This window comes from Anolis carolinensis, chromosome 4 (genome assembly GCF_035594765.1).
Source record: "Anolis carolinensis isolate JA03-04 chromosome 4, rAnoCar3.1.pri, whole genome shotgun sequence".
Lineage (NCBI taxonomy): Eukaryota > Metazoa > Chordata > Lepidosauria > Squamata > Dactyloidae > Anolis > Anolis carolinensis.
This window is the reverse complement of record NC_085844.1, coordinates 86,933,981-87,006,069: the sequence shown is the minus strand read 5'-3', so window position 1 is coordinate 87,006,069 and position 72,089 is coordinate 86,933,981. Positions and strand designations below refer to the sequence as shown.

The window sequence follows — 72,089 nt, the reverse complement described above, 5'->3', positions numbered from 1 at the left end:
AAACACTATAAAATTAATGGGATCACAGGAAACACAAATATACACAATCTTTACAGTTACATCACTTGTGCTGATTTATTATTGCTTTCCTACTGGGAAAGCCCAATGTGTTTGTAACAAAGAATAGATCAGAATCTCCTTGAAAATAATAATAAAAAACACCTTCCAGCTTTATCTTGTACATATGTAATAAAGGTTAGTTTCATGCTCTTTCCAAATATATATATATATATATATATACACACACACACACACACACACACACACACACATACATACACACACTCTGATGTTGAGCTACTGTAACATTTGGACTGAACACTAAGCAAAACCAATATTTCAGACAATTTCATCAAATTATACTCAGCATGGTCATAGAAGGAAATAAACATGGAATGCAAATATATGGTTAAGTCTCCAGATCTAATGTGGAAATGTGGAGGCCCAAACTGTAATTTAAGCATGGAGTTGCACCTTAAGCTAGAAACAATTCTAAATTCTAAATGATTTGCCTCATAAAGTGGCCCTGCTGAAAAAGAAACAGTGTTCCCAAGAAACACAAGGGAGACCAGAATATATCATGAGAAAGAAGCAAATCTACAAAACATCTCTGATCTAGGAAGCCTTGTGAAGCATTGATCAGTGATGGTTTGTGACTCCAATATCAAAGGAGTGATGAATTCATCTTTGGATATTCAAGGTGCTGGATCTATTTTGTGCTAGAGTTGAGTACCCCTAATGAATTCACTATACCATTAAAAAGTGAGCTGCAGATTTCTCCATAGCTTTGATAACTCTTCATCCAAGATAAAGGATGAAAGACAAAATTCAATTTCAGAGACTTCTTGGGAGTTAAGTATCAATGAAAGGTAAAGTCAAAATGCTAGCATATATAACTTAAAGCACATAACTGTCAATGACTAAGGCTTAAGAAAGTATTTTCAACCTTTCTGGGTAGGAGGAAAATGTAGAGAAGCTGCAAGACCAACAGTGTCATGAGGAAGTGTGAATATCTGGGGAGGTTCAGTGGGTCAGGTGCGGACCACAAAATGTTTAGATGCAGCCTCAGTTTTCTACCCTGTGGCAAATTATGAGCAGTGTCATGGCTCTTGTTTTTCTTTCTGTACAAATTAAGAATTATAAATGTAAATTTTATATGATGCCTTGATTCTATATCATGAAGCATCTTTGTGTGAAAAACCTGCAGAAATCCAGAAAATATGGCCTCGCCCCTGAGCTCTGATTTAAAGAAACAGGGAACAAGAATGAGAACCAGCCCTTTAAAGAGACTGAGGCAGCTGCATCAGGAAATACATGATGTAGAGTATTGAATGGGCAGTCTTGTATATGCCACATAATTTGTCCTGTACCCCAGTGGCAATATATGGCTTCCACATTGGGGTTGATTGGCTGATGAATCTACTCTGGGTTTAAGTGCACACTTTAAAAGAATTTTCCAAGATGCTGAATCCTATCCTTAACCTAATTCGACTTTGCCAAGGAGGGAGCCAATTGTCCCCACTGCCTCCCTCCTTGGCAAATGGGGAAGGCCTACTGAGTCCTAGCTTTTCTTGCAATGTCTTGTGAGACCTCTCAAGAATACCTAGGCCTCAGTAGGCCTTCCCCATTCACCGAGGGCGGAGGCAGTGGGGGGGGGGACGGAAAGTTGGAGAAAGTTGAGGCCTTCGCTGAGGAGGGAGGCAATGGTCCCCGCCGCCGCCTCTGCCCTCGGCGAATGGGGAAGGCCTACTGAGGCCTAGGTATTCTCGCGAGGTCTTATGAGTCCTTGCGAGACCTCGTGATTCCTTGCAAGAATAGCTAGGCCCCAGATAGGCCTTCCGCGTTCGCCGAGGAGGGGGCAGCGGTGGGGACCATCGCCTCCCTCTTCGGCGAAGGCCTCATCTGAGGCTTAGCTCTTTGCCGAGGAGGGAGGCGATGGTCCCCACCACCGCCTCCCTTCTTGGTAACTTTACACGGGGGCGCTGTCAATGCCTCAACAGTGCCCCCCCCCCTGACGTGCACCCGACGCAGCCGCTTCAACAGCCTCCACGTTGGATCGGGCCTGCTATATGTACATTCCATTAGAGGGAGAGCAGACTTCTTGACAAGGCAAAAGTAGGCCCCTGATTGATGTACTATAGCTGAGCCGTAGTTATCTGTAACTTGCTACAGGCTTTTAGAGTGCTTAGATAGAAAAATGCTAATACGTGCATATTTATGCCCATGTATGTAGACATGTGAAGTGACGTACTGATGACGAGATGTATGTAGAAGCATGTTCTTTGTCTGAAAATGTATAAAAGGCAATGTCAACTCCTTGATCGGGGCTCTGGTTTGCTTTTGGAGAGATTCCACATCTAGAATCTTCAGCTGAAAATAAACCGGACCTTTTGGCCTCTCAAAGGATCGCTCTTGGTGCTATCTCTCGTATCATCTACATCACCACCATACACAATCTACCAATCACAAGATGTAAAACATGACAACAATTATTGTACTTCGAACAAATAAGACAGCACATTGTAATTTGCACTTATTAGAAGAATGTCTATTATTCTCAAATGTCTATAAAAATACTGTAAAAGGAGGACTAGTCAGATCTGGGATTCTCCCCTGGCATTCTATCTTGATTAACAAGCCAATAAACCTCAGATTCTGCCATCATCTCTGCATGTCTTAATTGGTAAACATTGGAGCTGGTATGCTAGGAACAAAAACCCCAGGATTTAGGACAACAATGAGCTCAATTGGGAAACATATTAGCAAATCTATATTTAAAAAGTTGTCAAGTGAGCTTCCAATTGTAAGCATGGGAGAACTCCCTCCAGAATCTCCTTCGCTGTATTCAGGTATCAAACCATTATTTTAACCATAAGAAATGCATAATTTTCACTGGGCCTAAATACTGAAAGGCCCAAAATCCTGCCTGGTCTTGGAATCTAAGCAGGATCTGTTCTGGTTCTTACTTAATGGTAGTCTACCAAGAAGTACCAGGTACTCTAAGCCATATTTCAGAAGAACGAAATGGCAAAACCACCTCTGAGTATTCTCTGCCTTAGAAAACACTATAAAATTAATGGGATCACAGGAAACACAAATATACACAATCTTTACAGTTACATCACTTGTGCTGATTTATTATTGCTTTCCTACTGGGAAAGCCCAATGTGTTTGTAACAAAGAATAGATCAGAATCTCCTTGAAAATAATAATAAAAAACACCTTCCAGCTTTATCTTGTACATATGTAATAAAGGTTAGTTTCATGCTCTTTCCAAATATATATATATATATATATATATATACACACACACACACACACACACACATACATACACACACTCTGATGTTGAGCTACTGTAACATTTGGACTGAACACTAAGCAAAACCAATATTTCAGACAATTTCATCAAATTATACTCAGCATGGTCATAGAAGGAAATAAACATGGAATGCAAATATATGGTTAAGTCTCCAGATCTAATGTGGAAATGTGGAGGCCCAAACTGTAATTTAAGCATGGAGTTGCACCTTAAGCTAGAAACAATTCTAAATTCTAAATGATTTGCCTCATAAAGTGGGGATGTGTAATTCAGGGGTATATCACCGTTTGTTTTTATTCATATGAATTGTTCTGTAACTGCTGCCATTGTTTACCCAGTTCCCCGGTAAATGAAGTGCTTCATCTCTGCATATTTAAAAACAAAGAAAACAAAGAAAAGTGGGGGAAAGAAGAGGGAATAAAATATAAGATAATTTATTTAGGCAAAAATTCATTTTGCCTTTTTACCATGGATACCGTTTTTTTAAAAGTCTTCAAGTATCTATCATAACTTATTTCAATTTTTGCAATTACATTTACATTGGAATTGCATGGTATATTCATTGTGACATCAGATATTTCCAACAATAGAAAATGAACCCTATAGACAAACAGCCCAATTCTGTAGCACATTAGCTCAAATGTAAGTCTCCTGATATAAAATAGGACTTATTTGCAAGACCTTGTGAAAGGCTTGGAGATGCCCTTGAAAATGGGCTACTCTCTTCTCATATGGCTCTCTCCTTCCTCCAGCCCCCAGATGAGTAGCCAAGATTTCTGCTTTTCCACTTGGCATTTGTTTTTCCACATGCTATCCCCAATGGACTTTCAAGCTAGGCCACCATGGGAAATTTATACAGCAACCTCTGTTATTGAGGATCAGAAAACACATTTTTAAAAGGCATTGACAGTAGATGCCAGGGTGGGCTAAGGTGCTATTTTCTTTTCTACTCTCAAGACCCGCTTTCAGGTAAGAACATGGAATGTACTTCAACCACAGAAGAAAACACTAATTAATTGTTCATTCCAGTTTGTTGATAATGTATCAAATACTCATAACAGTATACATTGAAGCAGTTTTTCATAACCTGGTTCTCTCTCGTTATTTTCAGTTATAAGCCCCATCAATTCCAGTAGCCATGGCTCATGGGGAAGACTCATTGGATTGCAAATCCAAAGCACTGGGATGTCACTGAGATGGTGAAAGTTGTGTCAGAGTGCAAAATATATTAGAGGGCAAAATATAGCTTAAGATAAGCACATTAATGAGCCAATTATTTTTATAGGAATTAATGACACATATACTGAAATTACCTATTGAAATAGGTAATTGGTTATATTCTTAATTGTCTGTCTTGTCTGTCTATAAACAGCATTGAATGTTTACTGTATATGTACCCTGTTTCCCCGAAAATAAGACATCCCCGGAAAATAAGACCTAGTAGAGGTTTTGTTGAATTGCTAAATATAAGGCCTCCCCCGAAAGTAAGACCTAGCAAAGTTTTTGTTTGGAAGCATGCCCGGTGCCTGCCAAACAGAACACCAGAGCATGCAGGATCGGTAAATGTACATACCAGTTGTACATGGAAATAATGGTAGTAACAAGAAATTCTTGATAGGATTCACAGTTTGTCTGGTTATGTTGGTTTGTGCTGACAACTACTGTATAGTATATACCCTGTTTCCCCTAAAATAAGACATCCTCAGAAAATAAGACCTAGTAGAAGTTTTGCTGAATTGCTAAATATACGGCCTCCCCCGAAAGTAACACCTAGCAAAGTTTTTGTTTGGAAGCATGCCCGCCGAACAGAACACCAGAGCATGCAGGATTGGTAAATGTACATACCATAAAATGTTGTACATGGAAATATTGGTAGTAACAAGAAATTCTTGATAGGATTCACAGTTTGTCTGGTTATTCTGGTTTATGATGACAACTACTGTACAGTATATAATAAATATTAAAAAAATTGTTCAACAATAAATGTGAATTCTTCTTCATGGAAAAATAAGACATCCCCTGAAAATAAGACCTAGAGCATCTTTGGGAGCAAAACTTAATATAAGACACTGTCTTATTTTTGGGGAAACACGGTAATAAATGTTCATTTTTTTGTTCAACAATAAATGTGAATTCTTCTTCATTGAAAAATAAGACATCCCCTGAAAATAAGACCTAGAGCACCTTTGGGAGCAAAAATTAATATAAGACACTGTCATATTTTCGGGGAAACACGCTATGTTCTGTGATCCACCCTGAGTCCCTTTCGAGGTGAGAAGGGAGGAATAGAAATACTGCAAATAAATAAATAAATAAATAAATAAATAAATAATGTTTAGCATATTGGGACTTAGATAGATTGATAGATCTGTTTATTGATTAGTCCACTGATCATTTCAACAATAAAAGACAAAAACAAAAATACACAGACAAATAGACACTAATCACTAAAACTCCTGTAATAGTTAACTAAAATTAATTAAAACACAATAAAACTTGATTAAATAATAGTTGGTAAAATGGGTTTAAATTACAAGATGAAAGCAGAGGGAGTAGAGTGACGAGTGTAATAGAGTCCACTGGAGAATTTAGATAAGTTCACCACCATGATAAAGGACTCCATTTTGTGAGGTAAAGAGATATCTCAGGTGGGTGGCTTTTATAATGAATTTGGCTATGTAGCAGACTAAGTGTAGATTCTCCCCAGAAAGAATATAAGACAGTTTGACAATTGGGTCATATTTGGGGGTGGGATAGGCCAATATCTTGGATTGAGTTTTTACCAGCCAATGACAAACACAGCATGTCAATAAGAACAATGGCAGTATCTGCATGCATATTCCATGGATATTAAATGACATCAAACTGAATGACATCATAGTAAGATGAATAGAACTTTTGGGAACTGCAAAGCAATTTACACTTCAGGGTGAGGATGTGTAAAATGTGAAAGTTAATAAAAATCTTATCCAATTATGTCCTCCCATCACTAATTACAAGTGGGTATAGTGCACGCGATAGTATGTATGTGTGTGTGCATTAGGCTTGATCGATCCATGAAAAAATTGATTCTAAACTCGTTTCAAAACTAGAGGGGGCAGTTTTTCGTTTTTGTTGCTAATAACGAATTTGGCCCCCAAAATTTTTCGAAATTAACGAAAATTCGTTATTTTCGAAATTAATTCGTTAATGGCGGACGCGCATGCGCGGTGGCCCAAAAACAGCCCGAAGGGGGGGGGACTTAGGGGGCTCTCCCGCCCTCATTTTTTGAGTGATCTTCTTCAAACTTGGTACAGTGGTAGAACACATTTAACACTGATAGCTCACCAAAATGTGGAACGTTTCCCTTATCCTCTGATTTTTGGCAAATTTTCATAGCTTTTATAATAAACCATTTTTTAATAATTGCAGAAATCTGTTCCTGGTTTGAAAGTCTTATTTCCTGTTAAATTGGGTTGTCTTTACTGTGAAAGTCATTGCTCTACTTCAGAAACTTTGTTTTTGTGGCTGAAACTTTGTTAAATTGGTGTAGTCCCTGCATATGTGTGTGTGTAAAGGTATCCCTTGACGTTAAGTTCAGTCATGTCTGACTCTGGGGGTTGTGCTCACCTCCATTTCTAAGCCCAAGAGCCAGTGTTGTCCATAGACACCTCCAAGGTCATGTGGCCGGCATGACTACATGGAGTGCCATTACCTTCCCGCCACAGCGGTACCTATTCATCTACTCACATTGGCATGTTTTCAAGCTGCTAGGTTGGCAGAAGCTGGAGCTAACAGCGGGCGCTCACTCTGCTCCCGGGATTTGAACCTGGGACTTTTCGGTCTGCAAGTTCAGCAGCTCAATGCTTTAATACACTTCGCCATTGGGGCTCATACACATACAATGTGGAGATGGTCCTGGCACAGCACACTTAGGATTATCAGGAAGCGTCCCCGGCTGAGACACAAGCAGCCCCGCTTGTGTTTGAGAGCGGTGAAGGGACAAAGGCACCCCCTTCTTTCCCCAAAAGGAGTTGTATTTTGTACAGGGAAGTATGGGATATGCAACTCTTTCCCAAATTTGGCTTAGGATTATAAGGAAGCGTCCCCGGCTGAGACACAAGCAGCCCCGCTTGTGTTTGAGAGCGGTGAAGGGACAAAGGCACCCCCCCTTCTTTCCCCAAAAGGAGTTGTATTTTGTACAGGGAAGTATGGGATATGCAACTCTTTCCCAAATTTGGCTTAGGATTATCAGGAAGCGTCCCCGGCTGAGACACAAGCAGCCCCGCTTGTGTTTGAGAGCGGTGAAGGGACAAAGGCACCCCCCCTTCTTTCCCCAAAAGGAGTTGTATTTTGTACAGGGAAGTATGGGATATGCAACTCTTTCCCAAACTTGGCTTAGGATTATCAGAAAGCGTCCCCGGCTGAGACACAAGCAGCCCCGCTTGTGTTTGAGAGCGGTGAAGGGACAAAGGCACCCCCCCTTCTTTCCCCAAAAGGAGTTGTATTTTGTACAGGGAAGTATGGGCTATGCAACTCTTTCCCAAACTTGGCTTAGGATTATCAGAAAGCGTCCCTGGCTGAGACACAACAGCCCCGCTTGTGTTTGAGAGCGGTGAAGGGACAAAGGCACCCCCCCTTCTTTCCCCAAAAGGAGTTGTATTTTGTACAGGGAAGTATGGGATATGCAACTCTTTCCCAAACTTGGCTTAGGATTATCAGAAAGCGTCCCTGGCTGAGACACAAGCAGCCCCGCTTGTGTTTGAGAGCGGTGAAGGGACAAAGGCACCCCCTCTTCTTTCCCCAAAAGGAGTTGTATTTTGTACAGGGATGTATGGGATATGCAACTCTTTCCCAAACTTGGCTTAGGATTATCAGGAAGCGTCCCCGGCTGAGACACAAGCAGCCCCGCTTGTGTTTGAGACTGGGGAAGGGACAAAGGCACCCCCTTCTTTCCCCAAAAGGAGTTGTATTTTGTACAGGGAAGTATGGGATATGCAACTCTTTCCCAAACTTGGCTTAGGATTATCAGAAAGCGTCCCTGGCTGAGACACAAGCAGCCCCGCTTGTGTTTGAGAGCAGTGAAGGGACAAAGGCACCCCCCCTTCTTTTCCCAAAAGGAGTTGTATTTTGTACAGGGAAGTATGGGATATGCAACTCTTTCCCAAACTTGGCTTAGGATTATCAGAAAGCGTCCCTGGCTCGGATCCCTTGTTTCCAAAAACACTTTTGCGTGGAAAAAAGAAAGGAGAAAGCCCACCCCGCCCGCAAGAGGAAAAATGGCGCAGCACCAGGAAAAAAACACCCACAGGACAGCCCTTTGCAAAAACAAAAGAAAAAGAAAGACCCAACTAACACACACCACCCAAACTCAGCCAGCCACCCCACCTTTTCTCCCGGTCTTCACACAGCCATGCTGTGACGCAGCAATCTTTCCTGCCTGCCAGTGCCTGCACCAAAATCTCCCTTCCACCCTCTCCAAAATTCCCAGTGCGACTGAGCCACGAGGCGTGTGCAGTCCTACCAGCCCCTCCCCCTGGTTAAACGTGCTCTCTGATTGGCTACAAGGTGCAAACAACACGCTAGATTGCCCCAGTGGACTTAAACAAGTTTGGATGATTTGCCAAAGCATTTTTTAAAAATGAAAAAAAAGGCGCCATAACGGAAAACGGCCAATCGCGGTTCGAAACCGCGATATCCAGGCGTGTGGACAACCAAGGTTCGATATTGCTTCAAAACAAACGAAAATAACGAATCAATAACGGTAAACGGGGAAAACGAATTATTTGAGCAAGCCTAGTGTGCATGAATGCATCTGTGTGAATCATTATTATGCCCTATTTAAATTTATTTGTAATAAACATCAGAAAGGTCTGAATCCTGAGGCCCTTGATAGCTTTGTATGATGTGTGGATGTTGATCTATGTACGTATTTTATAACTCCTAGTCAAAGAGTTCATGTAATGAAGCAGCTTGCATCTTTACAAGGAGACGGAAATATGAATTGTTATTGCTAATTATCCTGTTTATGTTTCATACAGTGGCAAATGAAAATGATGGGCACAAAAATAATTACATACTAAAGGCTACAATGACATTCTCTCCCTCTCTCCCCCCTTCTGAGAATTATACACTTGAGAGCTAAAGGAAGAGCTGGGCTGGAGGGGGAAACAATATTAAGTTGAACATTCTTATTTGATTATTATGAACTCATCTTAAAAACAAAACAGGCGTTTTGTGGCACTGGTGAATTTCTAATCAGATAGTTTGAAGACATTCGGGAAGCTGACAAATACTCCTAACAGAACATATAAAATGCTGGTGGCATTATCATTAAAGAGACATGGAGCCCCAAGTAGCAAATTAAGGAAAGTTTGCATTTTTCTCTGAAGAAACTTTGAATTTTAACCATACCTAAACAGTTCAATTCTTTCTTTCTTTTTTTCTTTTTGGAAAGTACTGCAATTGTATAGACTTGGAGTAAGCAATGGAAGGAAATGACGCATGACAATTTGATGTACAAAGGCTTGAAGATAGCAATATTGATTTTATTTAGATGAAAATAATTTAACAGAAGCCCCTGGCATGTGTAAACATTCAGCAAAAATAATATAAAATAAAAATGAATGAGGTTGAATCTTGTAATATAGGATATGAGAGGGAAGCACAGTCGGTTAGCTTCTTCCTACCTCCTCAGTTTTGGGCCATTTTTCTACTGTCTTCCATTTGAGATTTAACAGATTTTATAACTGAAATATATACATTACAATAATAATTAAAATACGGGTATAACTAGATATCACCCTTGCCCTTGGGCTCATATACTTCTCCCCTCTCGTATTCTGATATTACCAAGGAGAGGATTTTCAGGGCCCTTCAATGATGGCCTAATATTTGGTTCTGAAAGTAGCAAGAATGGAGAGAAACCTGATGCTGACACAAAGTGGCTACTTTTGACTACCTCCTTAGTCTTTCCTTTGGTGAAATATTTGAGTTACAAAGGCAGTCAATTAGTTGGGTTGCTCCCCAACTGACCACTTACTAGAAAGTAAACCCAGGGTACTTCCACCTGGATCTCAGAATTTTATAAGTCCTGCCATCTTCACAGGTCTCTTCTGTCCCAGGACAAGATGGAGGGTAGATAAGTGACATCCAGTGGAATTTTTTTAAAAAATAAAAAAAAATCACTTTGTTATGTTCTGAAACGCATATGCTCACATGCAAATATTTTAATATAAATAAAAGCAGATTCACATGCGCACATATAATATTCAGCACATAATAGAGGAAACGTTTTTTTAAAAAAATCTGTGGGATTTCTCTTTCCCTAATTGTTTGTTCAAGCTCTGTTTAATATTATAATGTTTAAAATAAAGAATTTCAGAGAGTTCTAATTGCTCTCCATTTGTGCTTCCTTTAATTTGGCCATGTATCTGTTTCACAGCCCAATCAGCTGATCAATGGACATGTGCTGGAACAGTCACATGTTTTTGGTGAGTGCAGGGATATACAGTGATGCGAATATGCACATTTTTGGGCTGGAATAGAGATAAAAGATGATTTTTTTATCATGTGTTTTTCAACCGTTGTAGTGAATCAAATCGCATTTAGCGATAATGTCATGTAACCACCCCCATTTTGATCATGAGAAATCCCATGTTTTAGGTACAGTTACTCCCTTATCTCACAGTTACTCCCTTATTTCTCTTTATCTCTCAGGGGAGTCCTCCTCCTTCTCTGACATTTCTGCTTCTCTTTATCAAATGTTTCTTCTCTCCCCCAAGGTTCTCCTTTCTCTCTGTATTCTTATACAGTAGAGTCTCACTTATCCAACACTTGCTTATCCAACATTCTGGATTATCCAACGTATTTTTGTAGTCAATGTTTTCAATACATCGTGATATTTTGGTGCTAAATTTGTAAATACAATAATTACTACATGGCATTACTGTGCATTGAACTACTTTTTCTGTCAAATTTGTTGTATAACATAATGTTTTGGTGCTTAATTTGTAAAATCATAACCTAACTCGACGTTTAATAGGCTTTTCCATAATCTCTCCTTATTATCCAACATATTCGCTTATCCAACGTTCTGCCGGCCTGTTTACGTTGGATAAGCAAGACTCCACTGTATCTCCAAGTAACACTTCTTTCCTCTCTCTCTCTCTCTCTCTCTCTCTCTCTCTCTCTCATTCTCTCTCTCTCTCATTATCCCCATTATGAGAGATAAGGGCATTCTTGACAGAGATTTGAACAGAATACTTGAAATGAAAAATAAACTATGGACTATGTGCAGTCCCAAGTTTCCCAGTCATGTACTTCTGGACACTGCTCTGCCCATTAAAAATGAATATAATTCCCTATATATTGTAAAGTTGTGCTAGTCAGACAAATATGTCTTGCAAGCAAAAGTATAATAAGTACCTCCAGGACTTTACTTAGGAGGAGATTTTTCACTAAACGACCATAAGCAAGCTCAGAGTTTTAGTGGGTTTTGTTTGTACTTGATTTATAGGAAGCACACATTATGAATGATGGATTCAGAGTTTTTTCTTGACCACACTTTCTACCATTATGACCCATTGCCTGAAGTAATTTAGTGCACTGCAAGCAGAGAAGCACTTGGCTATCATTTTGTAAAAAGAACTGTGTAGTATGATGATAACATCCATAGAGAAAACAACATAATATATCATGATTATGAGCTGAGTGGCACAAAACAAACTAATATTTTGCAGTGGCCAGATGTAAAAAAAAAGGACCTGGTTCCTACACTTTTAAGGGAGAATTGTACATTCTTTTCAAATACATGGAAGCCCCAAAGCCTTTAGAGGTAGTTCTTAATGGCTGGATCTACACTGTACTATATTCCAGGATCAGATCCCAACTTGTGTGGCCTGAGTCACTCAGTTTTAGCAAAAAATGAGAGCACACTGCTGTTTCTAGAAGCCTCCTGCTGCATTCATTTGCATTTTCAATTGGTTGCAGTCCTGCCATATAATATTTAACTCATTTCTGAGAATGAAAAATTGATATGTGACCATTTCCCCGTTTTTGGTAATCCATGTGATTCCCAGAGGTTTCTGGGGTTCTCCCCAGAATTGCTACAATTGCTTGCCCCTGGTCTAATTGGAAAAGCTATTTTTCAGGATCATAGCCAGTGTGACTGCTGTTTCTGTGAGATAGCTGCTTTGAAAGAAATTTTGTTAGGGGACTATTTGGATGTAACTTTACACAATCCTTTAAAAATATTTATTTACGTGCTTATTGCTTTAACTGTACTAATCTGAGGCTAGACATCATTCCTGATGCATCTGGACTTTTGGCCCAAGGTTTTCCAGTTTCTGATCTCTAATGGTGTGCCAAAGTGTTTATGTGCTACAGTTCATGAAAAATATTGGGAGGAGATTGCCTGTAGCATTCTGTCTTATTATTTGCTTCACTTTCCCTTTGTGTGTGTGTGTGTGTTTTGCTAAAAAGCTTGCAGTTGTTTGGAGAAATCAAAATATGGTATCTGGTAGGGTATTTTTTCTTTCTTTTTTGTCTGAGTAGCACATTGTGGTTTTGCAGCTATTTCTTTTCTTTCATGCATTTCTTTAACTTGCTTGTCTTTTCTTAGCTACTATATCAGTTCCATGGGATTTTTTTAAAAAATAAAACAAAAACACAGAAGGGGAAATTTGTTTGGTTCAAAAGCTAAATTATTCAGAGCTTAAAGCTTTGGGGAGTTCTTTCAGCTTGAGAGAAATACCAGGTGGTTTTTAAATGTTATTTCTGAGCATGTACTTTGCCCTGGGCATGTTGGGTTTTTGTATAGTCCAATTATTTCAGTAACTTACATTTATGGGCACAAAAGTGCTAATCATTATGATAGTAATGTTTGCAATAACATCTTGTGTTTGGGGACAGAAAATGATGCCAATTCAAAGAATGTTAAATAATTATCTAACTTGTGTTTGATTAGTTAGTGGTTCTCAAGGAGTGTGTTTAGGGGTGATAGGCAGAGGCTGGATCTATACTGCCCTATATTCCAGTATCTGATCCTATATTATTTTCTTATCCCAGATCAGAGATTTCCTGTGCATAGAGGCTACAGCTCAGAAGTAACTAACACCAATGAATAACTGAATTATAAATATGAAGCTGCTAGCAATTACTTTTTCACATTAATAAAGAAGTATGATGTTATAATAGCAGGGATAATTCTTTTTCTTTTGTGGTGTGACAGCAAGTTTGGATTACCGTTACACTTAGGGGAATACAACCTGACAAACATTACCAGAAAGATATTATGCTGTTCCTTGTATTGCTCTTTTGTGGGTGTTGAGGCAACAAAAAGATAGTCAGAGGAAAATATGTTTTGTATTATAGGTACTATGGGTGTGCGATCTGTGAAAAAAATGTTTCAGAATCATTACAAACTTGGGGGGGGTGTTTTGATTCTAAAGTGTTTCTAGAGTATTGTTCATGAAAATTTCGTGACTATAATGAGCATCTATTGGGGTGGAAGTGCTACAATGGTTGAACACATTTACCACTGTTAGTCCATTAAGTTTCAGACTGTTCCACTTATCCATAGATTTCTGGGGAATGTTCACATTTTTTTTAAAACAACATTCTTTAAACAAAAACTACAAGAACTATATCCTTGAATTTTCTATACCGTGACCCAAGATAACAGGGTATCATTCTTCTAACTTTCAGAAATATTCATACCTCTATTGATTTTGGAGAATTTTAAATATAGTTTTGACAAAAACATTTTTTAAAACCACAACAGCTATCTCATTGAATGTCTCTCATATTAAGAACATCCATTTAGGGATTTCTTCCCAGCCCAGCATAGAGATTTATTTACTAGAAGTATCAGTCAGTCCTCCTCTTTGCAGATTCAACAATTTATTGGAACTCTGGCTGGCTGCTGCTAAAGGTAAAGGTTTCCCCTGACATTAAGTCCAGTTATGTCTGACTCTGGGGGTTGGTGCTCATCTCTATTTTTAAGCCGAAGAGCCGGCGTTGTCTGTAGACACCTCCAAGGTCATGTGGCCGGCATGACTGCATGGAGTGCCATTACCTTCCCTCTGGAGCGGTACCTATTGATCTACTCACATTGGCATGTTTTCGAACTGCTAGGTTGGCAGAAGCTGGAGCAAATAGCGGGCGCTCACTCCGCTCCCGGGATTTGAATCTGCAACCTTTCGGTCTGCAAGTTCAGCAGCTCAGTGCTTGAACACACTTCGCCACCGGGGCTCCTGGCTGCTGCTATGGAGGGACAAATCTCTCCCCTATCCTGATTGGGCTTTCTGATGGTGAACAGAATGCTGGGAAATGTAGTTTAGGGCAGGACCCTTTGAATTCTCTGCCATAAGGCTCCTTGCCTTTCTAAACAACTTTTCTCAGCAATCTGTGCTTTCTCAGTCTCTTTCCCAGTGAACTCTGCTTTCTCTCTGATGCTTCCCTCCCCTAATGGTGAGAGGCTATTAATTTAAAGAGGAAAGGTAGCTTTTTTGGCTTTGCTTTGCTAGCTTGTGCTGAAAGTGAAACTGAATTTGGGAGGCTTCTAAGGTTTACAAAATTCAAACAAAAAAGTATTGGGTAAGTTTAGATTCTTAAATTTTTGGTGCAGGCCACACCCACATCTGGGATATTGCATTGTAGGTATGAATTTAATGAATTTGATCTGACTTTTGGGGACTAACAAAAATTTTGCACACCCCTAATAGGTACCAATAGCTTTAAGAATGTTATGGAATCATGGGAGTTGTAGTTTTACAAGATTTTTTAGCCTTCTATGTCAAAAAGTGTTGGTACCTCACTAAACTACAACTCTGATTATTTTATAGCATTGAGCCATGGCAGTTAAAATGGTGTCAAATTGCAATAATTCTGCAGTGTAGATGCATCCCAATTCAATGAGTGGTAGGGTATGAGAGATATGAGGGAAATGCACTGTCACTTTTTAAAAGCAAAAAAAAAAAACAACCATTAGATTTACTCAAACTGCATATATTTTGTTATACAAAAAAGCAGGTTTGTGGCTACTAATTCACATAATTTTGAGATTATTTTCTCTCTGTAAAATGAAATAACGTGTATCTCATTTAAGATTCTCTGGCAGGACTTCATTTATTTAATTCTTTGAATAAATATATCTGTTAATTCCAGCTAAAATGTGTACCTTGAATTAATGGAAGTTGTTAAGTGAACGTTTATGTAAGTCCTATTGATTCATTGTGTTAGAATGTTAGTTTTCTTCTGTTCTGACTGATATGCGCCCCATTGATACTGATCATCTACGTCATGTAGCTCAGTCCCACAATGGCCACAGTATGTGGGGTAACACTAACTTAATGTAGCCTTTTCTCACATTCACAAACTTTGAGGAAAGTTCAAAATCTGCTCTAGTATAATGCAGACATTCCAGACACTTGGACTGTCAACACATTTCCCACTTTTTAGTAAAGTAGCTGAAAAGCGAGGAGAAAATTTCCCCTTCCCCATAAGACTTCTTATGGGCCCGGGCTGTGGTGCAGGCTGGTGAGCAGCCAGCTGCAGCCAGCTGCAACAAATCACTCTGACCAAGAGGTCATGAGTTCGAGGCCAGCTCGGAGCCTACGTTTGTCTTTGTCTTTGTTCTGTGTTAAGGCATTGAATGTTTGCCTTATATGTGTAATGTGATCCGCCCTGAGTCCCCTTCGGGGTGAGAAGGGCGGAATATAAATACTGTAATCATAATAATATCCTGGATGTCTGTCCTGCTGTAAATTGTCATTAGAGGATGTCTGATGTGTGATTTTCAAAAGTAGAAGTGGTTGGCAGGCAGCAAGAAGTTCCACTTTTGAGAGTATTTCAGGTTTGAGAATTCTGGAAAAGAGAGGCTCAACTTGTGGCACATTTTAATCTAAATCTTCAATGGCTAGAGAAGATTGCTTTTTAATGTTTTAAAAATGTTTCATATGAGCAATGCTTTAACATATGCTGGAAAACAAGGAATGGAAGGAGAAAGCTGAAGGTTACACAACCTTTCTTGCACCCCTTCTACTAGACTGTCTACTGGCCTCATTTGTTGTAGAGGGTGCTCTCCATTTACGATTGCTTAGAAGAAAGATTCATCTATTTCTCTGGTACAATTTTGCAAAGTGGAACTTTGAAAAGGCAATATCCAAGAAACCTAGGTTAAGTTAATGATACCCATATAAGCAACTCCCAACATAGTATGTTTGATCATACTTTTGTTCTTGATGGCTGTTTTAACAATCCTTGCCAATGAACCTTATACAACTTGTTTTGTAGTTTCTCATTTTTGAAAGCTGTTCTGGTTTTTGTTAAATGGTTCAGACATTTCATGTTAATGGGACTGATTTGATGAGATTAAGACAAGAGAGACAGCTTATATAGCCAGATTTTATTTGATTAAACAAGCTAACTAGGTCTCCCAAAGGTATTTCAAATTAGAAATATAAACCATACAGTCCAGATTTGGGATTTTTAAAGCTCCACTCAACTGGTCATAATGCAGCTGAACAAAATGAAAAGGGGTAGACTTAAATTGTATTGAGTTGAGAAATGGTTGTATTTGAGCCAAAAGGAATTTAGTAAAAAATTATTTCAGGCTATAGCACATTCATGGTTCACTCATATATCAATGATATTATGTATGAGTATGCAATGAATCTCACAATTTGCATGTCATTCCAGTTTTGAGTAGTTATATTTCATGTTAAAAATGAAGAGGATAATATATATTGGCCAACAAGGCCCATTTTAATGCTGTTTAACAACAAAGCACATGTTTCATTTTTGTTCTTCAAAGTGGTGAGCTGTGTTAAGGGATTAGATAGATACAAGCGGATTGCTCCACTGACATTTCATCTCATTCCAATGAGCTAAGCGATTGCAGCTGGAGCAAAGTGCAGTCCATCTGTCCTAGAAATTAAACTTTAAATGAAATTTAAACTGTTGAGATAGAATAGCAGCTAGTAATATGTCAATCCCAATGATAAAACTGCTCAGGCTTCCAGATTTCCAGATATGGGGGAAAGAATGGACCATTTCTTGTTAATGAGATGCTGTCGGATATGGATCAACAGCAGAAATATCCTGGGTCATTTCCATTTCCAATGCAGAGTGTCACCTTAACTTCCTAATGCTACTGCAAAGGTAGGAGGTATGGAGAAATTTCATCTGAAGCATCAGACCTTTTTGGTAGGCCAGTTTGTTCAATCAAGGTTGGATCAATGATATACAAAATAAAACTATTTCACTTGGACAACAATTGGAAGTTTTACTAAGGCTGAATCTACACTGCTCTATATCCCAGGATCTGATCTCATATTATTTGCTTTGAACTAGATTATATGAGTCTACATTGCCAGATAGTCTGGGATAATCAGATAATCTGGTATCAGATCATGAGATATAGGGCAGTGTGCCTACTGGAGGACTGGGCTGCATCCTCAGCCCCCTCTGAGAAAGCTCCTGAAAGCATCATTTTGAGGATACAGTCAGCCCCTTCCAGTAAATTGATTGGGGAAATAGGGAGCTGAAAGAGGAGTGTGGGGTGCTATCCCAGTCCTTTGAGCTCTTATAGCTCGAAGAACCAGAATGGCAATGGGAATTGGCCCTCGGGATCTCAGAAGGTGGTACCGAGAGTCAATCTCCACAGGCCCAACACCTTAACAGACCTGAACCTTGCAGTAAGGTCCAGATCAGTTGAGGTGTTTTTTAAATCCGGAGTAAAATTTTATATAATGTGATTTTATTCTGTAATGGTATCTGTTTTATATGAATTGTTGTTTTGTAGATTGTTTTATATGAATTGTTGTTTTTATATTGTTTTTAGGCATTGAATTTTTGCCTATTTACTGTAAGCCACTTTGAGTCCCCTTGGGGAGAAAGGCGGGGTAAAAATGATGTAAATAATAAATAAATAAATAAATAAATAAATAAACAAACAAACAGAGAAATCCCAGTTTACTCTGGTTAATCTGCAACTCATCCCGGGTTTCAGACCTGAGTGGAAGGGCCCTAAGACACCATCTAAACATTTTCCAAGTGCAGGGACTTCTTAAGAAATCCAGTGTTCTCTACCTCATAATGGGGCAGCAATTTCACATAGGCAAGTTGAATCTAAAGGAAATTTCTTTTCTGTTACTAATGGAGTGAACATTTTATTACTTGTCTTTTATTGCGATATTAGGTATAAAATTTGATAGGTCTTTAAGCAATAGTATATGAAATTCCACTATCATCTGAACCACTGTTTCTGTTAATGCCCCATTTAAGTATCACCAAACATACTTTTGAAGGTATCTTGACATTATCCTTTTTTGAATGTTGCTATCTGTGTGGTCTGAGGGTGTTTTAAAAGGCAAATGAATGTGGCAATTCAAAACAGGTTGGAAACAGAAATAAACATCACAGGACAATAGAATAATAGCTGGATTTGGAGCATTTTCCTTTTGGATTTTGAAGGAAGCAGTGGACTTTCTTTCACACTGGTCAGACCAATACTGGAGCTGCAGAGGCCCCCTCGGTGGGTTGTATTGCAGAATATTCCTGCCAACAAACCAACCTTTTCATATGATATGTTTAATATCATCCAACATATCAATCAGTACATGCTGCAAAAAAGAAAAAGAAAAAAGAGATAGAAGTCATGGTTAAGGGAGGTGAATTGCCTCTATTCCCCACCCACCCTTTTCTCTCATATCAACTCTGCAAACCTTGTAAAACATATTAACAAAAGATAAATGTGGGTTTGATTGTGTGTCCTGTGGAGTATGATCAGTTGTATAGCAGTATTTAGACATGCACTCCTTCTGACATTCCCCTCCTCATGACCTTCAAGGAGCATGTAGTAATGAAGGCAGCTGTGCTGATCCATATCAATAAACAAGTTCTTGAAGTTTGCATCAATAGCAGATCATTTTTAAAGCTAATGAGTCTTAAGTACCCATTCAGGACCAAGACTCTCTTATATACATTTCATTACAAGGAATTGCTCAAAAGAATATTGTTACTAAAACTCAAGCTCCCTTTGCCCAGTTACTATGAGGATTGCATGGGGTGGGTGACATATGTTGCCATATGGCCTCTGTTCATTTTAGCCCTGTGAACTCAGTCATGGCATTGATAAAGATACGTTTTCCAGTCAACTATTGTCCATTTGTAGCTTACATCAGCTTGAACTGAAATGTCAAAATAGGATGTTGAGAAGTTTCTTCACGCTTTGTTTGGGAGATGTCCGCAATTTCCAGGTTAGTCACAAAATTCAGAGAATTTAGTTCCTTTGGTTATATAGAATGGTTGTTTAGGAGAAATTGTGGAAGGTTTTTTTTTTTTTTACATGGCATTCACTCAGAGGCATTTACCTTGAAATGGTGTGGAAGGAATCCAATTATAAAATATTATAAACCTCAGTATGCATTTGCAATACATGAAACATTCTTGGTACAAAGTGGGAACTGAAAGGTGGTATTGGCATGACTCAGTATAGTTCAGCAGCTGGGAATGTTTTCACTCCTCAAATGTTTTGGATTATAATGCCCATAATTCCTTATTGCTAACTCTGCCAATGAAGCTTTTGGAAGTTGGTTTTCAAGGCATGAGAGCCAAAGAATATCCACTCCTTAATATAGCTGATGTAAATCCTTTATACTGGTTCTTTCCTGCTCCTTTCCCCATGGAATAATCTTTAAGCTTCATAGTTTCATAAGCAATGTTTTTTTGTTCTCATGTACATAATGAGATCTGAGCATGCTTGTTTCATTTTGATATAAAAGGGGCTCAAATCAGACACAGAAAAGGTAGCTGTGGTCTGGTTTCAAAAATGATAATATTTTGCAGTCATGTTGTTCAGTGAAGGTGGACTTGTTCTGCATACCAAACGCAGGAAAGCAACACAAAGTGTAAATGGTGAATAGTTACAAATTAGCATTCCTCGCACTCGATTGTGTAGACCTGACAGAATGCCCGACTGATGTGATCTGAATGAATGTTCAACTCACACCCAACCCTTCTCCAGAAGCTTAGGTTTGGCCTGGTTTGCATTGCAAATTAATAAGGCTGGATTTCTTCACCTCTATCATGCCTGTTTCCATTAAGCTTTGCATATGAGTTATATTTAGGCTTAGGAAATTTCCACATTAGAAGCACTGAGAGAAAATGAGATGGTTATAAAAATGCACAGAAAACCTGCAAGGAAATTACTTTGGTTACTGCGCTGAATTCTGGTTTTGGAAAAGGGATTCCCTAAATGCTAAATTGTGAGAACTTTCTAGGTGGGCAGACAGGTTGCTTGCACTCTTTTTATTAGCTTTGTATATAGGGGATGTGCCCAAAACCTAACCTGTTATGACACTTAATCTAACACATTTAACTAGTTTAATTTTTATTTTAATCTCTTACCTGTATTGATGCCTTGCCATCTTGTATACTCAATATGGTTTGAATGAAGGTCCAAAACATTTTGAGACCAGGATTCAAATTTTCCTTGCCATCCAAGAGACACACTTGGTAATCTTGGGCAAGTCACATTTGTTGAACCTAATGGAAAACTTTTTGGCCAAGAAAATCTTCTAATGGGGTTGCCTTTGGGTTATCAATAGCCAGAAGCCATTTGAAGTCATACAATCTCAAGACTAGTACTGGTTTAGATTATTAAAATACTCTTAAGAGTGTTTGTCTATTTAACTTGAGACTATGAGTCTGCCATTCCAGTAGAAGAGGGAGCTTAGTAAATATGAATTCATTAACTTTCTATGCTGGCCGTCAAGCCCTTTATTGTCTACAGTTACCACCTTTATCTTTTGGGTCCTGCATGTTTGTCTCGCATGGAATTGGACACTTGAGGTAATCAGAGACTTGCCAGCATAGCTACACCATTATTTCCTTATGGACTGTGCCCTTTGTAACCAATAGGGCTGTGCAAAAAGTTTGATGTAGGTCGTAAATCATATGTGTTTTGGAAAATTCGTACTTACTACCTGTTTCATTAACCCTGCGCAGCACCCCCCCTCCCCCAAACACAAATGAATTACATCAAGCATTTACTGAGTTTTCATAAGAAGTTTATTTCTCTTTGTAAATCACAGTGAGTCAGATTCAGCGCAAGCAAACTCTACTGGACAGAGCAGGCAAATATGGTATGTCACATGTTCTTGTTAGCCTATCAGGATTGAGGGAGAGGGGAAGGAAGGTAGCACTCCTGGTATTTCTTTTAAATCCAGGAGCCATGTTGTTTCTGTCACCGTTGCAAGTGGGCTGGGAGAAAGCGAGGAGGGAGACTGAGAGTAGCGAGTAACTAGGAGCTGAATTTGTCAATTCTCAAAAGCCTTTGGATGTGCCATGTAAGCTTTGTTTGCCTCAGTTTAGGATTCCTTTTCGGATTGCCACAGCTAAGTTTAGGTTCTTATATGTGGTGCTGCCTTTAACCAGCCAGCCATATCAGCTTTGATAAGCCATATAGGAGAAAAACTATGCAAGAGTCTAAGCTCAGGATCACCAAAGCATCTCCCTCCTCCCCCTTAGTATGTGTGTTTTGTGGAGTTAGGAGAGAAAGAGACAACAAAACTTTCAAAATTCATTAAAATTAGTGGATGTGTGAATCTTTCTGAAACTTGGGTGGAAGGATGCCTTGGATATGTTGGGTTATTGTAGAAAAATCCAACGGTCTTGTAGGATTTTTTTTTTAAAAAAAAACAAAAAACAATGGACCTCAGCATGCTGAATTAGAAGGGGGGAGGGTTTTCATTCTCTCCCCATTTCTTCTCCCATGGTATGCTGGAATAAGTTATGTGCCATGTCACAGCTGGGGATTGCCATGACACAGGGGGTTGTGGTGACATCCAGAGTTATTACCTTGCAGCACCAAACCATATTTGACACAGCTGGGCAGTAAGGATTCCCTCCCAACTCCAGGGCATCTGATAAGAGTCCCTGTGCAGTCTCTATATGAACCCGATCTGATGCCCAGGACACCCAATTGGGCTTGATCTGTGCAAAAGGGACCAGAGTTTGCTGGAAACTTTGAAGTTTCTTGAGGTTTATGGACTGTTGGATTAGGTTCAATTAATCCCAATCTGCAATTGAGAATGGACTCTGGCATATAATTACATTGAAAAGGAATGATATGGATCACTTCTGGCCAGCTACGGAGTTTCATCTGAACTCCTGGCCATCGTGTTGACGTAAGAGTGGGGTGCACACATGACCAGCAAGAAGAAGAAGAAGAAGAAGGGGAGATGGCCTTCTCCTGCTTGCTTGTTGTGCAGGCACTGCATGCTTACATCAGCAACATCCAAGAGCTCAGACAAAGATCTGTGGTTGGTTAGAAGCAACAGCGGTGTTAGCAAGAACATGGAGGAGATAACAGTGCAGCAAAGCAGATGCAGTTCTAGGCTATCCAGATTGTTCCTCGATTCAACACAAATGGCATGCACAGCAAACCCAATATGTTCTCTTTCCCAATATGCAGTTCCTTAAATGAACTTTTTGTTTACTGAAGATGATATTTTGCTCCTGGTTTTAAATACCAATTTCCATGCAAGCTACCAGGGGGGAAAAACACAAAAAGCCCCGGCAACCATCATATTATAAAGCTTCTTTTTTGAATCACATGGCAGTCAAAGGAAAAATGGCAACCAATTATTGGATTCCACAGTTTAGTTTTTGTTACTTAGTTCTCTGGGTAAAGAAAAAGGGACTGTGAAAATGGCTTCCCTCTGCTTTTGTCTCTGGGGGCTTCTCAAGGCTTATGGTCTTGCCTTGTAGGTGTCTGTCCTTGCCATGAGAAAAGCATGAACGTAGGAGACTGCAATCAAATGGCATTGTTCCCAACATCTGCTGCTTAGCTGAGCATGTATAAAAAGTTTATATAACAAACCAAGAGAATCCCAGTTCTCTTCGAAGTCTGTGATAATGGTTGTGCTACCTGGCCTTCCTGAGTTTGCAATCACCAGGTTGCCTTCTGTACAGAACTGATTAGACAAGACAGGAAGGGACAGAAGGATTTTTTTTAAAAAAAAGATTAATGACAGTTTAGGAACTTAGCTTTTTTAGTCAATGAATTGATTGATTTTAAATACATGTGAATGTTTACCCAAATCTCATTATCGCTAGCTTTTTGAAAATAGAAGACAATAGAAGGTAAATGTTAGTTTACTAAATGAAAACTTCTGCCAATTGTTACAAAGTCACAAACACACACAGGGGAAGATGGTGAAGATTAAATGGCTAAAAGTGGGCAACTAGCATAGATCATTCAGATTTTTACTTTAGACCCTCTTTGTGGGTGGAATGCAATTACAAGTTAACACTGCACAATGTATCCTTTCTACTTAGGATTGTTTGGTTTAAATATGTATATGTAAGCAGTGGTAAATGGTAATGAGAGGCTACATTTACAGATATTTGAATAGCTTCTGTGCAATGAAATCCTCTTCTTAAAACAAACATTGCTTTCTGCTGCTAGCTGTGAATAGTACAGTACTTATTTTTAAAGGGTTTTGATTCAAAATTAGCAATGCCTAGTATAGTATCACTGAAATCCACAGTATTTTACTACAATCATTTATTTTTACGTGCCTTCTCTAAACATTTTAATAATGCATCCAAGCCTACAATTTTAATTATATTTATTGATTGGTCAAATTTTATTCCACCTTACTAGAACCCAAAATAAAACTGATGGCATCTTACATATCTAATGCGATATATTAAACAGTACAGACCATAAACATTTTAGTCAAACAATAATTTACATTCCTAATAGCTCAGTGCAGATAACTTTGGACATAATTCTCATCAAGTTTTCCTATGCTTTTCTTGATGACCTCAAATGATAATGCTCTTAAGAGTCTGAATATATGTTGTACAGAGAAGAAAATGCATGGAAGTTTAGTTTTAAACATTCTTTTTTATTTTTTTGTTTACCATCTTCTTGCCCATAAAATCTGTTGTAGTATAAAATACAGAACAAAGTCTAGGAACAGTTTCAATAAAACCAATATTTTGAAAAATAACTTAAATAAGAGATCATATGTAGATGAGTGAGAATCAGATTGGGATATAGCAGGGTGCTAAAACAGTTGTGAGGAAGGTGTGGTTCTCCATGAGCATTTGCTCTGTCATTTCCATTGTACCCAGTCAGCCTATTTAATGTTGATGGACAGTAATGTTTTCAGTCCAGCTTCTGCAATGTCATATATTCTCCATTATTGTATTTTAAAAAAAAACAATGTCCTGTTGAAATAAAGAACTTGTACTGCCTCTCAAAGGCTAAGAGCCCCCCCCCCCCCGATTCAATGGGGCTAGGGAGTAAAGGACCCTCATGAAAGTGAAACGCTGTGAATAAAACCACTGTTGAGAGAACATCTGTCTAGGAATTACTAGGTCATCCAGAACAACTTCCACTGGAAACTGACCATTGAATGGCATTAGAGGATCTCTAGAGTATTCTATACAGAAGAACTGTTCTCTCCAGAAATCTCTAGAGCCCCAGTATGACAGGAGGATTTTAACCATAGAATCACACTGGAAGACCCCAAGATGATTAAAGAGGACATTTAAGGTCAAATCAGCAAAAAAGTAAAAAAATACAAATATGAAGGGACTGTAGTGCTGCATTCATTTCATGACAGAGGAGCTGCTACCCAAATATTCCTTCTTGTGGTGTTAATCTCACTAGAAGCAGGGAAGATGTCTGGAGAAGTGCCTCATCTGAAATCTTAAAACCTAGGGAGATTAACATGTAAAAAGATTGGGATGTGCATTATTTGAAGATTTTCTCATTTTTGACAGGAAAGGTTTTGCTGATAAGTGGAGACAACATTCTCAGAAATGGTAAGCTACAAAGTATTTTGGTCTCTACACAATAGGGAAAATATATTGCCTTTTCTCCATCCGTTTTTGTAAGTATGTGCAAAACACCAACGAGATATCTTGAAGAATTGTAAACTCTTTTCAATATCTTTCTCTCTGTTGAAAAAACACTGCAAAATGTACAGGAGGCAAATGAAAAACTACATTTTGCACAATCCCAAGTGTTTTCTTGAAAGAAACATTTTGTGAAATTTTCACCATAAAAATGCAGAAGTAAAAAATTGGAAATTTTTAACGCTCTTGCTTTGTGCTGAGACAATTTTTGATGTATTTATTTATTTACCTTTTGTCTTCCACAGAATAATTCAGTATGCAATTATTTACATTTTTCTGGATTTTTTTTTAGTGAATAAGAATAACCAAGAATTTAATTTTGTTATTAATCAGCAGCTATTTATAATGGGTATTGAGATTTTGCCAGATAGAATAAGAATCAGTGTAAGGATAGAAGGCTATAAATTTGATGGTGGAGAAATTAAATTGAATATTTACGCCAATGACATCATGAAGATTTTATCTCACCCTTTAATAGGAATAAGAGAATTAAAAATCATACTAACGATTTTTTTAAAAAAATACAGGATTGGGAATAAATATAAAGAAATAAAATTGATGTATTTTGAGGTAAACAAAAAAGAAAAAAGAGAAATAGATAATATAACAGAAATAGGTATGGGAAAGATGAAAATAAAATATTTGGGAGTGACTATACATAAGAAGATGGAAAAGATGGTAGAGATCAATAATAAACAGACATGCAAGAAAAAATTTAACAATATGAAAAATTGGAAAAAAATATCTGAGCACCTTAGGGAAAATAAAAGCGAATAAAATGTTCCTGATACCAAAATTATTATACTTATTCCAAGTTCTTCCACTGGAAATTAAACAAGGACAATTTAATATCTGAAACAGAACTATAAAGAAATAGATCCCAGGAGAACAGAAATTTAGAATACCACATAAAATATACTTTACACATCAGGAAGAACTGGGGCGGGGAATTCCAAACTTGGAATTATACTACGAAGTGTTCCAGTTAAAACAATTATTTGAAAATATGAGAGAGGAAAGAGATAAATGGTTTAAGATAGAAGGAGTTAATAAGAGAGAGGCAAGCCTTGGAATCTTTACAAGGAATTTGGACATAAGCATTAAAAGAACAAGAGACCCCAGAAAATTGGCATTAAAAACTGGGAAAAAATGGAAACTTAAATGGATGCCAGGAACATCAAAATGGATCCCGATTGAAAGTCTATAGGAATAAAGACTTATATGATATGAATGGCCATCTCATTCCTATAAACAGAATAATAGATAAAATGGGAGACAAAAATTGGATTAAGATACTAGGATTATATAAATTGAACCAAGGAAAATATGAAGAATGTATAGTTAAGGAGAGTATGATGGAAGACATAATTAAGAAAGCACAGATTTCAGAGAACGGGCTGGCTGGAGTAATATACAAAGGGATGATTAAAGATGAGGCATATATCGTAAGAACATTATAAGATAAATGGCAAAAGAGGGGGGTACTTACAAGACAAATAATAGAGGACTTAAAAAGAGAGGCCAGGAAAATCAAAATAGAGAAGTACAAAGAAATGGAAGGGAAATTTATATGGAAATGGTACCGTACTCCAGCACAACTATCAAATATAATTAGTGGTAAAAGTTCAACATGTTGGTACTGTGGATTAAGCAAATGATGGTACGTTCACATGTGGTGGGAATGTCCAAAGGTAAAAACATTTTGAAAACAAATAAAGGAAAAAAATGGAGAAAATATTTAGAATACCACTTCAAGTAAATGTTGAGGCGATGTTGATGGGAATATTAGGAAACAATAAGATCAATGTAAAATATAAAGATTTATTCAAAGCGATGATTCTGGCAGGGAGGCCGTTATAGCTTGGGGTTGAAAGGATTAAAAAAAAGGGATATGGTAAATTGGAACAATTATTTGTTTGATCAGGTCCAATCAGATATCATTGCAAACATAATCTGTGAGGATAAGAAGGAAGATAAAATGAGGAATATTAAAGAGAAATGGTTGGTATATTTGGAATGGATAAAAAAAGGCAAAGCCAATATAAATATTGTACAGAGATGGAAAAGGCTGAGCTCATGGATGGAGTTAAAGTTCTAATGCAAAGTGTGGTATGGGTGGGGGGAGGGGGAGGGAGGGGAAAAAGAGTGAATAGAATGATGATATATTAGATAAGTGAGTAGATAATATAGAATGGAAGAGGGTGGAGAAATGTGGTAACAGATAAATGATGTGTATGTACGTATGAAATGTGCAAATCTACTCACATTACAAAATATAAGATAATATCAATAAAGATATATATTTTAAAAAGCAGCTAGTGAATTGAAGTGAACAATATCATATTGTAATTACAAAAAGTATCAGTTAATAGGTGCACTACATTCCACTACACTATATACTGACTAAAATTTCTGAACAGGCATCAAGGTCTGTATATACAGTATATCACAATAAGCTGATTTAGATGTTATGCAGTGATTCAGAAAGTGGCAAGGTTTGGAAAAACAGGTGTTGCTAGTGACCCTGCAAAAGCTGTCAAAAAGTAGAGCTACAGCAATTTGGTAATCAGAATAGTTTGTATAATTGGTTCAGATTGTATAGGTTCAGTAGGGAGAATAGGATACTATCCATAGGAAGCAGAATATTTGATTTCTGAGTCTCATTATCAATTTTTACACCTTACTGGGACTGAGAATCAGTTTGTTTAGCTTCACTAGTCTTTTCATGACTAATGCTAGATACATTTGTTGCCAGGGCACAATCATATGAAAAAGAGATTTAGAGCTGGATATCACTGCTAATATACTGATAATATTTGGTTCTGTATCTTCAGGAGACTCGCCACCAGATTCATATTAATGGTGATCAATAAAGCAGCTGCTTACAGAATCTGAAGTCAGATCTTTTGGAAGGAGAAGGAATCTTCTCACATTACTGTTTGGCATATATCTTCAGCATAGAAAGTATTTACAGCCCCCAAATCAAAAGGAAGACATCAACGTCATAACCAATAGTATGCTAACCAAATTAATAGAATGATCCACTTTGATTATTCCTCTCTGCCCCCTGTCTCTTTTCCCAGGCCAATAATTGTTTTGGGATTATTTAATTTGTTTGTTTTTTTGGTTTTTTTAGAAAACACCATGTGCCACACTGTCTGCCCTATACCTGCTAAGCTACTCTTCTCCCGCTGCCATGATTGAAAAAAGTTACAACTGTAAGTCCAGTATGCTTTTCTATAGGGCATTGGAGTGAAAACACTCTATGCCTTGGGTAGCAAAACAAATTGGGTGTTCCATGGATCAAGATAACCTTGAAGCAATCTACAGGTGTAAGATAACTGCCATATTGAGGTACAGGATCTGCATTTCTCATAAATACTCAAATGTGTTCAAAGATATAATATGCAACAGTGTTTCTGCAGAAGGGTCTAATGCACTTTATCTATTTATGAATTTGTTACCCATAATGTGCACCGTACACTTTGCTTATCCACTATTGCAACCTCATTGTTTTTAACCTGATGTTTTAATTCTGCGTTGTGTTTTTTAACTTATTGTGTATATTTTTTATTGGTTTTTGTTTTTGTCCTGATGTTTTATATTTTATCATTGCTTGTATTTTGATTTTGCTGTAAGCCGCCCCGAGTCCCCTTCGGGGAAGATGGAGGCGGGATACAAATAAACTTATTATTATTATTATTATTATTATTATTATTATTATTATTATTATTATTATTATTACTATTATTATTATTATTAACATATCTCTCCATATGTTTCATGGTAAATGGATTGCACCTTGCCCTGAAGAGCATACTTGCAGAAATAAGTGCATGGAAATGTTGTAATATGGAGTTCTGAGGCTGGAGACTTCAGCCACTAAATTTCTTTCCAGTTTTCTACCTCTAATTAACAGTAAGTTTTCATTCTATGACTGCTGTTTTATCCTTCCTCGCTCATTTTTCCTTATCTCTTGTTTTCATCTTGCTTTACTTCCATCTCTGTCTATCAATGGCTGAAGCCTTTTATTATAATTGCAAATGTGTAACCTAAAGTTGTGATTGTTTCATATTCTTTATGAAACTTAGGGACTATGTAGGGACTGTGAAAGTCCTCCAATGTTATTTGTGAGAAAGCAGCCACTGCATTTGACAAGGTTCTGTTTCCCTGTGTATTGAACAATGGTTCTCAACCTGTGGGTCCCCAGATGTTTTGGCCAACAACTCCTAGAAATCCCAGCTAGTTTACCAACTGTTAGGATTTGAAGGCCAAAACATCTGGAGACCCACAGGATGAGAACCAATGATCTAGAACAACCTGGCTGACATTCCTCCCCCTCACATGAGTGATCTCTGGCACAAGGGGAAAATGGGATAAGGGGTCTTGATTCTTCCTATGACACCAATGATAAATCAGAGTAGAAAGTAGAAGCAGCAGTCATCTGCTTCTTGGGTGACATAGAAATAGCCCCCCCCCCCATTGACTGCACTGGCTGGGGAGAAAATAAGGTGAGGAAACACCACATTGCACCATAACTACAGTTCTCCTGCATACATACATCCTGTATAGGATTCTCGTCTATATCGATATGGATGGCTGCAAAAGGAACAGCACTAACAGTCTATCATCATAAATAGAGACTGCAATATGCTATGTTTCACTATACAACTTCTAGTATAAACTTGTAGTATAACCTGAGGCTAAATTTTGGAGTGTCATGTGGATATCCTAATAGCTGAAAACTCTCATGACATGCCTTAGGCTTACAAAAATGGCATCCTAGTCACTGAAAATTATAGAATCATAGAATCATAGAATCACAGAATAGTAGAGTTGGAAGAGACCTCATGGGCCATCCAGTCCAACCCCCTGCTAAGAAGCCTTGATTTAACTTTATTGGCCTTGATTTAACTTTAAATCATCTCAACGGCTTTGTTTTCTTATTTTGGCATAAGATACAGTTTAGCGCTGGGGCAATTTAACTTAAGGTCAATGTGTGAGTGTTGTGCCTGCTCCCTACAAAATACCCTGAACATGTTGTTGTATCTACTTTTGAATGTGATTATGTTAAGAGAGTCCAAAATTTGCTTTGGAACTTGACCATTACAAAAATGGCAACCATCTTTTCTGATTTCCATTCTCTTGCTTCTTAGCCAGTTCCTTATAAGCTTCTGATTTTAGAAACCGTGGGAAAGAGTCCTTAGCCATCAGACTGTAGATTAATCTTTGAGCATCATCAAAACACTGGAGAGTTGGTTCAGAAATAGTCTGGGTGATGTGGTCTCTAGTACTGAAGTCGATGTTTATCTGTGGAGAATACAGTGACATAAATTGTTGATTTTACTGAAGATCAGAAGCTTTGCATTGGAGCCAGAAACAAACATGATTTGAATTGCTTCCAAAATTATACTGTCTGATGCAAAGTAGCAGGAAGGTTATGCTTTCATTATCTAGAATATTAAACACTTATTTTAAATTGTTTCATACCCTGAAAGCCACATCTTTATTGTTGATTTTTAACAATTATTTTAAAAGGTGCTTCAGATTTTCTGGGTGGATAATCAGACAGAAAATGATGAGACATTTGGTTGTGAGTTTGGTTTTGGTACACATACTTTTTAATTCTATCTACATTTCCCAAATTAGAAGCTTTACACTTTACCTTGAGAAATTTTTGTTTTCCAAGTACTGTATATCTCAGACTTCTGTCTAGCACATTCTCAATTTCTATTACATTAATTCAGAATTAATATAGTACAGCCCCCATATTCACAGGGGATATCTTCCAAAGCCCCGCTGTGGATACTTGAAATAATGGATAAAACAATCTCTATATTTTGACTATACTTGGGCTGGATGCGTACCATTCAATCGCACTGGAGGATCACAATTTTGTGGTGAAAGTGTGGATGTCGAAACTGTGGATAAAGGGGCCACACTGTGCATAATTTGTGTTTGCAGTATGGAACTTGTACTGCTCCTCTCACTCAGACAATGAGAAAAACCCAAGAGTATGTGGATAGAGCTTATGCCAAAACTCCTATCCCAATAAATATTGTCTCACTTTTCAAGAGAGACAGGGACCAATGCTGTGGTTCTGAGGATCTGCAGCCTGTGTTCCTTCTTCCACATTGCTTGAGATTTCTCACATGAATTAAATATCCTGGAAAGAAGCTGCCTCCTACTGACTTCTATGCCATGAAGAATATATAAAAAGGAGGGTCACACAGCAGTAATTTTTCATTAAGGCGTTATATGCTTAAAAAATCCTCAAGTTAATCAACATAAACTAATATGCATGATCAAATTCTAATCAAAGGGAATATAAGGCTGGCCTTTTCTTGTGATTGCAGCCCAGTTGAAGAAATTCTTCATAAAGAACTCCATCCCTGATAACAGATAGGGTGATAGTGAAAAACAGTTTGATTCCTTTTGGCTTTTAATAGTTCCCGCCACAGATTTGATTGTTTTCATCTCTTTTCCTTTTGAATGGTAAAGCCTGAGTTTCATTTTTTTTTTGTTATCTTGCTATGTTATCTATTTTAGCAACCCTTGTTATGGTCAAATGAGAGTATCAAAACACTTTATTAAATGGAAAAAAGTAAAGTATAGCTAGAAAACACTATGTTCTGTACAGCTTGTTCTGTGTGCTCAGAGCAGCCCACTCTCCCTCTCTGTGTATAAAGCTTTCACCCATGTTTTAATGGCAATTCCTTGACCTGATGACTCCACTCTTCTCTTTAAGGTCTTTGATGCCTTTCATTATGTTCCTGTGAACATTAGAACTCCCATGCTGTATTTGAGCAAAAGGTGATCTTATTCATGTTTCCAAGAACAACCTCTCACAGACCACTGGGAAGCTCAAAAGAAAAGTAAAAAAGATTCAATATAATAAAACTGCCACAGGTCGATCCAATTACTGAATAGCCATGTATTAGTGTACCATAGCTTTCATAAAACCCAATGCTTCCTAATACTTCATTGACAGGAGCTATTTTATAATAAATATGAACAGGTAGTTACTGGAATGAATCTCAACTTGTAATTTTCTAAGCAAACAGTGATCATCCCAATAGCTCTATTGACTCAGAATTTCTGATTTCTCTGTACTTTTTATTCTCAAAGACTTGGAAAAGTTTTTTTCTCTTCCTGGAGGGAAGTGTGTATATGTGGGAGAAAATTTGATTTTGACTCTTCTGACATTCTCTGAAGCTGATCATATTATCACCCTCCCATGGGAAGGAGCGATGTTGTACTGGTACTTCTACTCTTCCTGCATAATACAAAAAAAGAGCCTATGTACATGTTGAGGAGTTTCCTCCACAGAAGTGCATGGACAATCCTTCTCACCATGGACCTCTGCAAATACACAAGATATCAAGCATTGGTGATTCCATTTCATCAGGCTGGGAAAAGCTGCATTCCTTGAGATATTGTTAGTTAAACTCCCATCAACTCCCACCGACATGACCAAGGAATGAACTATGATAATAAATCAATAATTGTAGCAATGGGAGATATAATCCAATTACAGTAGTCTCACTTATCCAAGCTAAATGGGCCGGCAGAAGCTTGGATAAGCGAATATCTTGGATAATAAGGAGGGATTAAGGAAAAGCCTATTAAACATCAAATTAGGTTATGATTTTACAAATTAAGCACCAAAACTTCATGTTATACAACAAATTTGACAGAAAAAGTAGTTCAAAACGCAGCAATGTTATGTTGTAATTACTGTATTTACAAATTTAGCACCAAAATATCACGATATATTGAAAACATTGACTACAAAAATGGCTTGGATTATCCAGAGGCTTGGATAAGCGAGGCTTGGATTAGTGAGACTCTACTGTACATTGGGAAGGCTACCATTTTTACCCTGACATTAGATGACCGTGTGTGTGTGTTTGTTGGTGACTTTTTGTCACTATCAATACCTGAAAGACATTGCTGGATACTTTGCTGGATAATTCTAATGTCAAAAGCAGAACATATTTTATTCTTTTGTATGAATATTTAGCGTTCCTTGATTTGCTTAGGGATAATATAGAGTGATTATAATTTCTTATTGAAGTTAGCGTTGATACTTTACCTCTCTGGTGTATTTCTAAGTACTGAAATGTGCCCCCCCCCCCCAAACTATAGCCTCAAAAGCTAAGGCACATCTGTGGCTAAAGCACTGCTTTTATCAAAAGCCAACATATCATTGTAAAAAGGCCAATGTGTGAGTGCATATCACAGAAGTAATTAAACAGCCAATTAGTTTAAAAATGTTTTTGTATATAATGATCAAATGGCATGGTATGACAGGAGGATCCTAAAGGACATGTTTTAACTTTCATCACATCAAAAAGCTTCTGCTTGAAAAAATGAACCATTAACACTTGCCAGAACTTACAAGTGCACCTGGGGTGTTTGAGTTGAAAAAGTTAGTTATCGTATTTTTATGCAGCATTCAAATCAAAGTGGAATGGAATCAATTCCTTTAGATTATGGCAGGCAGTGATAAGCAGGGAGCTGCTGTGCAAAGCAAATTCTGACCCTTGGCAGGGCTTGTTTTCCCCACGACACCATTACAGTCAACCCTCAATATTTTCTGGGGTCAGGGGCACTGGATCCCTACAAAAGTGGAAAATTCAAGAATGAAACACCTTATTTTAACATGAGAGAACACATCTCTAGAAATCTCTAGGTACTCCAGCATGACTCTATGGCAGACATGTCCAAAGTCCTGCCCAGAGACAAACTGCCCTGTTCAAATTTCAGCAGGCCCTCTTTCTCCAGACCTTTCTTCTTTGACTTCCTTTCTTCCTCCCTCCCATTCTTGACTTCCTCCCTCTTTTTGTCTATTTGTTCCTTCCTTCTTGGGGATCAGGGCCCTAGAAAGGGCAGGCTTCTCAGGAGAAGAGAAAGAGAGATGGTGGCCTCCCTTCAACCTGATTAAGCATCACCTTTTCCTAGGGTGGCTCTGGCCACAGGCATCCCATCTCAGTGGACTCTTATCTCTCTCATCCCCCACAACCTTTTCTTTATTTCTTTGCAAAGGAAAGCTTCCCAATTGCCCTGTTTGCCCAGGTACTCGCTGCTCCTGCTACATGGCCAGGAAGGGTGGACCCTGGAGACTGATTACCTGCCTGGCTTCTCTCCCTTCTTCCCTTCTCCACTCCGTCTTCTTTCCACGTTGCCATCCAATGGTTTCCAAAAAGGCAACCCTTTGCTGTGGTTCCTCCCTTGGGAAGAAAAGGGGAATGCCAGGCAGCAACAGTAACTTCCTTCTGTCACAATCAAAGCCCTTCCAATAGGTGGCCATGCCGACTCTGCTGAAAAACCTCCAGAGAAAGAGGTAGTATATGCCACTATCTGAAAGTTGAAAGCAACAACAGTCCTAATTAACTTGACTCTCTTATCAGCCAAAAGCAGGCCCACACTTCCCACTGAAAGACTTGTACGCTGGTTAAAATTGTTCTTCATTTTATATATGGTTTTGTTCTTTGATGGCTTTTTTTTTCACTATAAGTAAAACATATGCAGTGTACATAGGAATGTGTTCATGTTTTGTCAAACTATAGTCTGGCCCCACAACAGGCTGAAGGACAGTGAACTGGCCCTAAGCTTTAAAAGTTTGGACACCCCTGCTTATGAAAAACTTTCACCATAAAATAGCATTGGAGGACTCAGGGATTAAGGCATGCTCACTCAGATTCTTTAGATGAGATTCCCAGAAAGGGGAACTAGAGATTCTGAGAGAGACCTAGAGATTCATGGAAAACCTAGATATTCCCAGAGATATTCCTAGCAAACATTAACCATAGAATTACACTGGAGGACTTAGTGATTCCCAGAGAGAATATTTGAATTAAATCCATGAATGATCAAATCTGCAAAAGTCAAACCTCCAGATGTAGAGGGCAGACTACTGTTATTAGAATCCAGTAGACACCGAGTGGGAAGAACAATTCTTAGCCTAAGCTTCTATAGACACATACATGAGGCCTTTTTACAAGTTGTAGCACTACGATTTCACTTTAAAAGGAATGGTTCCATCTTATAGAATCCTGGGAGTTTAGGGAAAGATATTCAGAATCCTCAGTCAGAGAGAATTAGTGCCTCAGAAAACTAAAATCCCAAGACTCCATGGGGTGTTGTTATCACAGCTAAAGTGGAATCATACTGCTATAATAGGGTGATGGTCAAAGGGTTTGTGGACAGACATCGGTACATCTAATAAAGTAGACTGTGTTCATAAAAAACATATATTAGAAATGTCTTCTCCCCAAAGGGCAGTTTAATTCCTTTATGTCCTTTTAAGGTAAAGCAGACTAACCTAGTATTTAAAAAAATATTAAACCATAATTATCTCAAACTGAAATAAGAGGTTTTAAATAGAAGAGGAAGGTATAGTTATATTGTGCAGCTTACTGCATGTTGTGCGGTTTGCACCCAAAGGTTGGGAAAAAATTGACTTTTGGATTATATCTCCCCAAATGCTCCACTGTATGTAGAGATAAAATGTATAATAAATAAATAAATAAATAAATAAATATACAATGTAATAAAGAAACTTAGTCAAACCAGTCTGTGAGAAAATGCATGAATTGGTTACCTCCTTAGGAGCATCTGCTTGGATAAACTCGGAATAAATTTTTTGGGCTTTGGAGACAATTTTAGCAGCTGATTTTGTTTTCTTGAAGTCTTCACAAGCCAACCAGAATTCAATGTTTTCTTCACTGAATTCTGACTTCAGGTAAGCCCTAAATGCATCCAGTCCATCTGCAGAAGAATCATAGAATCATAGAATAGTAGAGTTGGAGGAGACCTCATGGGCCATCCAGTCCAACCCCCTGCCAAGAAGAGACCTCATGGGCCATCCAGTCCAACCCCCTGTCAAAGAACAATAAACTCAGACACTTTCAAAATGTTTAAACAGAGGATCTCCAACTCTCAAAATCCAAAAGGAAGAAAATTGTACTTTTTTGTTGTTTAATGGAGAGGTTTTTATTGAAGGAAATCTACTGACTAACATATGAGCCAAAATGTTTTAATCAGTTCAAGGTACTAGGGATGGGTAAGACTTTCACTCCGCAACCAGATTTTTTTTTAATGAGAAAGCAATCAAGTTTCTTCATATGTGTATTGTTCAGGACTTGAACTATTTTGTTAAGAAAATCCCAAATGTTGGAGAAATGGGAACTGATTGATTCATCGAGGCAGAAGGAGGACTTTGAGTCTGGATTTGAGGTTTTGATTTAGTCCCTGGGTATTAAATTTAGAGTTACCACCTCCTTTTTTTTATAACAAGTACAGAATTTGTAACACTTGCATAGCAAGGGCAATTTACTGGGAACCTTGGCACCTATTAAATTTGACAAGCACACTGCTCTCCCCATTTCTGCCCCCCCCCTTTAAATCTCAGGATTCAACATTTATCTTCATACTTATAAAAGAAAAAAAATGAGTTTTTTTTTAAAAAAAGTGAACCTGATGGACTCTTCCCCCCCCCCCCACCGGCAACATCACCACATGCCCACTCTGCCTTTTTCTTTCATTCGTAATTATCAAGTTCCTGGTAGTTTTGCTTATCATTATTAATTCATCCAAGAAGGGTTTTATCATTTTGAAAAATTTATTTATTTATTTATTTAATTTATATACCGCTCTTCTCCCCCAGGGGGACCCAGAGTGGTCTTACATAATGGCAAGATTAATGCCACATATAATACAAAATATAGTAAAAACAAACAATTGTAAAAACACACTTAAAAACCAGTATCATACCCCATGAAACAGTAAAACACTGTGTGACCGTTACAACAGGGCCAGTAGCATTGAGCCAAAAGTCAGAGCCAGTCTGTATTCAACTTCACATTAATCCAACGAATACATCCGATTATATCAACTGTATCTTAGGATGGGCCAAAAAATTGGTCCCACATCCAGGTCTTATCTAGATATTCTAAAATTCTATAGATTATTATTAAGATATTTTGTTTTTCTGTGAGCCTTCAAGTGATTTCTGACTTATGATGACCTTTAGGTGAAGCTGTCATGGGTTTTTTGAGACTGAGAGAAAGTGACATGCCCAAGGTCACCCAGTAGATTTCCATGGCCAAAAAAGAATCAAAGGATGTCTGAAGAGTTATAGTCCTGTCATCAAAACACTACATCATGTTGGCTTTCTTGTGTATGTCCCTGGATTCCTGTAAAATGGTGGACCACAGGCCGCTGCAAAGCTTCCCTCTCAGAAAGGTTGAGTGAGTTGTAACCAGACTTCCATATTCCAGGGTTTGATAGGACACAATCACTAATCTAGAATTAAATATTTTTAATTGATTTGTTTTCATGTTCCCTAAATATTCAATGGTGTAGGGAATATATATGGATCACAAGAGTGCCCCAATCCTAATATTCCAGGCATCAGTCTCTGTGAGTGGCAGGGGACTATCATCAATGTGATATGGTCCTAAATTAACACAGTAACTAATTTAGAATCTGGGCCACTGGTTTACTCTGCTAAACAAAGAAATAGTTTGAAGGTATCCACACTTCAGTCATATTACTAAAGTATAATGTGTGTGAACCTTGGGGATTTATATGTACAATGACAACTTCCATGTCATTATTTTGGCAAATTTATATTTGTAAGTGTGCAATCAATATATGATAAAATTTTATTTGAATGTTCTGGTCAGCACTTGTAGCAAAATAATGGAATCCTGGTCAAATTGATGAGATCTCAGTTTATTTATCCCATGAGCTTTAATTAATCAAGTCACCAATTAAATCTGCATGTGGCTAACTTCCCTGTATTTCATGATTATTCAAATTCTCCCTCAGTAAAAAAGAGCCAGAGTGGTTTATATCTTCACATTCACTCTAGGACATTATGCTAAATTAGTCTTGATGAGACATGTTGTCTTCGTAAAACAACACAGCCAATCAAGATTACATTAATCTCCACAAGTTTCTTGCCTCTAGAATGAGAATGAGACAAGTGTTTTGTCCTCCTTTTTGACTGAGGGTTCTACATTTTGAGCAAAAGCCTCTGTGCAAAATATACAATTTGGAAATTTGTGTGGTGGTTTCTCAAGTGTGGCAGAAAATATTTCATTGTCTCACCAGTGAAGAGAAAAAAATCCTTGGACACAGGAATGAGACAAGTGAGAATTATCATCCCTACTCCAGTCTAGATTTATGCATCTTAAACACTTATTTCATCTAATGTATGAAGGATTTCCCATCCAATTAGTTTTTTTGATTATGCAGGAATAATTTGAAAAGAGGTACAGTAGAGTCTCACTTATCCAACACTTGCTTATCCATGTTCTGGATTATCCAACGCATTTTTGTAGTCAATGTTTTCAATACATCGTGATATTTTGGTGCTAAATTAATAAATACAGTAATTACTACGTAGCATTACTGTGTATTGAACTACTTTTTCTGTCAAATTTGTTGGGTGCTTAACTTGTAAAATCATAACCTAATTTGATGTTTAATAGGCTTTTCCTTAATCCCTCCTTATTATCCAACATATTCGCTTATCCAACATTCTGCCGGACCGTTTATGTTGGATAAGTGAGACTCTACTGTATTCCCATTCAAGTGGTGTTAAAATGTGTGTTCTAAGATAGTTCTCACCACTTACAATCATTTCTATTCTCAATACATGCTAATCCTTTAAGAGGGTGCTATCTGGTGATCATCGATAGCTTTTGAATTAATCCAAAGAATCTAAGGGTGCAATTACTTTGTAAAATTAATGCAGTTTGGCACAAATTTATCTGACATGTTTCAATGCTATAGAATCATAATATTGTGTAAAATCCATATATTTTTCACAAAAAAACCCTTGGCTACATGGTTTTGATCTGCAAGATAGCTGTTTTCTGCACAAAAGTTTCATTGTGCAAGTTTTTAGAAATACAGGATAACTTTTTATTATTATTTTTTGTGGATAGACAACAGCAATATAGAACCCCCTAAGTGGCTGTTTGGATACAACCACATAAATCCCTCCTCAGTGTTTCTATGCAGAATAATTTCACCAAACCTTGGAAATATGAGAATACAAATATATATATATATATATATATATATATATATATATATATATATGGATATATATATATGGATAAGTATTTGTATTCGTTTTTTGGTAAGGGGTGTGTGTGTATGTGAAAACAGTGGAAATTATTTTTCCTCACTTATAATGACAAAATAGTTTAATATTAAGCTTCTTGTTGCCTGGGCAGAAAATGATCTAGTGGTCATACATAGTTCTCATGAGGAAAAATGGAGTATATATTGGGTAAACCATCTTTCTAGTAATTGGGGTTGTTGTATGTCTTTCGGGCTGTGTGGCCATGTTCCAGAAGCATTCTCTCCTGACGTTTCGCCCACATCTATGGCAGGCATCCTCAGAGGTTGTGAGGTATTCTAGTAATACTAGGTATTTCTAGTAATTCATTTTTTCTATATAGATACATCTTACCTTTATTGGCCAAAAGTGTGTCCACAGACTCCATCCATGCCATTGTTTCTTTAGAGGATGATCTGTGGAAACAACATCTACCCTTGAAAATAGCATTGTGATCTTTTACATATGTAGGCTGTGGATAATCTTTACATGGGATATATGCTTCTCCCTTTTAGCTGTTGCACTGGATCAACAACACAAAGGTTTCAATCCTGTATACACTTATATGGAAGTGAACTCTAAACAAATTCAATGGGACTTACTTCCAAGTAGATATGAATAGAGTGGAGCTGTAAGGGCAGTATATGCATTTGATGCAGAATGTAATTTGAAGAAGAATAGAAATAAGACATACAAGTGGATGGATAAAGCACTGGTAAGCTATCACTGATTTTTCACTGGAGAATTGTTGAACATTGAACAGCAAAGCCATTAATTTCTACTGTCCTTTTGTGGGTGACAACTAGAGCAATTGAAAAGGTTATTATGCTAACACTAGGGTGATAAATGGAACATTTCTTACTTTTTAAAACCTGTATTAGAATAGTTTGGCATCTCAGTTTTGGTTCTCAACTAGATTTTGATTAAGTATTTATGAAAAACCATAATAGAATTTCCTCTTTTCTCCCCTGGTCTTGTTTCCTACTTGTGTCAGGAAAAAGCTGTCTTCTTATCCCATCTCTGAGAGAGTATAAAAAAAATCCAATTAGCTCAATATATTCTCAGCACGGGTCAGATTTATCTAAATCTAGGTGCTTGTCAGGGCAGAATAAGATATTTTCCAAACTAGTTAATAATTTTAAGTGCTTTTCTTGGCTTCCAAAAAAGTATTCCCTTGGGCTTTGATGTATGTACCACAAGGCCCAGTACATAGACTTCTAGAGAACTAGAAGAGTTATCCATAATCTATTTGACACCCACAACACATTCATTATATAAGTCTTTGACTATGCAGTGTGTCCAAGGAAGAGCTGTTAATCTATTTCAATGCCTTCTACAATAGTTCAGCCATCTATTTTTTAAGTAGTCAGGTCCCTAGAAAGCAGTGTTTATTATTAATGGAGCCCATAGCTTCCTTAAAGATATATATCACAGAACAAAGGGCTCAGGGAATCTCACTATGGTGTTTGAACTATTCTTTATTTATATACTAAAGGCGGTGGAATCTTGTATGGAAATCGCCAATGTCTATTCTGGAGGGCACTGCAGATTTTCAAGAGAAAATCTGTCTGTGCTATATAGATTATAACAAAGCCTTTAACTGTCTAGATCATGAAAAATTCTGTGGCACTTCTAAAGAAATGGATGTTCCACAGCATTTGATTGCCCTGACATGTACTCAGGCCAAGGGGCCATCATAGGGCAGGGAGAAATGGAATAGTTTATTGTTGGCAAAGAAATCATGCAAGGTCACATTTTATCACCCTTTCTGTTTAATTTATATGCTCAACATATCATATGTAAAGTGGCATTAGACTTCAAGAAGAAGTACATGGAAATTAAAGGGAAAAAACATCAATAGTTTAAGATATGTGGATGGCATTATACAACTAGAAGAAATAGCAAAGACTTTGAATGATTAGTGAAGAAAATCAGTAAAGAAAATGTACTAGTCAGGTTTACAGTTGAATCACAAGAAAACAAAAATAATGACCACATATTTTAGGTAACTATAGAGCAAAAAACTGAAGATTTTCCACACCTTGACTCAGTCATTTACCGGAATGGAGACTGAAGTTGAGAAATCAGAAGACATGAGACACATCTACACTAAACAGGTTTGAAACCAGCATGGAATAAATTATAGAATCATAGAATAGTAGAGTTGGAAGAGACCTCATGGGCCATCCAGTCCAACCCCCTGCCAAGTAGCAGGAAATCGCATTCAAAAATAAAGTATTTTTGCTGTACAGATGATGAGACTAAAACCTTAGAATGAGTTTGAGGTCTAGATGATGATAATTACACAAAAACAACTACAGTAATGAAGCTGGCTTCTAATCAGTTCCAGGATCTGATGTAGCAGTGGCCTTACAGCTATAAAGAATGTATGAAACTGCATTAAATGATCAGTGTAGATGGGACCTGGGATTTTTTTAAAAAAGAAAATTGGTAGCATTTAATGTAACATTAAAACAAAAACATAAAGCGGCCAGTAAAACACACATAAAAGGGGGAAAGGGGGGAGGGGAAAGAGTCCCAAAGTCTAAATAGACAAAAGGAGGAGAGAAAAAGTGGGAGAAAAAGAAAAAAGAAAAAAATGGAGATGTTTATAACTTCTGTTCTTCTTCCTAACATTCCAGTCCTTAAAAAAAAGTCATATGAAAAATTCTTTCTTTCCTTCTCACATCCTTACATTTACTTTAAATAATCTTCAAAAATTGACCAGTCTGTCATTTTTAGTCCTCTACCAGTACTTTTTTAAAATAAAAATGTTAATTTGTCCATATCCTTAATTTCCATAACTTTAATTATCCAGTCCTTCGTATCTGGTACTGTATCCGTCTTCCATCTTTTTGCAAATTACCATTCTTGCCACTGTGGCAAAATAGATAAAGACCTTTTCTTTGTTGCAATCAGAGAACAGTTCTGTGTTGAGCATTCCAAGTAAATAGTATTGAGGTCTCATGGAGAAGTCCTTCTTAAAGATTCTTTGGCATTCTTCATGGATGCTTTTCCAATAGGTCGTTGTCTCTTCACAAGTCCATCACATGTGGAAATATGAACCTTCTTTTATCTTACACTTCCAGCACTTATTATCTGTATTTTTTATATCATTCCCAATTTCTTCGGCATTTTTAACCAATTATCCTTCAAGTCAGAAGCATATGTGAATCTCGTTTTGTTCAGCCAAATTTCCTCCCATTCCTTCATCTGTATTGGTCTGCCTATATTCTTGGCCCATTTTATTTAATTATTTATTCATTTATTTACAACATTTTTACCCTGCCTTTCACACACGAGGGGACGCAAGGTGGCTTACAACATCTGGCAAGATTCAATGCCAAACAATCAATAAAATTAACAACACGTTTAAAACCATTAACAGTAATCGGTAAAAATACATTATACAAACATTAAAAAGCATTACAAACATATAAATTACTTAATTCCATTCTTCCAAGAACCTTGTACATTTTATCATTGAATTCTTTATCTCTTCTGTTTCTGTCACCCATCTGAGGAGTTTATTGTAGATCCTCTTTATTAGTTTTTTCTCAGTTTGTATCAGCTTTTCCCAGAAATCTTCTTTGGTAAAATCTAATTTTCTATCCACATTAAAGTGTTCTCTAATTTGTAAGTAATGAAGCCATGAGACATCCGTGTACCTTTCTTGAATTTCTTGATGTTGTCTTAGATTAGAAATATCTGGATTTCCAGTAAGGAGTTCTTTGTAGGGTGGCCATTTCACCCATCCAAGTAGTCTTCTCTGATTCACTTCAAGTGGTGAGACCCATCTTGGTGTCTTCGTATAGAAGTTCTTTTTATATCTGTTCCAAACCCTAATTAAGGATGACCTGATAAAACGACTCCCAAAGTTTTTTTCAATACTGCTTTTCCCATACTAGATGTATGGGGTCTGGGATTTTGAAGGGTAGATGTGAAGGAATTAAACAAGATCCTGAAGTGTAAGCAGTTATAATTCAGTACTGAGTTTACGACTGTCCATGGCATCATATTACCCATTTCTTTCTATGACTGTGAAAACTGGGCAGCGAAGGAAGCTCATAAGAAAAAAAATCATTTGAAAAGTGATGCTGGAAGAAAGCTCAGGAGATACTGTAGATGTAACAGGTCCTAGATTAAATCAATCCTGATGTTTCACATGAAGCTAAGATGACTAAACTGAGACTGTTGTACTTTGCCTTATCATGGAAAGACAGGACTTAATAGGGATCTTATCACAGTGGGATATCATCTGTTTATATCAGAATGCATCCCAATTTTTTAAGGACTGTATTGAGATGGGATGCATACTCTCCTCATCACACTACACTTCATTTGCTGTGCTGTTTCACTGGTAATGCTACCCTCTTTCTCCAGGCCTATGACTTTGCTAGTCAGTCATAGCCTTCAAGATCTCTTCCTAACTTTCAACTCCCAACTCTGAAACAAGGATGTTTTGAGATCACTTTTTAAAAAAGTATTTTCTGATTCTGAGCTCATCATACCCAATATGACATTGCATTCACAGCAGAGCATTTACACCTGCTGGAAAGGATGTGTGTATACATTTATGAATAGATCTTTCCTACAAATTCTATCGCATTCCACCCACACAGTTGGCATGACTCAACTCTCTATTTCTCAACATCTCATATTAGCTGAATCACTAGATCCAGCTTCTTTGCCATTAGGTGATGGAAAGGATGAGCATTTCCATACATGCTTTTCTTGCAGTCAAGAATGAATAATTTTCTATCATCACTGTGTGAAAGTTATTGACAACTGTGAAACTTTTAAAAAGTACTTAGTCTTTGAGAAATGTTATTTTCTCCATAGAAAATTTGTTTAGGTGAATATTTATATGTGTGCATGTTGCAGGATATGTTCTGTAAAATGAAAATGTGTACCATTAAGACAACTACTACTTTGGACATTCATTTTTAATTGTCCTCAAGTTGACTTTGTCTTATCGTGACTCTTTCAGTGAAAGATTTCCAAGTCACCTGTATCAATAGCCCTCCTCAAGTCTATCAGACTTGATTTAGTCTATCCACCTGTAATATGGTTTCCCTCTTTTCTCACTGCTTTCCATCTTAGCAAACATTATCATCTTTTCTAGTGGGTCGTATATTCTCATCATACGGTATGTCCAAAGTATGTCTCTCAATTTAGTCAACTTGGCTTCTAGAGAAACCTCAGACTTGTGGTGCTGGAGAAAATATGTATATATAGATATTTGAGTAAATATCTATGGCTATTAGAGTAAATATTAGATATTTGCTCTAATATACATATATAATATGTATTATAGTAATATCTAATATAATGCAATTCAATGCAGTTAAACTTAATTATATGAGTCATGTGAGTCTACACTGACCATATGTATTATATGGCAGTGTAGATGGGGCTTGAACCAAGGTATGAAAAATCTTAAAATATTTTAATGTCATGTAAATCATTTGCTGTCCTCTCCCCCTTTAATGTTCAACTGTAAACCTACCTTTGTACTTTCTTCCTTGATGTTTTGCACTAGCAATCCCAAACCTTTGCTATTTTGTGCTAGTCGTACAATTTCATTGGAATATCTTAAATTGTTGTTCCTTCCTCCAATGTTGACATCACATTTCCCAGCATCTGAATTTAATGTATGATGTTTAATTTTATATGGTAATAAAATGCTGTCTAATCTAACCCCCTTGCCAATTGGAAACAATTATGTTTCTTCATATTATGCTGACAGTAGCCTCTTGTTCTGACTGCAGCTTAAAAGTGTTGACAATTTTGGAACCTCATTTTATAAAAGAGCTATACATTTTTTGTGATCTACACAGTTAAAGGTTTTAAAGCACAAGCTTATTTTGTTCTGAAGTGTGTTCTATTATCCAATGTATGTTTGCAATGCAATCCCTAGTGCCCCTTCATTTTCTGAACCCATTTTTTGCATTTCTCACTCCATATAGAACAAAAGTCATTGTTGTAAAACTTTGAGTATAATTTTGCTTATGTGGGAGATAAAGGCAATGGTCCAGAAGTTAGTGCAATCTTTGGTGTCCCCTTATTGGAGAGAGGTGTGTATGGTCAGTGTTTCCAATCTGTGGATCATTCTTTCATTTTGCACATTTGTTGACAGATTTTCGTTAGAATTTGAGTGGATTCTGTCTCCATTGTTTGAAACAGTTCTCATGGTATGACATCTGTTCCTGGTAAATTATTTCCCCTAAGTGCTCTGAGTGCAGCTTCTGCTTTAATTTCTAAAATTGCTAGGTTGTCTTCCAATTGTTTTCCAATTCCAGTTGGTCTGAAGACAGTGTCTATTTGCATTTTATCATCTTAATGTCCCTTGCCTTTCTCCAGAATTCTTCTCACTCCTAGTCAGTTGAGCTGAGCAGTGCAAATCTATCTCTTACATTATTTTTAAATTCTAAATCAATATTCTTCAAGTTGTATTTTGGCATGAATATTGATTTATTTATTAATTATTTATTATTTATTTGCAGTATTTATATTCCGCCCTTCTCATCCCGAAGGGGACTCAGGGCGGATTACAATGAACACATATATGGCAAACATTCAATGCCAACAGACAAACAACATATATAGACAGAAACAGAGGCATTTAACATTTTTTTTCCAGCTTCACGATTCCAGCCACAGGGGGAGCTGTTGCTTCACTGTCCACTAGTGGCTGTACTTCCTCATTCCTTTCCTCGTGTTTTGCTGGCAGTTTTATGATGTTGTAAATTAGTTAAATTAGCCTCCCGCATAAAGCGTACCTAAATTTCCCTATTTGACAGATGCAACTGTCTTTCAGGGCTGCATAGGTCAACAGCAAGCTGTGCTATTTAATGGTCGGGGGCTTAACCCGACCCAGGCTTCGAACTCATGACCTCTCGGTCAATAGTGATTTATTGCAGCTGGTTACTAGCCAGCTGCACCACAGCCCTTCTTTACTTTAACCCAATTTTTTGATATTAGCAGTTATGCCACAATATACTCCTGTTTTTTTATTTTTGCAAAGAAAATAGAGCTTCTTTTTTTTGCAACTAATTATGTAGTCATCTCTTTGATTGCCTGAAGAATGTGTTTGCAGTGAACAAATTGTTGGACTCATAAAATTCAGTCAATTGATCTCATATTTCATTTCTTGATTGTAGGCCAAATTCTCCAACAACCTTTGTTCTGATCTTTTTCCTACCTTTGTGTCCCAATTGCCTTTAGTTATCAACATGCTCTGTTTGCGTGTGTAATTATTTTCCTCCTGGACTCCAAAATTTTTCTTCCTCTGTATTTGGAGCATAAACGAATTATGGTTATATTGATGGGTTTTCCCTGAATTGTAATATTATTTGGTCAGTCTTTGCATTATATACATTGAATGATTTTGCTACAGCTCTCCTCATTATTAATGCCTCCCCATTTCTTCTTAGATTTTAATTTCTTGAGTCAAGAAATAATTTTATCTGAATCAAAATGTCCCATCTGTATCCATTTTACCCCTCTTACCCCAAGTATTACAGTATCTATATACAGGCAGCCACAAGTTACAAACATTCAACTTACAAATGTGGGTGAGACAGCAGGAAATGAGAGAAATTTACCCTAGTAAGGGAAATTCACTCCTCTAAGGGTTATCATGGGAGTAAGGTGTCTCAACTTAAGTTTTTTCAACAATCCTTGTTTCCACAACAAGCCAAATTTTTCAAAATCCAATTATTTGAACGGAGACACAGACAGCAAAATAAACTATACATTGGTGTTAGCCCTTCCCTATGCTACACAAAGCTTAAATAGATATAGATATCTGGAGTTACACTTAAAAATGTTCCTGTCCCAACTTACATACAAATTCAACTTAAGAACAAACCTACACAACCTATCTTGCTCATAATTTGGGGACTGCCTGCATTCCATTTTGTTTTACAATGTCTAGCTTCTTGTGATTCAGGCTAGCTACATTTTCCTATAATATGTGTTGTGCAGTTTTGGACTTTCCTTTCAGCTTTAAGCCTTTCATCTTGAATCCATTAGCCGCATTAGCCACAGTCATACTTGTCTCCTGCTGTACCCCAATAGCTCAATGAATGTCATTGGATCTGGGAGTTTCATCTTCTGGTAATATTTCTTATTTCATTTTGGATTGTCTCATCATAGGGCTTTAATGGTAAAATATATACTAAAGCTATGCCTCCTTCCTTTCACTAACAAGTGAAATTGTGGCACCACTATCATTGATTCTGAGAGATTCTCTTATAGGGGCACCTCTCACTACAGTTACTGCCCAGTATCTGTTTGGTACATTTAGTCTGCCTCCTCAACAAAACTTGTCTGACATGGATGACCTTACTATATTGCTGCTACTTTCATCATGGCCTCTTGCATTGTAGAACCATGCAATCCTACCACCATGGAAAGGCCATGCCATAGTGAGCCTTTGGATATACTGCATTTATTTACTAATTGCTCACTAATTGATATCCAACTGACATAATGCTTTATTAGTAAAGCTAATATCATTAATAAATAATTATAGTGGAAAAGGGTATGTCCTGACATATCAGAGAACAATTTCTATTGACAGTGAGAGAAGAAATTGAGATGAAACAGGAGGTGATGCAGTTTTACATATATATTGCATCTTCAGGTTTAGTGATGGCTCACCACAGTAAAAGTGAATAAAGATGGGCCTTCAAATTGCCCAAGCTGGTTGCTAGACAACACATTTTATGTGATCCCTGAGTTCATGTGGGAAATAGAGAGGGAGAGAAAAAATAGACGATAAAAATGAACTCACTTTACTGGCATGCTTTCTCGTGCTGTTTGTCACAAGTTAATGCTGAATTTCTCTTTCTGATTGATCTTGAAGCTGAAGATAATAGGAGAACAGGAACATGATAATTAGCACATCAATTGCTAAATAACGGGGTTTTGATTGACATTCTATATTTAAATGTTTTCAAATGAATTTCCGATTTGTACCACTTAGTGTCACGGTAATGGCTGCAATATGACACACAGAAAATAAATCCACATCCTATTAAACTGTGAAAAAATGCAAACTAAAAATCTGAAGGATAAATGAAATGATTCCTCATTTCCATAAGTAATATAAAAAGTTTAATTTTACCATCAAAGGAATGGGGCTAAGCTTAAATAGAGGGTACAGGATACAACATCATTATCCTATTGGAGTGTCTACTATATCCAATGCCTATTTGTATGAGTGGAAAACACATATTCAAATGGGAAAAATAGTGTATGCATCTGTAACATCACTGAAAACAGTGTCAGTGCCTACTTGTGTTGTACTTTCCAAGTGTACATATGATATGTCCATATGATATACACCTCTAGAGATTGTGAATGTGAATACTTCTCCAGGTACACATTATTGTATTGTTGCATTCAGAATGGAATAAGATGTCACCATGTTTCAACTTTGTTGAGACTAACTGGGACAACCAAAACCAATCCCAAACTTTCAAGACTGCGAACATCCCCACTGCCAAGAGCTTGAATTCTTCATGCTCCTTATCATCAGCATTATGTCAGGGAGGAGAACACAAAACAAGGCATGAAAAGTGAACTTTCACAACATAAGAAAGTAGAAAGTCTGCAAAGAACACAAGTAGTTTTCTTCCGTTAAATGTTTTCTTTCATCAAATGGAGGAAAATATTGTTTTGCCAAGTAATCAAGCCACAGATGCACATTTTTTTAAAAAAAAAAAAATTATTAAATTTTTTATACTACATCGCAAGAGTGAGAACAACCAAGGTATAGAAAAGTAGGAAAAAGACAGAAAGATAAAAGTCTACAATCTACAAAAGTATACCCACACACAAAAAAACAAAAACAAAAAACAAAAAACAAAAAAAAATGTGACTTCCATTCCATCTTCTTGGATAATATTTTCTTATTATTCAATAATATTTTTCCTTATTAAAGAAAAAAAAAGTAAAATTTTCTCTCGTAATCTTCATTTTCTCAAATTATCCAGATAGTCCTGAAGATCGTCCCAATTCGTTCTTTTCATTATCTTGCCTGTATTTTTCTTCAACAAAAAAGTCAATTCGTCCATATCCTTTATTTCTCTTATCTTCTTCACTCACTCCTCAATTGGTGGGGCTGATTCCTGTTTCCATTCTCTAGCGAAAACAATTCTAGGGGTGGTCATAATATAAGTGAAAAGTTTATCTTCTTGTTCGGTCAATTGTAAGTCTAAATCTGTAAATCCTAATAGATAGTACTCTGGTTTTCTTATAAAGTTTCTCTTTAAAACCTTTTGTGATTCTTCATGAATCTTCATCCAAAACTTTGTTGCTTCTTTACAAAACCACCACATGTGATAGAAGGAGCCAACTTGTTCTTTACATTTCCAACACTTATCAGAAACTGTTTTGTACATTTTGGCTAATAAGCCACAGATGCACTCTGAAATCAGAATCTTTCAGTGACTTTCATCACTAGACACAAGACTGGGAAGCAGGATGCGAGACTAAGCATCTACACCCCTAGGAAGGAAGGAAACCCCAACACCACTCATTAATATTGAAAAAATGTATTAAGCCAGCGCTGCACTCCAAATTGATATACTTTAACTTTTTGGAAGTAATTTGGACATTTCAGCTAAAGTTAATTCTGCTGGAGTCATGTTTAAACAGATTTTTACTTCTCAATTCCAAGTAAAAGTAAATCTTTTTGTTAGTCCTAACCTAACCAATTCAATTGGATTTATTTCTGCGCTAACTCAACAACATTGAGCATTTGATGAAAGGAGTCTATTTTATTTGGGGAATGAAGGCGGAGAAGCCAGTTTGGTATAGTGATTTGAAAATTGGTGCAGTGACTCTGCAGGTATATGTTTGGCCAAGAAACAAATCCAGTTAGGTTAGAAATAACTTGAAGACACATAACAACAAGACAATTTGAGATTAAGCAATGGGGTTCCACTTAAGGTCAGCTTATATGATTTGCCCACACACATATCCTGTATATCCCTCTCCTTTCCCTCGTTCTTTTTTTCCTTCAATAAAAATACTACATGATGCTTTTTAAAAAATGAGGGCTCCAACTTACACTCCAAATGAAGGAACCTTGGAGCAGCAGACAACAACCAGATGCATCAGTAGGCTTTGACTTCCCAACATATATCATAAATAGTGATGTAGAGAAGAGTCATAAAACTTTCCTCTTTCATGAAAAGTGGTTTCTCAGTAGGTAAAGATACCCTTTTAAAAAACATCTGTTAGGAATCACAAGTTTTCTATCATAGAGAATGAAAAGAGCAGTGCTTTCCTTTTCATACTGCTTTGTCTTGCTCTGATCAAAAGCAAGGCTACGAATCAATTAATCATTTAGCACTGAATCTTGGTTTCTTTTTGTGTCAATTTTTTTTACTTGGAAGAAGGAATCCAATTTGTGTTGTGCAAAAAAAAAATCATTGCTGATTTTTTTTGGCAAGAATATGTAAAAATATGAAAGAAATAATAAAATATTCACAAAAAGACTCATTTTGTAATCTCACCCACAAAAGGCATGACGATTTTCAACTCTTGTAATTGATATCAGGGAGAAAAGGAAATGCAGGAGAACAGCATATATTTGGGTTTCAATCTAGTAGACAGACCATGTACTATAGGAGGGATCTCCATACTAAGGCCTACAGGCTGAATGTGGCCCTCCAAGGTCATTTGCCCAGCCCCCACCCTAAACTTTTGACTTACAGTCACCCTAAGTCTGAAACAACTTGAATGCTATTATTATTATTATTATTATTATTATTATTATTATTATTATTATTATTAATTACCCTGAAGAAGGAGACAGAAGGCCTGATCCTTGCAGCCCAGGAGCAAGCCATCAGGACAAATGCAATTAAGGCCAAGATCGAAAAATCAGATGATGACCCAAAATGTAGACTGTGCAAGGAAGCTGATGAAACAATTGATCATATCCTCAGCTGCTGTAAGAAAATCGCACAGACTGACTACAAACAGAGGCACAACTATGTGGCCCAAATGATCCATTGGAACTTATGCCTCAAGTACCACCTCCCAGCAGCAAAGAACTGGTGGGATCACAATCTGCACGCATAATCCGAAAATACATCACACAGTCCTAGACACACAGTTCGACTTGTGATTTTGTGAAACGAAATCCAGCATATCTATCTTGTTAGCTGTGTCATAATAAAATAATAATAATAATAACTTTTTTTTTGTATCTCGCCTCCATCTCCCCATTGGGGACTCAGAGCAGCTCACATGGGGCCAAGCCCAACACATCATATAACATAAAATGAACAGTTAAGATAAACATCAGCGTTGAAACTAATTAAACAAGTCATAATTTAAATAAAACATAATGAAAACAAAAAATATTAAAACAATCATTCAGGCATTAAAAGTCTAGTATAGCCCAACAATACGGGCGACAGTCAAACTGAGGAGAGAATGTCTATGTCAAAGTAGAACAACAACAATCCTAATTAATTTGACTATCTCATCAGCCAAAAGCAGACCCACATTTCCTATTGAAATACTGGTAAGTTTATGTTGGTTAAATTGTTCTTCATTTTAAATATTTTTTTAAAAAAAATTCACTGCAAATAAGCTATGTGCAGTGTGCATGGGAATTTGTTCATGTTTTTTCAAACTATAGTCACCGTCCCTCAATAAACTGAAGGTCTGTAAACTGGTTCTCAGCTTAAATGTTTGTGGAACCCCATCCTACACAGTCAGAACCCATTTAAGCCTATCATATGGAAGACTTCATGAATTAGTAGCTTGCTTCATTTCATGGGCTTAGCAGCTCCTTTAGACCATTCCACCTCCAGATGACACCCAGACCATGCCCTAGATACCCCCAAATATTAAGGATTTATTTATGAGTGTTCCTGTATCTAGCCATTTTCCTGTGAGATACTTCTGAATTTGGGGCATTCTTTCTTTGTAACTAGGCAATCTTCATTGTCCTTGCTGTATATGCCTTTGGGAATGGTTGCTAGGAGCACATTTCTTTGTGTGTATCTGTGTGTGTTGCATACAAACACATACACACACACCCCACACAAATAACCTTCAGTGCCTTGTCCTGACTGACATTTTTAGCTGCACTGGGAGAATTTAATTTCCTTTGGGATTTTATACTCAAAATATCCCCTTCCCAAACTATACTAGACAAAAAGAAAAATAGTGATGTTTTACTTTCCATACACCTGGAAGAAAAGGCTTGGAAGAGGGAAAGGATTTTGAGCAACTGAAGGACAGGAAGGGAAACTGTTAAGCTCTGCTCCCTTCCCTGCATTGTTTTATTTAGGATTTTATCCTTCTCCTGCTTAACCCTTTCCCTTCCTGCCACTTTCCCTCCCCAATTATTTTTTTCTAAATATGGCAGACATGATCTGTTTCTTTTCCTCATTGAAAATACAAAACTAGAGGGGAAGTTCCACTTAACTGAGGGACAAATTAGATAATATTTTTTCAAGGCTGCCTTCTCAAGTAATGAAAGACACCTGTTTGCCATAGGATATGCTTTTTCTCACATTATGTACCATATATTTAGTGCGCTTTATTTTTGGCTTGATGATTAGGTAAAGGTAAAGGTTTTCCCCTGATGTTAAGTCCAGTCATGACCGACTCTGGGGGTTGGTGCTCATCTCCATTTCTAAGTCGAAGAGCCAGCATTATCCGTAGACACCTCCAAGGTCATGTGGCCGGCATGACTGCATGGAGCACCGTTACCTTCCTGCCGGAGAGATACCTATTGATCTACTCACATTGCCATGTTTTCAAACTGCTAGGTTGGCAGGAGCTGGGGCTAACAGTGGGCGCTCACTCCGCTCCAGGGATTTGAACCTGGCACCTTTTGGTCCGCAAGTTCAGCAGCTCAGAGCTTTAACACACTGTGCCACCATGATGATTAGAAGGTATTCACTATTTATATCCCGCCCTTCTCACCCGAAGGGACTCAGAGCGGCTTACAACACTGGCACAATTAGGTGCCTATACAAAATCAATCAACAATACATAAAATCAGTTAAAAACTATTAAATACAGTATAAAATTACAGTATATAAATTTTAAAAAATATGTATGCTCAGGTCCGTTCGTCCGAAAACCTTGTGCTTTATCCATAAGTCAATTCATATCATCTTTATCGTTTGTTAAAAGCCTGGGCACATAGCCATGTTTTTAGGGCTCTTCTAAAGCCCAAAAGAGTTGGAACTTGTCTAATATCTCTGGAGAGGGTGTTCCACAGCCAGGGCATATTATACTAGTTTTCGAAGCAAAATACCATTATGGGGGGAAATTGGTTAAGCATTCATTAGGAATTTATATTTCCTTTAAACCCTATTTATATCCAGAATTAGAGTCTTGCCATTTGAATGTTTCACCCCAGAATAGATAGCTTCTTCATCTCCCCACTAGCATTTCATTCAATCACACAGCCTCACACAAATTTTAATAAATACTGCTTCCATTATTTTAATGATAGATTTTAAAGAACTTATTCCAAACACTTGTTTGGTGCAGGATCTTCAATACAGTGTCCAGTTTCAGCATTCCTGGCAGGTAGCTATCTAGCCTTTTCTTAAATATCTCCAGTGAAGCAAAGTATTGTGGTCGGATGTATTTGTATGAATTTTATATGTTATACGCCACTTTGAATCCCACCCACGGGAGAAAAGCAGGATAGAAATGAATACGTAATAATAATATTGGGAAGTGTTCGACTTGTGATTTTGTGATACAAAATCCAGCATATATATCTCGTTTGCTGTGTCATACTGTGTCTTTGTGTCAATAATAATAATAATAAAAGTTTCTATATCCTGATACAGGCTCCTGCACTGTTGAATTGCTTATACTGTTAGAAAGCTGGGGGACGGTATACTCAATTTAGAGTTGTTTCACATTTGAGCCAAATCCACTGGTTAGTATACAGCCAACATTCGCAAGTATATAAGTGGATCTTCAGTTTCTTCACTGAAATAGTGGGGCACTAGCAGCAGTAAGCTCTGTACTAAATGTACACATTGCTGTTGAACAGTAGTTAGAATCCATTGGTCTGAAAAATGGTTCTTCCTCTGTCACAGGTCTTTTTGTGAATGTACAACAGCTCTGGGTCAACTTGGAAAATTGCTCAGAGGGAGAAAAATCAATACAATTTCATATGTTTGCAGAGGTATCTAATCCCAGATGCCCTTGGACATGAAGGGCAGTGGTAAGCATGCTAATCTTGAGTTTGCAACACAATAATGTGACTCTGAAGCTGCAATTCATGCATGAGAGCTGTGCATTCTAAATCTTTGAGACAGTGCTTTTCTTTTCTACACTAAATTTGTACACTATAAATCTTTTATAGTGTTTTAAAAAGTTGCATATGTTGTTTCTAGTTCAGTTCTCAGAATAATATGCTAGTCTATTGATTGCAGACATTGGTGATTCCCATGTCAGTGTAACAGTAAATGCACTCTGAGCTTTTACAGGAGGTACCTATGTTCAGCATATTGGATAGCTCTTTCAGAGTGAAACGTAAAGTGGATTCCCACTGACATGGAAACCATCAGATGCCACAGTTTGTAGATCACTGTTATTATTAAACTAGCAGATTCTAGAGTTAGCACCTTCTAACTATTGGCTCTATTCTTCCTGAAAATATATGTTTGTTTCATGTGTTACCTGTTTTTGATTGGGCTACAAAAAGCCCTTTGTCCAGTTTTAGATCATGTGCCATCCCTCTGGTAATCCAGTTAGCATCTTGTTTTCTAAAATCTTGTGAATTGGGGATGTAAAAAAGCATTGAGCCTTCAAGGGAGAAACTACTATAGAAGCCCACTTCAGTAAAAACGAGAATGGGAAGTTCATTTTAAAAGGGCACATAAATTGCATCTATTTAGAAAAATGCAAACAGAACCATGCATGAATTCCCATGAAAGATGGAAGCAACAAATCTGCTATGCACCAAAGTCAGTGTCAGCTTCTCAGCTGAACCTGGAAAACCAGAGTGGTCTGGAATGCTTCTCATTTATACATCACCAATTATTGGAGCCTCTGATGGCTTAGGGGATAAAAGCTTCATGACTTGAAGGTTGGGTTGCTGACCTGAAGGCTGCCAGGTTCGAATCCCACCCGGGGAGAGTGCGGATGAACTTCCTTTATCAGTTCCAGCTCCATGCGGGGACATAAGAGAAGACTCCCACAAGGATGGTAAAACATCAAAACATCTGGGTGTCCCCTGGGCAACGTCCTTGCAGACGGCCAATTCTTTCACTCCAGAAGCAACTCCGGTTGCTCCTGCCACAAAAGAAAATCACCAATTATAGGTAAAGGTAAAGGTTTTCCCCTGATGTTAAGTCCAGTCGTGACCGACTCTAGGGGTTGGTGCTCATCTCCATTTCTAAGGTGAAGAGATGGCATTGTCCATAGACACCTCCAAGGTCATGTGGCCGGCATGACTGCATGGAGCGCCGTTACCTTCTTGCTGGAGCGGTACCTATTGATCTACTCACATTTTCATGTTTTTGAACTGCTAGGTTGGCAGGAGCTGGGGCTAACAGCGGCCGCTCATTCTGCTCCCGGGATTTGAACCTTTTGGTCTGCAAGTTCAGCAGCTCAGCACTTTAACACACTATGCCACCAGGGGCTCGCCAATTATAGGCGAGCAATAATGGACCAACAGAAACCAGGAAAGGTCCAGAAAAGATATGCCAATTGCATGACACATTGCATAAGCCAAAACTTATTGTGATTCTGTATTTTGGAAAAATAATAATTTATAGCTGTATTTGCCAAGAGCCCCTTCCTGTAGCATAAATAAGCTTCCATTAAACTGCTAGTCTAACTGAATCTGTATGGGGAATAGGTAAAGGGTGCCATCTTGATTTTTCTCTCTCAGCTAGTAAAGCATATTAGCAAGGCACTATTTACACCATCAATGCATGCAGAGATGATATCACTTGTAATGCCTTGTCTACTTCAAAGAATCCTGGGAAATTCAGATTGTAGTAATATGTGCTAGAGGTGCCTAGACCTCTATATGACTTAGTGAGGAGGAGGTAATAGACAGACTTGGGACTTCATCACAAAAGCATCATGGCAAATCCATGGGCTCCTGTTGGGGGGCATGGAAAACCCGCCACTCCACTTCCTGCATGACTTACTCTGACTTCCATCCCATGGGGGAAGCGTTGCCATCCCGCTTCCAACCATTGTCCTGAAGGTAACATGGGAAGGCTCCCAGGTTATTACGGCAATGCTATATGCCACTTGCTCTCCTCTTACCCAGCGGAAGTATATGTGAATTATGTAATGTGCTCCATCCTGAAAGGGGACAGCAAGTGGCATACGATGGGAAAAGTAGACCATCTGATGAAGTGGTTGACTTTAAGGCAGCCAGGCGCAGTTCAAGGAGGGTATCAAAAAGCAGAGACCTGTGACATTCAGACAAGCTGTGGATTTCATACAGTCAGGGTATGATTTCATACAAACCGAGTTTGAAATTGGAATTGAGAGGCTTAAGCAGATAGAGAGAGTTTTGGATTTGAGACAGAAGGGAGAGCTACTTATAGTTTTAAGGGAACATAAAGAATAGAATATTTAATATATTTTTTTCTTCTATGTTCTGTGAGCCGATTCAAGTTGTTGTTTTTAACTTGTCTCTGCCTGGCTGTCAAGCTTGAATTGGAGTCAGAGAACACATACAAAAACATGGCCACAAATCCACATCGAAGGAGCCAGTCAGAGGCCTAGCAATCCAATCCAGCAAGCAAATAATTTAGGAAACAAGGCTAGATGAGTGACAGGATTCCTAGTACTTGGAGCTTTGGGACTAGCCCAGCTGAAGGGATCTGCTATGCCGGAGAAGAGGAATACCTGTTAAAACATTTTAAATCTGCTCCACTTTTTTTTTGCAGCCTCCTAGGTTTGTTCATTATGTTGACAGAACGAAGTGGCACTCTCTTCTTGCTGTTAGCTCTCAAATTTATTTGCTCTTATCTTGGGTGGGGAACCTATGGAGCTGAGCCCTTTGTGGGGGTATTTCAATCCAGTCTCCTAGTTTTTCTGCAGTGATATGATATAGCATCCATTTTTGGTTCACACCTCTAGTAGCTTCAGAAACTGTATGTCTCCCCATTTGCTGCCCAAATAGTAATCCGCAGTAGCATTAAATTGGATAGGATTTGTGTCTTGATATGGGTTTGACTGGGAGAGAAACAGAGAGAGTACAGGAAGAAGCAAGTATTCTATCCACTGTCTACAGTTTCTTATTAAAACAGTTTCTGCCTGGGCACCTGTAAATTGCCTCAAATGTCATTTTCCTACAGACTGGGAATGGTTTTCTTTTAATTTGTCAATTACGCCTGAAATAGCTCTTGTTTGCTGCATTATGAAGGAGCACGGAGGAAGTTATCAAGTCACACTGCTCCAATGAATCAGGCAGTAACAAGTGCTTGTATTTAAATTATTATCCTGTGACAACTGAGAGCCTGTTTTGTGTGTGTGTGTGTGTGTGTGTGTGTGATGCTTGGGCTGGTTTTTCTGAAAGCTGAAACAGAGAGCATTCTCTGCCTTTTCTGCCTCTGCTGTACGTGTATTTCCACGAACATAAGAAGAAACATTCTGGATGAAATCAATGTATCCTGTTCCCACAGAGGACAACCAGATCCCTCTGGTCTTAATGGAGGCATGGCGAGGAAAAGCTTCTGTCACTCTTGTTTCTACTCCAGTTCTTGCATTCTAAGGAATGATAAACATAGAATCCCCATTTAATGATTGAGGCTAATCCATATACATTTTTATTACCTTCTTTAAAGTAATCTAAGATAAGGCTGGGAAACTGGTTCACCAGATGGTTTTGAGTAATAACTCTCATTATACTTTATTCTTCACTATGCTTGATGAAAAAGAAATCCTTGATTTTGCCATTTTTAATAATGGGACTTGAGCAGCCATAGGTTTTGGTATCCCGTAGGAGTCCTGGAAACAAACAGCAGCAGAACTCAAAACCTCATGTAGATGCTATCATTAAAGTTTAACTAACCTAACTAAATGAACTAAAAAAAATATTTTTTTTTAGGATGCATCCAATAAAGGAAAAGGAAAAAAGAAGAGCAGGGCTATAACATCCACTTTGACCCCCCCCCCCCCCACACACACACCCCTTTTTAAAAAGTTTGTTCAAAAATAACTTCAGCCAGCACTTCAGATCTCAGTTCTGAAAGAAAGAGAAAAATGCAGATAGCAGAAGATTGCAGCTGCTTACCCTTACTTTTACCTTACATAGCAGATAATATTCTAAGGAAGAGAAAGGAGTCATACAACTCTCCAGTTGTTGCTGAACTTAAAGATTTGACAAAGGTAGCATGAGAAGGCTGGGTTTTGTGGAGTGAGGGTCTTTGCGTGAGGCAGGTGGTTAATTCCTCCACCAAATAGACATTAAAATAATAAAAATAATAATAGTAATACTAGTAACAATAACAACAACAACAAAATGCAGACAGTGCAAGGAAGCTGATGAAACCATTGATCATATCCTCAGCTGCTGTAATAAAATCGCACAGACGGACTACAAACAGAGGCACAACTATGAGGCCCAAATGATTCATTGGAATTTATGCTTCAAGTACCACCTCCCTGCAGTAAAGAACTGGTGGGATCACAAACCTGCAAAGATAATGGAAAATGAACACACAGAGATACTGTGGGACTTCCGAATCCAGACTGACAAAGTTCTGGATCACAACACACCAGATAACACATTTGTGGAAAAGAAAAAGGTTTGGATTATTGATGTCGCCATACCAGGTGACAGTCGGATTGATGAAAAACAACAAGAAAAACTCAGACGCTATCAGGATCTCAAGATTGAACTGCAAAGACTCTGGCAGAAACCAGTGCAGGTGGCCCCGGTGGTGATCGGCACATTGGGTGCCGTGCCAAAAGATCTCAGCCGGCATTTGGAAACAATAGACATTGACAAAATTACAATCTGCCAACTGCAAAAGGCCACCCTACTGGGATCTGCACGCATCATCCGAAAATACATCACACAGTCCTAGACACTTGGGAAGCGTTCGACTTGTGATTTTGTGATATGAAATCCAGCATATCTATCTTGTTTGCTGTGTCATACTATGTCTTTGTGTCAATAACAACAATAACAATAATAACAATAAGTCTTGTATCCTGCTTTTCTCCTTAAATGGGACCCAAAGCAGCTTACAATATTATGTAGAAGACAAAACAAAACAATATTCATATGTAAAATAATAGCCTATAAAAACTATTTTACAATAAGAAATAAATAAACATTTTAAAATATTTAATACAGTTATTGCAGGTAGCTCAACAAGACAGATGATAAAGTTGGATCAACTCAATAAAAATTAGCCTTCTTGTCATTACAGCTAAGTATCTTCATCAAAAGCTTGCATGAACAGGAAGGTCTTTAGCTGCTTTTTTAAAGATGTCAGGGAGGGGGCTATTTTAACCTCCTTGGGGAGGGAGTTCCAAAGGGTTGGAGAGGCCACTGAAAAGGTCCTCTCTCCTGCCACCACTGCCAACCGCATTTGCGATGGTGGTGGCAATGAGAAGAGGGCCTTGCTAGAAGATATTAACGTTCAGGCAGGTTGGTTTGAGGAGATGCGTTCAGATAGTACGACCTGAACTATTTACGGCATTAAAGGTCAAAACCAGCAACTTGAATCAGGCCTGGAAAGGAATTGGCAGCCAGTGCATGTGCTTTAGCAGGGGATAGTATGTTCCCTGGATCCAGCACCTATTAATAACCTGGCTGCTGATCTCTGAACTAATTGAAGTTTCTGGACAGTCTTCAAGGGCAGCCCCACACAGAGCCCGTTACAGTAGTCTAAATGGGATGTAACCAAGGCATGGACCACCATGGCCAAGTCTGGCTTCTCAAGATACAGCCGCAATTGGCACACAAGTTTTAATTGTGTGAAGGCCCTCCTGGCCACTGCTGACACCTGGTCCACCAGGCTTAGCAATGAGTCCAGGAGGACCCCCAAAGTGTGGACCTGTGTTTTCAGCAGGAATGTAACCCCATCCAGCACAGGTTGCCACTGGATTCAATTTCAATTTGTTTGTCCTCATCCAGTCCACAACAGCTACAGACACCAGTTCAGGGTCTGGGCTGCTTCCTTGTCTTTTGGTGAAAATGAGTAGTAGAGTTGGGTGACATCTGTGTACTGATGGCATTGAACTCCAAAACTCACCCAGCACCTTCATGTAGATGTTAAACAACATGGGGGACAGAACTGAATCCTGTGAGACCCCCCCCCCCCACAAGACAACAATCATGAGGTTGAGCAGGCATCCCCCAACACCACCACCTGGATACGATCTTTCAGGAAGGAGTGCAGCTCCAACATTAGCTACTACAATGTGCATAACGCTGAGCAATTATCGAAAAAGTTATATGAGTCCCTATACCTACATGGACATGAATGTAAACATTTGGGGTCATGTGTCCTGTATACTAACTTGTTAAAAATTATTCAGAAATCTGCGTTGTGATGATTACTTCTTTGAAATTACATATTTTACTGCTTTCAAATGTGTAGCCATGGCAAACTATCTTTCAATGTATGTGTTTTTGCCTCAGACAAATTTCTCTCCATGTAAATGATAAACTGTCATATGTTGACAGAGATACAGTCAAACTCATTCCTTTATTTTTTAAAAAATATATATCTACAAGGCTAGAACCCCTAGTTCTTATTATTCTAGGTATTTTCAGGACAATATCTCATAGTAGATCTTAAATTCAAAAAGTGCCAGCTGTGGGGATCACAACATAAGTATTTTAATGGTATTCAAGCTGCAGGAAACTTTTCTGCTTGAGGTGCTTCAGAATGTTTTTCCAATGTGGCCTCCATGAGGGGCTAAGAGTATTGAAAAACACAAAGTAGTCCAGCAACCATAAACTCATAAATGATGCATTACTTCCTACAGAAGTTGAGGAGTCATGCCTGATTATGTTTTTGGAAAATGATGGTTTTGAGAACCAGTATGTAACACCTTATTTGCCTTCAGATTGAAAACGATTTTATCACAGAACTAGATGAATTCTGATATAATGGTTAAGCTGATATTCACACAAACTGTTGGCATTACCACCATGCTATACCAGTATTATAAAGCATGCATTTCAATGTCAAATTAAGTTTTCATTCTGAATAACCAAAAGTATAGGTGTTAGCTTGAGAATAGTGAACATATCTTATGTACAATGTAATTGTTGTTGTGTCCTTTCAAGTCATTTCTGACTGATGGAGATCTTAAAGCAAACCTATCATAGGTTTTTCTTGGCAGAATTTGTTCAGAGGATGTTTATCATTGCTTTCCATGAGATTGAGAGAATGTGAATTATGCAGAGTTACCCAGTGGGTTTTCATGATTAAATAGGGATTCAAACCATGGTCTCCCAGTGTACTTCCTAGTCCAAGACTCAAACCACTACACTATGCTTGCTGTGGATATGCAACAAGAACCAATTAAAACAAGAGATAACATAATAGTATCATCATGGAACTGACTTGGAATGAACCTGGAGGAAGGAAAAAGAATTAAGCCACAGACTTGATACATCTGCCTACTCATTGCTCTTACTTCTGTGATATGGCTCTATCCAGTAGCTATTTCATGTGCTATTGTACTTGATGCAATGGAGTCAAATGTTACATCTTTCCCCTCTCTGCTGCTGCATTGCTATAGAAATGCAACTTGTTGATTATTGAAAATAGTCTTTACATCAAAAGTTATCTGAAAAGTGGAACCAGTAAAGCAAGGATATGATTAAGTGAAAAGCCTTAAAAATATACTCACCTCTGCTTTCCCTGACTACTTTTTGCTTGTTGGTCTGCTCTTGTTCTCTTTGGTCTGGGTTAAAGTGACGATGAAATCCTTTATCTATACCAACTTTTGCTTTTTATCACTCCTTTGACGTTCAGTGCTTGGCCACTGTGGAATCCATTCCATAGCCAAGGTTCTCTTTTGTTTAGAGCAAAAAGGGAACCATCTATTCAGTGTTTTCTATGAGGTGATACCAAGTCAGACTAATGGAAGACCCTGCTAGCATCTAAGTGAAGAGAAGCCAACATCTGATGGCATGCAAACTCCTCTTTTGACAGAGTGCCATGCAAATCCTTATTTATGCCATTGCCCTGCACAGATTGGGAAGACTAAAGTCAACACTGAAAATGTATTCTTTTCCCACTAGCATGATTTGCTTGTCTTCATGTCACGTCATGTTTTTGCATAGGAAAACCTGCCAAGCACAGTAAGTCTCAGGGCAATGTACATCCTGATGCGGAAACATGCTTCTCATAACCCAAATGACAACAGGCACAATATGTTAAAGGGTCCTCTGGCATTTTTTATTTTTATTAAACAGAAAATAGTCTGTTTCTATATTATAGTTATCTTCAGATACGCTTTTAATTAAAAATGAGACGATTTGCTTGAAGAAGCATATTATTTTCTGGGTCATTCCCAGATGTTAGCAACATGCAAAATATGTAAAGAAGAGCATGTCTTCTATGCTTTGCCAGTGTGCAAAACATCTCCCTCTGGAAGTGAAGGCAGTGGAGCCTGAAGTGTCCATTTGGCAACAACATGTGATAGTCCTGGGGCACTCCCTCTGCACTATGTGTGGATAGAAGGAGAGGATCTGACTGCTCATGGGCAAGTAATGACCACCTACATCCTAAAGCATACTAATACAAAAAATCTCTGTACCCTCAATGAGTCAAAGCATTTTATCTTTTGCTTCATTTCTGGCTTGAGATAAGGTCAATGGTTTCATTTCAGGCCAATAAAGGTTTGTAGTTGGCCAAACACACCTTGCATCATATTAGTATTTCTTTTAAAACAAATATGGAACTTAGCAGAAATTAACTGAACACAGTTGAAGGTTTTGGTATTAAGTTTCCCATCAAATTGTCATCTATTAATAAAGTAGGGATGGAGAATACATGAACCTCCAGATGTTCAACTTCAACCCCTTAGATCACTAACTAATGGCTATGCTGGTGAAAAAGACACATGTCCTACTCCTAATATAAAAAATAGACTTAACTATAAAATAGATTCTACTTTTACATTGTTGCCATCAAGTTGACTTTATTTATGCTGATCTTATGAATAAGAGATCTCAAAAAGCCCCAGATATCAACAACCCTGCGTAGGCCATTACTTCCTCAACTCAATCAATACACTTGGTCATTCCTCCTTATTGTCTTTCACTTTACTGAGCAGTATCATCTTTTCCAATGAATCTCATAATTTCATATGTCCAAAATGTAGTAGCCTAACTTTAATTATCATGACTTGTAATGAGAGTTCAGGACTGATTGCTCTGGGGGCACTTTACTTTTATTTTTGACAGTCTATAGTATCTGTGTAACTCTTCTCCAACACCACATTTCAAATGAGTTGATTTTCTTCCTAACAACTTCTTTCACTGTCCAGCTGTGACAACCAGACATAGAACAGAAATACTGCAACATGAATGATGTTGACTTTCACATTTAAAGATATATTTACATTTGAAGATCATCTGTCTTTCTTTCTAAATCCTAATCTTTGAAGAGGGGGGGGGGGGTCATTTGAAGCAAAATAAATATTTTGGGTTGATCCTGAAAAGAAACTCACTTCCAAATTCTTCTGACCAGGTTGTTTGACTACAGCCTGTTTTCCAGTTCGACTGCCTACTTGGTCAGTGCTTCTTCTCTGCGTTTGCATTCCAAGAGTTGTCTAAGATTTGTGTCTACCAAGTCAGACTTTGATTGGGATTGGGACCTAACCTAAATTGGACAGTTTACATCCAGTAAACTTCACCCATACTATTTGCAAACTTTAACACCTCACTAATTTTAATGGAGAAGATGTAACAAGACTCTTAATTATCCCTTTAAATACTTTTAAAAAGCTTATATTTTTCATATGATTCACCTATTGTACTACAAACCACAAGTTGTATAAATATTCTTCAATCAGGTATAAGCCATACTGATTTATATCAACCAATTTCATATATTTATTTAATGGGAGTCTGGCACTGTCTACCATGTTCTAATTCACATTTTGCCAGTAGATGTCATGAGTAAGCTATCAACCATAGTAAACAAAGTGAAAACATGTATTCTGCCATAGCTTTGTTAAGTGACTGTATTCCTTTCCATTACCTCATCAGACTGTTCAAATGTAGCCAGCCATTTAGTTATTGAGAAAAGTGACATTTTTACTTATCAAGGATAATAAAAACTTTCTTCCCAATGATTTGTTTCCATCTCTCACCCTCTCCATCTGTCTGAAAAACACACCCCTTAGCACTCAATAGGCATATAACAACAGCCTAACTATATCATCGTGAGCTTGCATATGCAGCATGATAATGTGAATTACCCTACTATGATTGTTCTAAAAACAACATCACATACCAATTGCCTTTGTGTTGAAGGAGAATTTGAACCTCTTGGTCACAACCATAACAATAGGTACTAAGCCACAATTTTGATTGTACGATTAGAAACTGAAAATAAGGCTTCTTTATCAAAGAAAGAAAGAAAGAAAGAAAGAAAGAAAGAAAGAAAGAAAGAAAGAAAGAAAGAAAGAAAGAAAGACATTTAAAATGGAAAAAAACTAGAAAACTAGATTTCATAGATAAAAATTCACAGTAATTTACAATGGATATTAGGTATTATATGTATGAGAACGTAATGTGGCTCAAGTGTTATAGCTATCCCACTCATTGTTTTCCCCATTTCCAGTTTGTGGGAGCTGTCTTTATTCTTGCTTCATTTATGCTATTTTAAAGCATTATTTGTTGTTCCTATACATAGGAGATGTACATAAAATATTCTGATGAGCATTTTGAATGTTATTAATGAAGCAATAGCATTCAATTATTCACATGTCAGAAAGATTAAGGATAAATTTTATGGATTTTGCAACACTTCCACCAGAATTTTTTTACTATATTTTAGCCTCCCTTTCCATTAAATTTGAAACTCAGATAATAACCCAGAACATGCTTGATGTAGCTTAGGGATAAAAGTATTATTGAAAAATATTTTGAGTATTGAGTAACTCTGATAAGATGAACCCCATATTTACAAGATTTGTTGCAGTTTGGGACTTGGCAAATGTGGTTGTTTTTTAACCAAAATAGCTTCTTTTTTTTATTACACAGAACATGCTCTTTCCTCCAGAGAAAAATACTTATTTTGTGAACAATTGGGCATATCTGATTTGCACAGGAACAGCATTTATGCACAAAACCCAGATTTTTCAGTACAGAAAATAATATTTCTGTTCAGTGATATGATTTTCTGCACATTAAGCATTTTTTCCCAAATGCTTCTCCTAGGAATGTTATTTTCCAAACATATGCATCACAAGGCTATGAAAAATCTTTCTATGGCCATTTGTATGTGTGCTTTGTTTATTATAGCTGAGCAACATGGAGATGCTGCCAGCAGCTATGGCATAGGTAGAAACTGAATGAGCAAACGAAGAAAAATCAGGTCTGTGGGCTGAAACCATATGCCTGCTTGCCCTTAGATTTTGGAACAGGTATGATAGCCGTTCTCAGAGTTGTTGAAATACTAAATTGTTTTGTAATCCATTTTTAACTATTCAGACAGCAGTTATGGGGGAGTTCAATTATCTTGATATCTTCTAGGAAATTAACACTGCTAAGTACTGGCTCTTCAAAAATTTCTGCTGTGTCTGGTAGACAATTTCTTTCTTTCTTTTTTTTTTTCAAAAGCAGAGGAACAAACAAGGAGATCAGCAATCCTGGACTTTATCCTAATCAGTAGGGCAGAGTTGATTATAAAATGCTAGAATGATACATCGTAATGCTAGACTGTGGGGCATCTTAGATTTCAGGTATGTTGATTTTCTCAACCTTGGGGAAAAACTGGGCAGAATATGATAGCTACTGATGCTAAAGGGAAAAAAAGACACCCAGAAAGGGTGGGAATTCATGAAGAAAGAACTGATAAAAGCACAGCCTCGAACAATTCCATGGAAGAAGAATAAATGAATAACATCTGAAAATGTGACTGCCTGGCAAGACTGAGGAGGAAAAACTAGCATGTGGAAAGTAAATAATCAAAGAGGAGTACAGATTTGCAGCCCAAGATTGTAGGAACAGTGTAAGAAAAGCTATAGCTCAGATGAAACTGCCAAAGAAAATAGGAAGTAACAACAATGAAAATATTCCATTTTTTAAATCAAGAAACTAGCCACAAAAATAGCCTTGTGAGACATTTTTCAATAATAATAATAAAAAGAACAGAGCTGTTCAACACCAATCTTGCATTATTTTTCCTCCTAAAGAAAACTGTATGCTTCCATACATCAGCAGGGAACTTGGCAAGGAATCTAGACTGCAAATCAAGACTGATATAGAGATAGTCAGAAAACTCTAATCTAAATGAATTCAAATATGGAGAAACTGCATCCCAAAATATTGAAGATATTTGCTGATGTACATTCTGAACCACTTGCTATTATTTTTGAGAACTCTTGGAAAATGAGTGAAGTGCCAAGGACTGGAGACAAGCATCTTGTTCTTTACTTCAAAAGGCTAAGAAGAAGAAGAATTAGAATCAGAAAAAGAAGATCCAGAGAACCACAGACTAATCAGTCTGAGCTGAATGCCAGGAAATATGATTTAAATTACATTATACTGGAGTCTGTTTGCAAGTATCCTGATGAAAACAAAGTGATTAATATAGGCCAGCATGAATTTGTCAAGAACAAAATCTTTCAAGTTAACTATATCTTTTTAAAATTGGGTCACTAGTTTAGTAGATGCTTGGAATGCTGTGAATGTTATTTACCTGGATTTTAGATGTTTTAAGGTCCTTTATAATACTTCAGTTGGACATTATAGTTTTTGACAGTGAGTGCCATTTGACATTGAGACTACTTACCTGGACAATTTCTGGATGTCCTTCAGAAAAGAGTTGGAAAACTACCTGATGTAGATGCTATAGCTGGAGATCCTTTAATGAGCAGTTGATTGGACAAAACAGCCCCATGTGGACCTTCCAACTTTATGATTCTATTATTCTATAAAAGCTTGTTGGCTCAAACTCTAGACCTTTGAAAGCTAGGAATAGATAAGGTTGAAGACATGGACCAAACTACTTTAGATATACTCATGTATAAGTTGACATCATCTATAAATTGAGGTGGGTTTAGGGCCAAAATTATGGATTTAGATATCACTCTTTCACCTCTTCCCAAAGAGTTGAAAGCACTGCCTCAGGAGGTGGGGAAAAGCTAGAAGTAGTGCCACAGCCAAGAGAGTAGAAGGGTCTTGTAGAGTCTTCCAGAATAAAATAAATTCTTACCTTTCAATGCTCTACTCATTATTATTTTAAAATAATAGTTATGGTATAGGACTTACATTGAACCATAGAAGTCCATCCAGATTTTAGGGTCATTTTATTAGAATTTCTAGATGTATACATGGGCATATACAGTAATTTAATATTTCAGCAGCAATCTCAAGCAGTTTTATTCAGATGCAAAACCCATGTAGTTTAATTACTTCCTACTTTATTTTCTTAGGAGTAACCATTCATTGTGAGCTTGTTTATTCGGAAGTGAGTCCATTGCATTCAATAACATTCACTCACCTATAATGGTGATTGGAGGATTGTACCATCCTTAACTGACCATGGCCTCCTTTTTAATGTCTTGAAATGTTCAAACAAGATTTATCATGGTGACTTGGTTTGGTTTTAATAGGATTTTCTGTTGAAAAAAGTGAATCAATATGAGCTGCATAATCAACAAACCTCTGGACTAAACACACATCAAAAACCATCAACTCCATTCTCTGATATAATTTAGAAAGAAGAGCAAAGGAACAAAGGGTTTTTCTGCTTGATGTGCTATGCTACTTGTTGAAAAATGTAGAATTGCTTAACAGTGAAATGAACAGGGATTTTCTGAGTATCCTGTTCTGTAAAGATATACACCAATTCATTTCTTTAGTCAAGCAACCAAACACTGCCTTCTGATTCTTTTTCCAGAAACTTAGACAGCAGTGATCAGATTGTAATGGTTGTTGTGTAATAGTTGGAACAATTTATGAACATACTGGAAATTAGGGTTGCACACGGATTCGTTTTCAAAAATGGTCTTTGGCTGATCTGGATGGTTCAGATGCTTGTAATGATATGGACTCCATCACAATTTTTTTCCTGGCTGCAACAGAACAGTGGCTGCCAAAAAATTGATGCTTTTGGTTTCTTTCAGCTGCTCGTAGAATGCAGGTAAGGAAGACAGCCACTAGAAGGGAAAAGATCCCAGAAAGGGTGTTATCTTAAGCCTTTGCCTTAAATCCAGGCCTCCTTGAAAAACAGAAGGGCAAGGATTGCAGAAAAGGTGGTATCTCAACTCTGGTGCTTCTAATCCAGCTCTTAATGAAGGATATAAGGACAGCAAAGAAGATTATCTAGACTATTTTTCTGGATTCTAAGATTGAAACAACACTCTAGCACTGAAATACCTTTTCACCCAGCATCACAACAGAGTCCAATAATTCTATCTAAAAGTGTTTATTAAAGAAAGCAGATAAAAAGGGGAAAGGGGAAAATCCAAAAGGGTCAGTAGAATAGAAAGTACAAAATAGCAGTAATCCAAAAATGCCAAAGTACATAAAATCAAGACAAGCAAAATCCACAGCAGTTCTTCATAAACATGAAAACATGAAGTTTTCCAAGGTAAACCCTTTCAGGAAACAAATGCATGAACCAGAACAGGAAACTGGAGAATGCTTGAATCAAATACTTGACAGCAGAGACAGAAGCAACACTGTCTCCTCTGAGAGGCTTGAAGCCCACACCACTTAAATTAAATCTGTCCAGGCACCCATGAAATCATGCCGAATCACCTGGCCTCCAGGGTCTTCTCTCAGATTCTCTTCTTATCTCTGAAAATATCTCGTTTGTCTATTTTTCACTCCTTGTGTTCTCAGGCCTAATCTAGTTTCCTAAGAACATATAAAACTTTATTTCTATTCCGCCCTATCTGCCCGAAGGGACTCACCCATTAGCCCAAGGCCTTTTCTCAAGGGAACTGGAACTTTCATTTTCCCCAGTTACCTGGGACCGATTCTTGGTGTTTCCATATCTATTCTCAATGTTCTCTTTTGCTAGAACCTAAACAAAATAATTGCCTTCATCAGGAAATTTTAAACGGAGAGAATGGTTGTAAAACTCTTGCTGGGCAGCGAGAAAAGGAAAAGGGAGGGAAGGGTGTGCAGGGCGAGATAGTATATGCTACCCTCATTCTCTTTCTCCTTCCTTCTCTCCTTCCCTTCTGCCTTTTCTTCCTTTTCTCTCCACCATTCCTTTTCTATCTCTCATCTTCCTTCCTTCCTTCTCTCTCCATTCTCTCTCCCCTTCTTTCTCTCTCTTTCTCTCTCCTCTTTCTTCCCTCCTTCCTCCTTCCTCTCGACTGCCTTCTTTCCTTTCCTTTCTTTCTTGCCTTTCTTCCTTTTCTTTCTCCTTCTGCAGTTCCTTTCTCCTCTCTTTCCTCTTCTCTTCTATTCTCTTCTCTTCTCTTTCTCTCCTTTCTTCCATCCCTCTTCTTTCTTCATATTTTTCTCCTTCCCTACTTCTCTCTCTCACCTTCCCATCCTCCCATTATTTCTTCCTTCCTTCTCTCTCAGTCCTCCCTTCTCTTTCTTCTTCCTTCTCTCTCCCCTCTCCTTCCCTTTTCTCCTTCCTTCCCCTTCTCTCTCGGTCTTTTCTTCATACCTTCCTTCCTTCTTTGCTTCCTTCTTTCTTCTCTGTTCCTTTGCTCCCTTCCTCTCTCCTCTCTTTCTCAGAAGTGCCAGAGAGTTGTATATAAGATTCCCTCCCCCATTCCCTTTTCTTCATTTACCTCTGCATTTCCATTTCTCTTCATCTCTCTTGTTTTTAGATATATTTCTAAAACATTGGCCACCTTATCAGAGAATTCAAGAAACAGGCTGGGCATCTTAGCTAAATGCACTGAGCTCTCCAGATTTTTGACACTTCAGAGATCCTTGTGCTGCTTTCTCAGAAGGAAGTCACATTCAAAACAGACAGGATTTTAGCCTCAGTTGCCATGCTGTAATTTGTACTCAAGCTGAGTTTTCCTTCCTCTTCCTTTTCTGTGGCAGTTAAAACTGTCTTTAGAACTAGGAACTGATACTTTGCATGACTGAGGTGTACAGATAGGTTTGTGAAAATATGGAGATTTGTAAGCACTTTTGTTTTCTTTTTCTTTTAAAATTATTATCTTGTTTAAGGTTTGAAACAGCCTTCCTTCTTATTGTTATATTTTATTTTATTTTAGATATATTTAAAATTGCATAATGTAAAAAATAGCTGTATCTATTTTATCTCCTGTAAATCTGAAGTCCCAGATTGGGAGATAGTATAAATAATAATTAATAATAATTGATAATTAATTGTTCTCATTAGCATCCTTTCAGCTCCATTCTGCATTTCTGTAGGGTCCATTTGTTTAAGGTGGCCTCTGCCCCAGAGTTGCAAGCTTCAAAGAAGCCACACTCTTTCAGTCTCCACAATAATGATTTAATCAGAGTTGGACAGTCTTGTCTTAAATGTAAATATTTATGTAAATATTTAAAGTTTTAAAATATTTAAATATTTAATAAAAGTTTAAAATTTAAATATTTAAATACAGTAGAGTCTCACTTATCCAACATAAACAGGCCGGCAGAATGTTGGATAAGCGAATATGTTGGATAATGAGGAGGAATGAAGGAAAAGCCTATTAAACATCAAATTAGGTTATGGTTTTACAAATTAAGCACCAAAACATCATGTTATACAACAAATTTCACAGAAAAAGTAGTTCAATACGCAGTAATGCTATGTAGTAATTACTGTATTTACGAATTTAGCACCAAAATATCACGATGTATTGAAAACATTGACTACAAAAATGCGTTGGATAATCCAGAACATTGGATAAGCGAGTGCTGGATAAGTGAGACTCTACTGTAAAAATATTTAAAAATGTAAATATTTAAAGTTTTATATAAATATTCAAAAACATTTAACCTACTGGTGCCTCAATTAATGTACATTTATTGGTATCTATTTTATTTTGAAATTTCCCAGTAGCTGCTGCATTTCCCACCCTTAGCTTATACTCGAGTCAATAGTTTTCCTAGTTTTTTGTGGTAAAATTAGGTGCCTCGGCTTATATTTGGGTTGGCTTATACTCGAGTATATACGGTATATTTATCTTTGAAGCGAACTGGTCCCCCAGGGGAGAAGAGAAGTATATAAATTAAATAAATAAATGAAATCAATATACCCCTCTTCCAATACTAAATTTAAGCTATCAAATGACATAAAATTAAACTGCTGGTCTCCTCTCCCTTCTAGCTTTTCATATTGAACCAGAAGATTTTTTTTAAAAAAACATCTTGCTAACAACTTATAAACAACTAGAATTTTTCTGTTGTTTTTTTAAATAAAATAAAACATGATGTTCTATTATAGAGACATCCGTCATCAAAGAATTCCACTGTTTCTTTTACGTAACAGTAGGTCACAGAAGTAAAGATAGTTAAATTTTATCTAAGCTACATGGATTTTTTTCTCTGATTTGATACTTTCAAGGCAGATGTGGGGAGCTTCACTGTGA

At 37.5% G+C, this 72,089-nt stretch overlaps 1 protein-coding gene across 1 annotated transcript; it reads right to left on the bottom strand.

Annotated features, from left to right (window-relative positions):
• Positions 1-30,186: 30,186 nt before the first annotated feature.
• Positions 30,187-48,191, bottom strand: rgs21 (regulator of G protein signaling 21). The gene is made up of 4 exons (XM_008116896.3): positions 48,181-48,191; positions 39,735-39,811; positions 35,847-36,013; positions 30,187-30,550 (listed from the first exon to the last, which is right to left on the bottom strand). Exons 1-4 carry the CDS (start codon positions 48,189-48,191, stop codon positions 30,347-30,349), a joined length of 459 nt encoding a protein of 152 aa, XP_008115103.1. The 3' UTR covers positions 30,187-30,346.
• Positions 48,192-72,089: the final 23,898 nt, after the last annotated feature.

Excerpts from the sequence above, each read along its gene's own strand:
- rgs21 (XM_008116896.3), bottom strand. Across the intron at positions 36,014-39,734 it reads CACACTTTTGGCCAATAAAG|ATGGACTGGATGCATTTAGG; the intron begins GTAAGATGTATC and ends ATTCTTCTGCAG. Across the intron at positions 30,551-35,846 it reads AAGCAGATGCTCCTAAGGAG|ATAAACATCGACTTCAGTAC; the intron begins GTAACCAATTCA and ends TATTCTCCACAG.